The sequence below is a fragment of the Phycodurus eques genome, chromosome 2, assembly GCF_024500275.1.
Source record: "Phycodurus eques isolate BA_2022a chromosome 2, UOR_Pequ_1.1, whole genome shotgun sequence".
Taxonomy (NCBI): Eukaryota; Metazoa; Chordata; class Actinopteri; order Syngnathiformes; family Syngnathidae; genus Phycodurus; species Phycodurus eques.
In genome coordinates, this window is record NC_084526.1 from 8,470,466 (window position 1) to 8,522,522 (window position 52,057).

General features: G+C 40.8%; 4 protein-coding genes across 5 annotated transcripts; 2 read left to right on the forward strand and 2 right to left on the reverse strand.

The window, feature by feature from the left end:
• The first annotated feature begins 5,622 nt into the window (after nucleotides 1-5,622).
• On the forward strand, nucleotides 5,623-6,776 carry LOC133396320 (uncharacterized). The gene is made up of 2 exons (XM_061666049.1): nucleotides 5,623-5,889; nucleotides 5,978-6,776. Exons 1-2 carry the CDS (start codon nucleotides 5,680-5,682, stop codon nucleotides 6,422-6,424), a joined length of 657 nt encoding a protein of 218 aa, XP_061522033.1. The 5' UTR covers nucleotides 5,623-5,679; the 3' UTR covers nucleotides 6,425-6,776.
• On the reverse strand, nucleotides 6,579-22,001 carry atmin (ATM interactor). 2 transcript variants are annotated; one of them, XM_061666026.1, is made up of 4 exons: nucleotides 21,747-22,001; nucleotides 16,685-16,810; nucleotides 10,623-10,822; nucleotides 6,579-10,533 (listed from the first exon to the last, which is right to left on the reverse strand). In XM_061666026.1, exons 1-4 carry the CDS (start codon nucleotides 21,978-21,980, stop codon nucleotides 8,763-8,765), a joined length of 2,331 nt encoding a protein of 776 aa, XP_061522010.1. In that variant the 5' UTR covers nucleotides 21,981-22,001; the 3' UTR covers nucleotides 6,579-8,762. The 2 variants fall into 2 exon arrangements, with proteins under 2 accessions (XP_061522010.1, XP_061522021.1); XM_061666037.1 differs by lacking the exon at nucleotides 16,685-16,810.
• Nucleotides 22,002-22,746: 745 nt separating this feature from the next.
• On the reverse strand, nucleotides 22,747-28,591 carry cenpn (centromere protein N). The gene is given in 11 exon segments (XM_061701216.1): nucleotides 22,747-23,090; nucleotides 24,530-24,587; nucleotides 24,589-24,654; nucleotides 26,166-26,275; nucleotides 26,392-26,446; nucleotides 26,592-26,693; nucleotides 26,778-26,951; nucleotides 27,042-27,115; nucleotides 27,644-27,703; nucleotides 27,787-27,832; nucleotides 28,370-28,591. Coding segments are annotated over 11 exon segments (1,038 nt in total). The 5' UTR covers nucleotides 28,541-28,591; the 3' UTR covers nucleotides 22,747-22,968.
• A 387-nt stretch (nucleotides 28,592-28,978) lies between these two features.
• cmc2 (C-x(9)-C motif containing 2) lies at nucleotides 28,979-30,207 on the forward strand. Its single transcript, XM_061701229.1, has 4 exons — nucleotides 28,979-29,264; nucleotides 29,559-29,669; nucleotides 29,740-29,811; nucleotides 29,899-30,207. The coding sequence occupies exons 2-4, from the start codon at nucleotides 29,589-29,591 to the stop codon at nucleotides 29,992-29,994; spliced, it is 249 nt and encodes an 82-aa protein (XP_061557213.1). The 5' UTR covers nucleotides 28,979-29,264; nucleotides 29,559-29,588; the 3' UTR covers nucleotides 29,995-30,207.
• Nucleotides 30,208-52,057: the final 21,850 nt, after the last annotated feature.

Genomic DNA, 52,057 nt, shown 5'->3' on the forward strand with positions numbered 1-52,057 from the left:
AGGAGTTTGAAGCAGTGGCTCGTGAGTATTCGTCGTGAGAAGTTTACACTTCACCTCAGAGCAGATTATTCAGACAAAAACCAAGGAAAGATATTTTATTTACTTATTTTTTTTTTTTAACAGTGCCATATTTTACCCAAACAACTTATTTCTAATATTGGGGGATGTAATATTAGCTCTAAGGTGCCTCAGTAAACCTGTGAGATATAAATTAAAATTGTGCATGCACTCGGACTTCCAGACATTTTTTCCCACTGAGAGACCTGAAATCAGGTCATTCGAATTTCTCAAGCTTATCTACTTAACTAGCGAAGATCTCCGCCTTCCTTTTCCGCTCTCGAGTCAGTGATGTTAACAGAAACCTCTACACGGAGGCAACCAATAAGAGGAAAGGGGGCGGTCTTAGCCAAATAGGGACAAAGCGGATACAAAACTGGGTCAAACAGAAGTCACTGTAAGAGGGGCCTTTTCTAGACACTCGTATGACAAAACTAGTTTTTTTTTTTTTTTGTCCGAATGAAATTGACACTTTCATACTAAGTCCATGTTAGAAATAAATAGGTCTAAATAGCCAAAATATGTGATGTTAAAAAAACAGTTGAATACAAAATGTGTCAGATTTATTCATGACCTTTACACAATATGTATGGGTAGCTTTATAATGTCGGCATTGGATCTGGCGAATGTTTGTAAACCAAATTAAATGTAACGTTTAATTCATTGATCTCTTCCTTTAACGAGTAGTTCTACTTTTAATTGAATGTTTTCATGCACTGCAAGTGTTTAGGAAAGCAGATTCCGAGACAGCGCAATAACAATGAGTTCATCATTGCTGGGAAATCCATGGTATCTTAAAACACCATTGAATTTGGATGATTGTGTGAACATTAGAATGTAATGTTTAAGGTATTGTTTGCATTGCTTTTGAAAAAATAAATAAATACAAAGCTACCGCTAGTTTGGTTTAAAAAAACAAAACGGATACTTTTTTTGTAATATTACCGACACCAAGAGTCTGGGGTAAGCAGAAATTGGAGAAAGTCTCCGAACTTCGGACTGCTGTGGATTGGTCCTGTATCGTATTGCTAGCTCATGGCAGCATAGGGCAATTCAAGCTCCTATGTCACATTAAGAACTAACTCAAGTGTATGGATCTAGCTATAGGAGGGTATAATAGGAAGCGAAACAGGGGTGCAGAAGAAAGTTATTCAGACATTTTTTGTTAGGTGAATTACTGTTTAAGGGTCTGTGTATATGACAGAAAAAAAGTATTTATTCACCTAACATGTTTCTGCAACAGTGTCACATGATGTTACTGTGACGCGTCTTGTTCAGCTGTTTTAAGTTCTCTGATGAAGCTAACAATTGTTTCCGCAACATGCAAGATAAACCAAACCCCTTTTCTGTCATCTACAAAGAATGGGGAACCGTAAACAGTATTAATTCTAAGAAGACCGTATGAACCTTGTTACATTTGGTAGGTTAAATGTAAAGGCGATGAAGCATATCATGTAACTTTACAGATAGCAAAGTCAGGTAACTGTACCTATCATCATTAAATTTGACTTTGGTTGTCACTTATGAAAAGATGAGGAATGCGCATTCTTTATATACTTAAAAGCTGCCAAAAGCATCCAAAATCACATCTAGCCAGTGGGGTGCATCTGTAAAGCCAGTGTGATGAAGGGTTAAAAGAGACGTCTCTATGGTGTCAGTTAAGGCACTGGGGAAAAAAATCCACAACATGAAACATTCAACAGGCGGGCAAAGTGCTGACCCGGAAGAAAGATTAAAAGTCTCAGAAGGAAAATAGTCCATGAAACCATTTGCAAGAGGGTCAGCTAGCTTCCTTGAAAGTGGTCAGGCTTAACACTGTCCAGTTAGAATATTGCTTTAAACAGGAAACATGTGAAATCATTTTGTAGCGCCTGCCCTCCACTGTATTAATCTGTATTAATCAAAAAGATCTAATCCACCTCTCTCAAATGTTCAGATCACACCTAAACTCCTTGCTCGTTGTTCTCGCATACAATCATTCAGAATTCAATTCTTTGGTATTTAGCCCATCTTTGCCTGCTGTCTACATCTACCTACCTCCTCTTCTGCTGCTTCCAACTCTGCTTGAACTCCATCTTCCTCAACTTCCCCATCTGTCCAACAGCTTTCCAGTTATAGATTGATTGCGTTTCTGCTTGGTTTGAACATTTCTCATCAGCTGTGATCACACCTGTGTGTGAGAATTTGGGAGAAATTATTTTTATGACAGAATGAGTAGATGCACACTAACTGGCCACAATTGGCCACTTGAACAAAGTAAAACAAAATAAATGTGTGAGCTGCATTTCTTGTGGTGTTTTATTGTTTAAGGGAACTCTTACTACGATATGCTGTTATCAGACTTAGAAATGTTTGTCAAAATCCCTTTAGAGGTAATTTTACATGTGTACCTCAAAATGCAACATCACATCATAAAGTCGCACCACACCACGCTCCCATTCGTAGCACTTTTAAGTTACTTGTGGGATTTCTTTCCTCCAAAGTGGAACAAATAAAATGTTGAACAGCATCGTATAATGGACCGTGTTCGATGTTGTACGCTCCACTGTATGCTTGTGTTTTGCCGTGCTTCACAACTACCCTGCAATTAATGCCATTTGGAGCAATATATGAGACACAGCTCTGAGTATGAGTGCAGTCTGCACCAGGGTGCCGTGGCAAACTAGTGTACTGTGAGAGATCATCAGGAGTGCTGCGGGAAATTATTAAATTTTCACCCTTTTTTTTTTTTATGACAAATAGCTTTGCTTATCAAATACAGCATCATACAGTGAGAGGCAGAGCAATGTTGTTTCATTAGATGGCAGAAGGTACAATTAAACTGTGCACCCACCTGTTGTCATTCATGCTTCCTGTGAGTACATCAGCTTTGTGTTCAATTAATCAGACCCAGATTTCAAACTTGAGTGAGTAAGTCAATATGCGAGTAAAATGAGACGAGATAGTCATTATTTCAGTATTCATACTTATTGTCACAGTCTTTGAGGATGAGAAAATGTGCTGTTCATCCAAAATTCAGCAGAAGAGAAAGCAATTGTTTGGACTGACAAAAGTAAAGGCACACATTTTGTTCTTGAATTGAGTTGGAATCCATTGAAAATTCAAATGCTGTACTATGTAAACTGTCGATTTAAAAAAATAAATAAATAAATATCTTCATACACATTAAAAAAATGTGATACAGTACTCATTTAAGAAAGCACTAAAGACGAATTATTTGAAACTAATGACATTATTCCAAGAAAACTTTGGTACTTACCAGAATGTGGACGAGGAACACACTTCCAAACAACAAAACTAGAATGGTGTAAAACGTGATTTATGCGCTTTACTGCAGCTATCCACAAACATTTGGGCCTTATAGATATTATATCAGAAACACGAGCTAAATAAATCTACCTGACGGTGGTGAACCTTTCGAGGGGGGGGGGGGGGGGGGGGGGGGAAACAGTCCATTTGAAAGTGCTTCAACAAACAACAGCTTCCTCGTTCGAGTTTAAAGCTTTTGACAAAACTTTAGTCATGAGTCCTTGTCTTCCGGTCACGGCATATATGGCGAATCGAGCTCGACAAACACCCTGCGCATTTTGTGCGTGACGTCACACTCCCCCCGAAACGTTTTCAAACCAGATTACGTCATCACGGCTGTTGTCACCCAGGAACGTTTGCGTGTATGTATGCATCCGCTGTGCTTAACGGCTTCTTTGCAACATGAAGTGGAACTGCAATTGTTTATTGTGTAATGTTCATCAAGGTGTGTGTCTCTATGAATGGTAACTGCACAGACTCGGGCGTGCTTATCATCTGATAATGTTCACGTGAGCTGCAAATTAAAAGCATGTTGTGCATTCTAATTATTAGGTTCCCATCAGCGTAAAAGCATTGCTTTCAGTGAACATTTGTTTGAACCGCAGTATAGCTACGACTGGAAAAAAAATTACATCAACTGTAGTTTCCTCCAATGGTAATTCCAGAATTGGAGGACAAATTTGGGCACCAACATTGTTTGACAAAAAAAGAACCATTAAATATTTTATTGCTCCGTTTTCAAGAAAAAAAAACAGGGTAATAAACAGCATAGCATTTAATTCATTGAATTCAACCATCAACAGCACAGTTTGCAATTTGTCATATACATTTTGCTATTTGTAGCAACCCTGTTACAGACAGTACAGGACCTGAAAACATACAGGATTTCAAAGACATTACAGAATAAATCTTGTTACTAATTTAATTTTTGTATTTCTCTAATTTCAGTAATGGGGTTGCAAATCAATGCTAATTAAATTTTTTGTCCAAGTACTTGCTAGCTGCGTTAGCTGCTATGCTAACTGGTCAAGAAAAAAATAACTTAGCTACAGTATATAATAAAAAACAAACCTTTGTCTGATCATGAGTAACAGGGTCGCATTGGTCTGAGGAAACACTCCATTATTTTTTAATACATTGAAAAAAAAACATTAACAGGAGACAATTTACCAAGGTCTTCACATGGTCAGGGCAATTAGCTTGATAATGACGATAAGAGGTATAGAAAATGGTGAATGGATGTAATTTCTGCTGTCACTCACTTTTTTTTCTTTTCGTCAAGATGGCTCAAATGTTTTAGTGTATGTTGAGAGAAATTCAGAGCATAATTACTACTATTTAAGATGTCTGATAAAACAATGTTTTAACAATCACATGGAAGATAACAAAAATAAAATGTTATTTTAAATAGTATTTAGGAATCACTTTTACTACAGCTAGTTACATTTTGTCTCAGAACAACTATAATGTACACATGTGCATTTCTGTATTTGTGCATGGATTATTTAGGGTGTTGGGAGAGTTCCTCCAATTCTGGAATAACCCATACATGTTCCATAATGTCCGCTTTAATTGAAAAGACCATAAAGGTGCCATGGAGAGAGAGAGAGAGGGAGAGAGAAAGAGAGAGAGAGATAGAGAGAGAGAGAGAGAGAGAGAGAGAGAGAGAGACACACACACATACACACACACACACACAGCCTCACAGTTCTGAGGTGCAGGGTTCAATCCCCGTCCCCGCCTGTGTGGAGTTTGCATGTTCTCCCCGTGCCTGCGTGGGTTTTCTCCGGGCACTCCGGTTTCCTCCCACATCCCAAAAACATGCATTAATTGGAGACTCTAAATTGCCCGTAGGCATGACTGAGAGTGCGAATGGTTGTTTGTTTCTATGTGCCCTGCGATTGGCTGGCAACCAGTTCAGGGTGTACCCCGCCTCCTGCCCGATGATAGCTGGGATAGGCTCCAGCACACCCGCGACCCTAGTGAGGAGAAGCGGCTCAGAAAATGGATGGATGGACAATTGTTTTGATGACCACTAGATCTTAATGATGTCAAGTGAAATCACGTGTAAATATGCAATCAAATAAAATACTTTACCAGTTTCTCATTTCTTTAATATAACTTCTGGATATAATGGGAAAATGGCTCGAGAAATTGATCCGGAATGGGGGAATGGTATTCGATTGACAGGCAGCATCATCTCTATAGTTTCAATTTTGTTCTATCTATAATTCGTAATCACATATTTTTCATCTTGTTAAAAATTAGATGTGATTAGTGACCATTTAAATTATTTTTTAGAACATTTTTATCATGTATAACCTTTTATTATCCTGCAAAAAGGATCCCACAGGTATGAATGGATCAGACGAAGGAACTCCTGATCAGGAAGATGCAGCTGAGGAGCAGCTTTACAAAGCACAAAGGATTCATGTCGATGCCCTGCTTGACATGAGTGAGGAGGCCTTTTTAGAAGATCTGGAGCCACATGAGTATCATTGCTACTGTGGTTGGGAAGAGGCTGTTAGTGCATTTCTATGATTTGGTTATTGCTACAGAGTTGAATTTGGATGACAGTCAACAAAAAAAATTACATTTTGTGTTGCCGTAGGTGCGGGGCTGGGACAGAGTTGCTCCTGTCAGTGGCATTCTTCTTCCTCAAAAGAGAGACAAGAAACCAAAGCCGCATAAGGAGTCGACAGACAAGCCAGCCTCCTCACATGCAGATCCAATGTTTTATGGAGACACCTTTGCCATCAGTGGAGAGCACTGTAGCGAGTCACAATCAAGCCCCCATAACTTGAAGAAATCCACCCCATCAAGCCAGAAGGCCATACTAGAGTCAGAATTCCCGGAATGGCATCCACTGGATGGCGTGGAAGAAGACTTGTCACACCTGCTACATGAAGAGAGAGGGCATTCCAGTGGAATTCCTTTACACCTGCAACAATTACCCCCAAACATTTCAAAGGGCAGGCCATCCAAACCCACAAAACGCCAGACTAAAAGCAAAGTTGTTCCCATTACAAACTTCACTTTTTTACCTCCAATAAAATGATGTGACAGCCAAAGGTCAGCTCTATATGCCATGAATAACCCATGAACATCACAACTGTTGCAAGTTTTTATAAGAAATGTGGACTTCCAAAGCCAACCAAAGATGTCAGGAACATTGCTTTTTTTTTTTTTTTTTTAGCAGCTCATGTACCAATGTTCAGCTTCTTACTGTCCAATACGCATGCTACAATATATGTGAAGGCTGATTTGGAATGCTAATTAGCAGCGCCAGTTTCATGTTCTGTTGATAACTGCCCATGCATATTACAACTATTTGAAGACTGATTTGGGATTGTAGTTAACAGCTAGTTCCCCAGGGTCCTTTCTCAGTTTAGTTACTAAGCAACATCAAATTGGATGCAAGCTCTTGTCACAGAAATGTGTTGCAAAAAAAATCTCATTATAGACTACATCTCTTTAAAGGCATTCACTAAATCTACTGAAACATTTGCAAGCCTGCCTTTATTTTTTTACACAAACAATAGTTTAGGAGTACACAAGGCCCTCCCTTTCTGAGATCTGCTCTGCGAAAATAAGCACACAGTAATGTTCTTGCAGTTTATTAGGAACATTTGTAGTTAAGCTGCAACATGTAATCAAGGCAACATATAATTCTACAGTTTTACTAAACGGAAAGCATTTTGTGCCATGAAAACACATGCGATCGCCCACTAAGGGAAGTAATGCTTTGTTGTGATGTTTGGAAACAAAAAGGCATAAATATGTACTGTAGCTGACTTTTAAAATGTATTCTGATATATGTTCTTCACAGGAAATGAGCCAAGGCCAGCGAGTCCAAGTTTGAGAATGAAAATGGGTCACACAGATCCACACACCACACAGAGGTTAAAGCAAAATATTTGTAAAATTCATCTTTTGCTCCTGTAAGAAACAAACTATGAATAAATGTCATAACTGAATATGCAAAGTCATGAAAACAGCATATATTTGTCAACATCTTTAGATGTCGTGAAGAAAATTGACCATGTTGTACATTAGCTTCTACAACCATCTGCAGCCATGAAAATAGGGACGCATCAAATTGTTTCCAGTGACATGTTACATTGCATTTTGATGTGACACAGCACAAGCCTTCTGACAGAAACTTTTCATAACATGCAACCATAGAAAAATATATACCCATGCAAATATCATCATGATCTTTTTTAGTTTATCTTCCAAAACATCAGAATTATTTTAGGTGAAGTGTAACAGAACAAAAAACACTGGGTTAAGGCACCAAAAAGTTAAAATAGATAATTACATTTACCGTTAATCACCGTTTCCTGTGTAGAGCATTAGCTGCTTGGTATGCCTCAGCAATTAGCGCCAATTCAAATCGAGGTAACACGCTGCAACGCAGCAAAAAAAAAAAAAAAAAAAAAAATCTGGTTTTGATTCCTTAAAAACTAAACGTCAACCATGTTTTAGTGCAGGATTAAAGAAATTAAATTGATAATTTCTTAAAATAGAACACATGCATTAAGTTTGTGCCAAAATAGCAGCTAATGTTAATCAGCTGGGTTTATGTGCAGTAAGCAAATGCAGAAGATCCAAAGAGATGACTTGGGATCACTGCCAGCATATACATTTACACCAACCTAATAAATAAGACAAAGACAGCCTAGTCTGAAGAGTTTCCTATAAAAATGACACAATCAGAATTCACACTACCCTTTCAAATCAAAAGGTGTGCTACAACTGACATTTTTTTCTTGTGCAACTGCTGTATTTTTCTGTTTTCTAAACGACAAGTTCCTTGTTTATTTAGAACTCGTACGGCTGTGCAATTGTCTGCTAGCCTTTAGATAGGTTAAGCAGCAATTGGCTGCTTAAGATCAAAATTAATATTTGGCAATGACAAATTGAAGGCTCATGCACATTTTAAAGACACGTAAAGCAACTTGTGTTAACTGTACAGCTGAGGTTTTATTTTTCCCCATGCAGTCGATGCTTCTCTAAATTCAGTCATTTGTATTAACTGCAGATGTAACTGATGTGCTAGGTTTTAATCTGTGTGATACAAACACCAAATAACACTGAAATAAAAACTTACATTTCAGACAAGACACATTATGTCACATGTGCTAGTAAATATGTAAACTGTCAGGAGCTGAAACATCCTGCCCATTGAGCTAATAAAGTGCACAAAGCAGTCGGATATTGACCTGGAAACGCACTGGACAAGATAACCCGAGTGGAATGATTCAAACATCTTCACAGACTTCTTTCACCTTCACTGCTGCTCCACTGGGGGACATCCTTCACTCATTCTTATGATAGAAAGGCAGACACAGGAAACGTGTCACAAAGATCAGGCATCTTCATTATGAATAACTTCAACGGTTGGGTTTCTCGGGCTGCTGAAAGAGAGCACAAAGCTCCTGGCACGTCTGCGTTTCCACTGAGCTGAAATGGGACTCCATGTTCCACAGCAAGTCAGCTGACAAGAAGTCATCCATGACTGTTTGTGTTTCGTTGCTTGTCAAGAAGAGGTGTCCGAAGCCTTCAGCCTGGCTGGTCTGCGTCTCTGTGCTGCTTAAAAGCCTCGCCTGCTCCCCCTGACCAACGGGGGTTTGAACAGGGATGCACGGAGCAAATGAATGGAAGTCTGTCTGTGTTTCTGTGTCTGAGGACTCTGTGCTCATAGAAAAGCTTGAATGGCGCAGAATGCTGCTCAGTGGCATGTGGCTTCCAGCGTTCAGAAGGAAGTTAAGGTCAGTCTGAGTCTGAGTATCGAATAGCTCCAAGTCACTGGCTTGGGTTCGACTTGGTTCCTCGCTTTCGTCCAGTTCATCCATGAGGAAGAAATCGGTCTGGGTCTGAATGTCCAAAGACTCCAGGTGTGTGTCACTGTTCAGGCCATCCAGATCGTTTTCCTCTGTCTGCGTCTGAATGTGCACGGAGCTGAGAAACTCTTCGAAGTCGAAGTCAATGGTGCCGTGTTGCTCCTGAACAGGACCCAGGTTCGACCCGCAGCCTGCGGCGGCAGAAGTTAGCACTTGGTGGCCTGACATGCTGTCAGACAGAATGTTTTCCAGGTCATTTAACAAGGTCATGGTTTGGGTTTGGTTGTCTGCCACGTTGTTTGAGCTCAGCAAATCTGTCTGAACCCCAAAGCACATGCCTCCTGCTGCCTTTCCAGCATCGTACAAACTACTTCCTGTGGCTTCCAGAGGCTCATCCACACGCAGAGCAGTCTGGGTGGAAACACTGAGGGCATCGCTGCTGAAAAGGTCAGTGCACATGATGACCTGATCCTGAGCCTTGTCGTTTGATTGCGCGATTGTGAAATAGGTCTGCGTCTGCCTGGTTTTGCTTGATGGCGGAGATGAAGAGGAGAGGCAAATACTTTGGTTCAAGGATTGGTTGTCTGTCTGAGCCCCGATAGTGGAGGTGCTTCTGACACGGGTGTGGAATGTCTGGGTTTGAACACTAACTGGCAGGAGGACTTGGGCACTCACACTGATGTCTGTCTGGGAGCAGGATGACACAGAGGACTCTCCCACAGAACACAATCCGATCCCCTCCACAACCCCTGTAGGCATTTTTGACAGATAGGACTCGTCAGTCTGAATGTTGGTAGAGGTGCTCCTTCCTCGTTGTGCTCCCAAAATGCTGCCCGAGTCATGTGTAACCGAATTGTCAAATCCAACCTGCACCCCTGTGCTGATGGGCCCAAGGCCGGAGCGAGAAGTAGGCATGCTATCCTGGAAACCTAAGCACTTAGCATCCAGCTGTGGTACCACAGCTCCTGAGGCCTGTGGCAGAAGGTGAAGGGTGCTAACAGAGCCTTGGCTGTTGACCGCCAGGACCACAGACCTAAGATTGCCGCTTTCTGTGGATGGAAGGAGAACAGGTAGGTGGGCCAGCTGCATTACTGGCACACTGACTAATGCCATGTTGGGTTTTGGTAAAAGCTGCTTCTGGAGGCTCTTGTGGCCGCTGAAAATTTGACTGGCAGAGTCTGGGCTTTGAATGACGATGTCAGAAGATGACGAATCCTCTATTAGCTCACAAGTAGAAGGAATAATCACAGAGTCATTGATCTTAACCTTTTCAGAACTAGTGGAGAGTTTCTCTAGCTTTCGCTTTTTTACTGGCGGAATTCTGAAAAGAAGAAATGCATAGATCAGACATTACAGCCCTACTCATCTCTTTTAGATAGCAATAGTTACTTTGGTAGAGTGAATGCATGCCTGTGCTCAGTAGGAATCTCATGTCCCGTCCTCAAGATATGCGACAGTAGCGCAGCCCGGCTGGCATAGGGGCAACCACACGTACACTGGTAGGTCTTTCCACAGTCCTCTGTGTGCCTCTTGAGGTCCCACTCGGTGCTGTAGCCATTGTTGCACTTGGAGCACTTGTGTTTCTTCTCTGCATGCATCTTCATAAAGTGCTGTGGGAAAAAAAAAAAAAAAAACAACAACAATGTTTAAAGGTCCCGTATTTTGGCTATTAAGACCTACATTGAGTGACTCTCTAGCATGGACTTAGTATAGAAGTGTCAATTTCATTAAAAAAAACCACCTTGGTTTGTCATACAAGTGTCCAGAAAAGGCCCCTCTGACAGCTATTTCTGTTTGACCCAGTTTTGTATTCGCTTTGTTCATATTTGGCTAAGACCGTCCCCTTTCCTCTGATTGGTTGCCTCCGTGTAGAAGACCCACTTGTGAGAGCACGTGTTTGTTATGTTGACAGCGCTGACTCGAGAGCGGAGAGGTAGGCGGAGCGCTTCGCTAGTGACGTAGATAAGTTCGAGAAATTCTACGTAGATAAGCTGGAGATACTAGAATGGCTCTTGGCAGAAAAATGTCTGGAACTCAGGAATACGTGGACAATTTTAATTCATATTTGACATGCTTATGGAGGCACCATAGAGCCAATATAAATCCCAAATATCAGAAAAAGTTGGTTTGTTAAAATATGGGATCTTTAAGAGGAAATTGACATGGCAAACCAATATTGGAATTGGCAGGACAAGTGTTACACTGCTGCCGTAACGTTCTGAGTTCAAATATTGACGAGGGCCTTTCTGTGTTCTCTATGGGTAAGGTAGGGCATTGAGAATCGCGAACCGATTGGAACTTGGACTAACGTTCTGGTTATCCCGGAATCGTTCAAATTTAAAAATTACGGTTCCCAGTTTCGATGCAGAGTCCGATGACCCCGAAGAAGTGGCGAAAACCAACGAAGAACGCACATGAAGACGTGCTTGTGCCCAACGGTGGCGGCAAACCAAAGTGTCTTAACTTTGTGAAAATTATTGACCAGTCGCCACAGTGCAACACTTTATTAGATTATATTGTGCAAAGGAGGCTTTCACGATGTGTAACGTCTGACGCGCTCCCTCCCGAGTCCCGTTCCGAGCCTCAGCCTACACCGCGCGGAGCTTCAGTGAAGTCAACTCCCAGTCAATTGGGTGAGTGAAACAACATAATACATCTATGCCAACATTGAGACATCTCACAAGGTAAACGATTGCTTACACTGATGGTTTTTAGCGTTTATTTTAGTCTTCAACCAATGTAAGAGCCGATGACCCAAAAAAAAAAAAAAAAAAAAGCTACACATTGAGCTAAAACATTACTGTAGCAACTTTACATCACAATGCACTGGGACAAAGTTCAAATGAACATAGTCTCACAAAATCACAAACACTAACCTTGTGCCTCATCGGTGGGTAAGGAAAGGAATCAATGTTTTATAGCATTTGGTTCCATCCCAAAAGAAAAGAAAAAAAAAACAACACCAACAACAAAAAAACACCAGTGCCGTGTGAAGTGCCGAGTTCTGTTGCATATCCTTCAAAATAAAAGGCTAAAAGTTTAAAACGGGAAGTCAGGTTAAAACTTGCACATATAAACCATTTAACGTGATAAAACAGTCCTAAATAACGATTTTAACAATGCTATATTCAACTTTTAGCTGAAACATTAATTCATGAATATTGAGTCAATTGGGTTAGCTCCACAGACATTGCATTTTAGTTCATAGGTTTGATATTGATACTGGTTATAAAGGACCCCAAGTCAAATATTCATTTTAGTCTATGCTGCGGGCTGCTAAGAAAATGGATGTTCATAATTTGGGGAAGACCAATGAAAAGGCGACGAAAACCAACAAAGAAGGCGGCGCATGAAGCCGTGCTTGTGTCCAGTGGCAGCGGCGAACAGAAGTGTTAACTATGTTAAAATAAATGACCAGTCACCTCAGTGCAACACTTGGATTAAGATTATATTGTGCAAAGGAGGTTTTCACGATGTGTAGAACTCACCCAACACCGTGCCGAACTTCAGTCAAGTCAAGTGGGTGAGTGAAACAATAAAATACGTCCATGACAACATCGAGGTAGCTAACAAGTTAAACGCTGGGTTGCACTCTTGCAATGATGGTCTTTACACTGGCTTCCAGTCATCTTTAGAATAGATTTTAAAATTCTGCTACTGGTCTATAAATCACTAAACGGTTCAGGTCCTGAATACATGAATGAAATGCTAATGGAATATAAACCCAGTGGGGCTCTGAGATCGACAAACTCAGGTCAAGTGGAGGTCAAGGTCCAAAGCAAACATGGTGAAGCAGCATTTACCTATTATGCTGCACACAAATGGAATATGTTGCCAACAGAAGTGACGTCAGCCCCAAGTGTGCATGTTTTTAAGTCGAGGTTCTTTTTTTCCCCCATGCTTTTTAGAACATTTCCACTTTTGAATGATATTTCTTGCACTGTACTTTGTTTTAAATGTTTATAAGCTGTCTTTTCCCCTTTGTTTTTAAATGCTTTTAATCATCTAACGCACATTACCTTGTGTATGAAATGCGCTACAAAGATGAATTTGCTTTGTGCGTTTTTTTTGACAGAGACAAAAATAAAATATAAATGATTTTACCATACTGGAAACAAAGTAGAAACAGTTGCATTACAAGCTTAACATTGAGCTAAAACTTCACCAAAGGTCAAACTAGAAACTTTACATCACAATGAATTGGGACAAAAATCACAAAAACATTGTCTCACAGTATCACAAACACTAATCTTGTGTCTCATCGGTGGGTAGGTTAAGAAAGTTTTAGAGTGTTTGGTTCCACTACTTTCATTTTCAAAATTCAACGGTGTCGTTTTCAGTTACTTTTCGTGCCAAAAGCTCCGGTACGTACCCTTCAAATAAAAGGCTACATGCTTAAAACAGGAAGTCAAGTGAAAACTTGCACATACAAACCATTTGATGTGATAAAACAGTTGTAAATAACTGTATCCAACTTTTAGCTGAAACAATAATTAATGAATATTAAATAAATTTGTTTAGTTCCACACAAATTGCATTTTAGTTCATAGGTTTGATATTGATACTGGTTATAAAGAACGTCGAATCAAATGTTCATTTTAGTTTATGTAGTAGGCTGCTAAGAAAATTGATAATTTGGACACCCTTTATTTAAACCCTGCAAACTTTTTTGACCCAGCCCCCTAAAAGAATCGGAATCAAGAATCGTTTGGAACCGGAATCAGGAACGGAATCGCTCAAATTCATACGCTAATGCCATCCGGGCGTTGCGAGATAGAAGTGCTGGAGTGGAGCATGGAATAGACTGCTTGTAAAAGAGAATCTGAGATTTTAGATCCAGTCTGAGCCGATCCTTATTTGTTTGTTTTTTTGCTGACATGGGACCGATTTCCGATCTCAAAGATCAGATCGGGACACCCTTAATTCTTAGTATATAGTCAGTTGACATTCTGTGCTGCATTTATATATGGGTGACAAACTACTGCTGGTGACTCACTGGTCAAGCAGAGGCATCATTGCCATGTGACTTTAACACTGTAAGGATACATGACTAGAAATTAAATGCAGAATGTTACCTTACCAGGAAGCACGTACTGGTGACCTACACACTCCATTTTTATTGTTACTGATGAGTTGGGGCATGATTTTCTGAGTTTCCCTCAAGTGCAATTTTAAAGTGGAAAATTGAGCACGCCAAACTTAGGTGAGGTGAGCCAAGTGAGTACAGTGTAGTGTAAAAGTGGCATTTACTGGTATGAATGTGAACTATATGCATCAGCCCTAAACGCTTCTTTATACTCGCGCAGGCAGCGAACACGCTGACGTCACTGCGGTTATCGCTCGCGCAGTTTGCCTTTATACTCTAGCGCAACCCACGCTCGCTGTTTTGAAAATGCAGTTCTCCTCCAAGTCAGGGGGTGTCGCTACGGCTGGAATTGGCTAGGACACCACAGGGTGGAGATTCCTCTACATGTTATGTTATGGCCAATTCCGGTAGTATTTTGCACCTTCGCTGGCTCTGTAACACCTCTAAACCTACCGCTGCGGAAATTACACACCAGGAGTTTGCTGACATTAGTGCATCTTTGTAATTCTTAGTGCTAGCATCATAAAGATGCACATATTTGCGCACCTCCTCGCACAGCCTTTCTTTAATCTGTTCCATGTTTTGTATTTTACAGATGGCGGTATTGAGGAACCAAGGGAAAAGCAGAGTACGTCATCACAGCATGTGACTAAAACGGACCAATCATGAGAGATGATCTCCGCGGCATTCTGCGAGCGGCGACAATTTGTGCTGTGCGCGCGTCACATGTAGCAAAAGCAACAATTTGATTCGTTATTGTCAATATGAACAGCGATTGGGGTTCAGGGTGCAAGTCCGACCACTACTATTTATACTGCAGTTGAAGAAATGCAGGACTTTGGTGTCGCTACCAAATAAAAATATGCGTGGCCCAATGCGGTCACGCGATGCAATGAGGGCGCCGTCGCCCGCGTTAGCGCGGAGTATAAAGGGGCCTTAAGTCAGCAGTGCCACACAAAGATTATGTAGTATAGAAATTAGATGGCTAGATAAATATCACAAATAGTACAAATTCCAGAACCCTTCCAGACGTGTGTATATTTAAAAACAAACAAACAAACAAACTGGGGCAACTTTGGCCAAAGACAAAATGCTGGGCTAACTCAAGTAATGAAGGCTAAGAAAGAACACATAACCTGTAGAATGTTTAATATTGGGGCCCAGTGTATGCATGTGAATTTATTGATGCAATGATTTCAAGAGGATTTGACTCACACGGGAAATGTGTGGGAGGTTTCCTTTCTACTGGATCTGTTTTAAAAATAATGAGCCTCACTTTCAAACAAAGAGTAAGATACCTATTTTCTTGGCACAGCCAGGCAGAAAGTATTCACCATAAATACATGAAGGCAAAATAAAACAATACTTGTCTTGGTAATAATCCAAAAGCCCATCAATTTTCTAATACTGATCAGCCTTTTCAAAGAGCTGGAGCCTATCCTGGCGGACTGTGGGTGAACAGGTCACCAATTGCAGAAATTAACTATTTATTGTGCTACGAACGAATCAGTGGTCCTATGGCTTGTGAATCCATATGGAAAAAAATTATTCCCAAATCAGAATTTTTGCAATCGAATCAAAACGAGTCAAAGAATAAAATACACTCCACTTTATTCTGACAAGCACTGCAATGCTGCCCACGGCCGCTGCCATTTTGACTTAATTCGCATCGCTTCAGCCCATGTATGCATTGTAGCTTCACCAAGATCAACATAAAGTTTGTTTCAATAAAAAAAAAAAAATTAAAAAATAAAAAAAAAAAAAAAAAGAGCTTTCTGCTGAGGGATGCTTGCGTTTCCCCGAGCTCTCCAATGAGCTGCACGGATAGCATGGAAGCGCCTCAACGGAAGCCGGAAATGAGCCATCGCTGGAGAAGGCGATCACGGCACAGTGGGAGACTTAATGGAAGAAAGTTGATCCAACACAGCGTGAAGCTAGAGCAGCTAGGTAGCCAGCAGGCTAGTTGAAAGGCGACAGGTTGGTCCAGTCCGCAAGGGCACCGACAAGCGCAAAAGACACCCAATATACTACCTGTGGCTAAGGTATGGCGAGGGATGGTTAAGTAAGCCATTTTAAACTAAAAAGAAAAACATCTGTACGGACAAGCGACAACTAAAAGCCATCAGTCAAAACGTGCTACCCTACTCTCTTCCCGGTTCAATAGATAGTTTTCAAATAAATGGGATTTCTCATTTGTTGGACTATCATTTTGGAAAAGTACAAAAAGCAACAATTTGATTCGTTATTGTCAAAATGAACAGCGGGGTTCAGGGTGCAAGTCCGACCACTACTATTTATACTGCAGTTGAAGAAATGCAGGACTTTGGTGTCGCTACCAAATAAAAATATGCTTTCATTGGCAGACTTAGCGTTTGTGAAGGCTTACTTGTTTCACCAGGGAAAATTGGGAGAAGGGTCTGCCAGGTCCCCTAGGACAGCCTTCAATGGGACAGCAGTAAAGCTTTTTTGACGCCTTCATGTCCTTTCTGACTGTGGGGTTGACAATACCGTCCTGGGGAGACAGAGGATACACAAGTTAAGTTATTTTATTTCTCTTAAAAAGAGCCTCTGTAGCTCGCAGCAAGAGTGACAAGAAACTATTTACTGCTTTTAAGACATTGTATAACACTGACTAAATGTACAAAGCTAGTAAACAGATTATAGCAGTCTCTCCTTTACTGAATGACTAAGTGATAACGATCAACTTTGGGATATTCATTAAGAGAAGAAAAACCCTTGCACACTTGACAATTGTTGGGGCTCCACAACACGACTAATGCTACCGCCAGAATGTGGTCAAGGTCACCTCCATCTGCTCCAACACTAGAGGGAGCAGAGAAGCTAAAGCTGAGAAAGACACCCTCAGGTTTATCATAAGGAGTTAGCAATATCTGATGTTTCTAACGAATGCTCTAGCAGCCTTGAACCGAATCCTATGCTTGAAGGCAAAAGCCTGAGTCCTGTTAAAGGAGTGTTCCACTGCAGAGACGAGCAGATGCAACAATGTTATGCAATGCTGCAGCGGACCAAGGGCAGCATTGAAAAGGTTATGATAAAAACACTGCGTTCTCTCTGCTGGACCTCATGAAAAATTTACACAGCGCATAATGAGTGAGTAATTTGATTATCTAAAGCGCTCGGTCATATCTACCAGAGAACAATTACTGCATCTGACAAAACTGCCACATCATCCATCCATTTTCTGAGCCGCTTCTCCTCACTAGGGTCGCGGGCGTGCTGGAGCCTATCCCAGCTGTCATCGGGCAGGAGGCGGGGTACACCCTGAACTGGTTGCCACCCAATCGCAGGGCACATACAAACAAACAACCATTCGCACTCACAGTCACACCTACGGGCAATTTTAGAGTCTCCAATTAATGCATGTTTTTGGGATGTGGGAGGAAACCGGAGTGCCCGGAGAAAACCCACGCAGGCACGTTGTGAATTATAAATAACACAATCTGTGTCCCCATTCAGCATACTGATGGAGACATTTTGTCTTTATTATCTGGCATTCTTTGCAGGTACAAATTGGACCCTTGTGCCCATGGAACGGCAGTGGTGTGAAAAAGTGTTTGCCCCCTTCCTGATTATTTTTTGCATGTTTGTTACACTTATACGTTTCCCATAATCAAACAAATTTAAATATTAGTCAAACACAACACAGATAAAAACAAAATCCAGTTTAAGAATGATGTTTTTTTTATTATTAAGCTCGAAAAAAATCCAAACCTACATGGCTTCTATGTGAAAAGGTGATTGCACGCCACGTTAAAACATAACTGTGGTTTATCATAACTGAGTTCAATTTCTCTAGCCACACCCAGGCCTGCTACTGCCACACCTGTTCTCAATCACGAAATCACTTTAAATAGGACTTGCCTGACAAAGTGAAGTGGAATAAAAGATCCTAAAAAGCTAAATATCATGCCGGGATCTAAAGAAATTCAGGAACAACCAAGAAAGAAAGTAATTGAGGTTTAAAAAAAATGTAAAAAATTATAAAGCTTTGGGACTTCAGCGAACCACAGTGAGAGCCATTCTCCACAAATGGCGAAAACATAGAACAGTGGTGAACCTTCCCAGTGGTGAACCTTCAATAAAGATTGATTAATTTGATAATCGATTAGTTGTCGAGTAATTGTTGCACCTCTAGTTCAGTAGTCATACTTTTGTGACATTTTTGTTTGGTGGTGTGCCGTGAGATTTTACAAATTCAAAATGGGTGCCTTAGCCTCACTTCACTTAGATTCACTACAAAGACAAGATAATGTTCAAACTGATTAACTTTTTTTTTTTTTTTTTTGTGTGCAAATATTCACACATTTTGAATTCGATTGCATCCTCAGTTCCCTTACTGAGTGTTAAAAAAATTAAAGGTTAGGTAAGACAGTGGTAAACATGCCCTTGTCCCAAATTCAAAATGAGAGAATATTTGCAAAAAACGACCATCATCAGTTTGAACATTAAATATCTTGTCTTTGTAGTGAATTCAAGTGAATTTAGGTTGAACAGGATACTCAAGTCATTGTTTTCAGTTTTTTTTTTAAACAACCATCAGTTTGAACATTAAATGTCTGAAGTAAATTTAGGTTGACAAGGATTCTCAAGTCATTGTTTGCTGTTTTTATTTACATTTTAAAGAACATCCCATCTTCATTGGAATTGGGGTTTATAGATCACTAAGGATCATTTAGGACAGGAGTCACCACCATGGTGTCCCCAAGGACCATACGAGTACCCTGCTGGCCTGTTCTAAAAATAGCTAATTACTGATGGGACATTGTGATTTCTTTGCAATATTATAGCAGCGATTGTTTGAAAATGTAAAGATACTGTATATAGAAATGGTGTTGCATATTGATATTACCTACCTTGTTAAATCAGTGTCAATAGTTATTGTGAAAAATCATTAACATGATCGACGTCTTCACAGAGATGAATGTCATTAATTATTAACAACAATATGGGTGTCAGTGCAAACTGTAGGCCGGTCCCAAGCCCGGATAAATGCGGAGGGTTGCGTCTGGAAGGGCATCCGGCTTAAAACTTTGCCAAACAAATATGAGCGTTCATCCAAAGAATTCCATACCGGATCGGTCGTGGCCCGGGTTAACAACGTCCGCCACCGGCGCTGTCAACCTGCGGGGCGCCAATGGAAATTCAGCTACTGTGGGTCGAAGTCAAAGAAGAAGAAGAGGTGGAAAAGGGGATTCTTTGGTAAAAAGAGAAGAGGAAAGCACAGAGCCTAGAACTGAATGTGGGGAGTTTGAATGTTGGGACTATGACAGGAAAATCTCAGGAGCTGGTTGACATGAGTAGGAGAAAGGTTGATATATTGTGTGTCCAGGAGACCAGGTGAAAAGGCAGTAAGGCTAGAAGTTTAAGGGCAGGGTTTAAATTATTTTACCATGGTGTAGATGGGAAGAGAAATGGAGTCGGGGTTATTTTAAAAGAAGAGTTGGCTAAGAATGTCTTGGAGGTGAAAAGAGTATCAGATCGGGTGATGAGGCTGAAATTTGAAATTGAGGGTGTTATGTGTAATGTGATTAGTGGCTATGCCCCAGAGGTAGGATGTGACCTAACGGTGAAAGAGAAATTCTGGAAGGAGCTAGACGAAGTAGTTCTGAGCATCCCAGACAGAGAGAGTCATAATTGGTGCAGATTGTAATGGACATGTTGGTGAAGGTAATAGGGGTGATGAAGAAGTGATGGGTAGGTACGACATCCAGGAAAGGAACTTGGAGGGACAGATGGTGGTAGACTTTGCAACAAGGATGCAAATGGCGGTAGTGAACACTTTTTTTCCAGAAGAGGCACGAACATAGGGTGACCTACAAGAGCGGAGGTAGAAGAACGCAGGTGGATTATATCTTGTGCAGACGATGTAATCTGAAGGAGGTTACCAACTGTAAAGTAGTGGGAGGGGAGAGTGTGGCTAGACAGCATAGGATGGTGGTGTGTAAAATGACTCTGGTGGTGGGGAGGAAGATTAGAAAGACAAAGGCAGAGCAGAGAACCATGTGGTGGAAGATGAGACAGGATGAGTGTTGTGCAGCTTTTCGGGAAGAGGTGAGACAGGCTCTCGGTGGACAGGAGGAGCTTCCAGAAGACTGGACCACTACAGCCAAGGTGATCAGAGAGGCAGGCAGGAGAGTAGTTGGTGTATCTTCTGGCAGGAAAGGAGAGAAGTTTATAAAACAGTGGTGAGGCCAGCTATGATGTACGGATTAGAGACAGCGACACTGAAGAGGCGACAGGAAGCAGAGCTGGAGGTGGCGGAAATGAAGATGTTGAGGTTCGCTCTCGGAGTGACCAGGTTGGATAAAATTAGAAATGAGCTCATCAGAGGGACAGCCGAGGTTCGATGTTTTGGAGACAAAGTTAGAGAGAGCAGACTTCGATGGTTTGGACACATCCAGAGGAGAAATTGTGAGTATATTGGTAGAATGATGATGAGGATGGAGCTGCCAGGCAAGAGAGCTAGAGGAAGACCAAAGAGAAGGTTGATGGATGTCGTGAGGGAAGACATGATGGCAGTTGGTGTTCGAGAGGAGGATGCAGGAGATAGGCTTACATGGAAAAGGATGACGCGCTGTGGCGACCCCTAACAGGACAAGCCGAAAGGAAAAGAAGAATGGGTATTTTATTAAGCATGTTATTGTTTGTTTCAGTAGCCCTTTGAATTATGAAAAATCAGCACCCAAAAAGATCATTACAGTTTCAAAAAGGTTAGTGACACTGATTTAGGGTCAGTGTAGCAAAATCATTACACATCACAGTGCCAAAATTTTATATGGTCTAATTGTTACCTTAATGCTTCCCGGATCTTAAGGGTTTCGTTTACATCTGCAACTGTGCTTCACACTTCATAAGGAACATTTAAAAAACATTTTCTGAAGGGCCCGATTCCCATTCCCATTGAGTCAGTTTAAACAAAGAGCTTTGGCCTGTTGCAGAAAAACAGACATATTTGCATGCTAAAGACCTCATTCATGGTGGAGAGATTGAATTACTGCCTCCTACGAAGGAACCCATCTATGATCGTGGCACGCTAGTCTCACTGCTTTCACACTGGTTAACAATGACGATGACGAATGGACTAAGAAATCAATGAGGACAATACACGGACCAAACTCACGAGTGGAACAATTAGCAGCCAAGTGAACCAAATCAGCAGTGGATAAGAGAAACCGACATTACTATTCGACCAAACTGAAGTTTTGCCACTTCCCTCCCGTAAAGCATGCCAGGCAACTTCTTGCTAAGGTTAACCAAACGGTAGCACGTCATCTCTTAAGCGTCACTATATTTTAGCTACACGGTGAAGTTCGTATGGATGACTTGCATTTTTTGCAATGTTTTCGGGATACGGAGCTTAGTTAGCTGGGTTTATCGGTTCACGGCGAGACCCGGAGTACATTCTAGTGATGTCTATGCCATTTTACCTTCACTCTGTGCGACTTCACAAGATGCATGTTCAATGCAGGTGTGTTAGGGAGGATCTTGCCACATCCTTCAACGGTGCACAGAATGTTCGTCCTGACTTCTTTGGTCAGTTCCAGTATGGAGGGTTTAATTATCTCTCGGGTCTGCGACACGGGCTCTTCGTGACAGCCGGGGCTGTCTTTGGGTGCGTTGCCTCCGTTTGTTGCCTTACGGCTCGCCGAAGAGGCAGCCATGTTTCTGTGTTGACAGTCACTCCCGCGTCAACGACGCTACGATTGAATAGGCAGTGTCAGTGACAAGCATAGATATGAAGACAAAATACGCCAGCGCACGCTAGCAGCCCGGTTAACCAACGTGCCTACGTGGCAGCCATGTTGTGAAGGTAATCGTTCCCATTGAAGGCAATGCATGGACATAGAAATTAAGTCGTAACTTGCTCATTTCGCAACCGATTTTCATGAGGGTTACTGATTTTTCAACGCCAAAGCGCATGCTACGAATACGCACTTTGGCATAAGCGCAAACATTTTTTTTTTTAATCTAATGTGAAAAGAACTCCCAGTTCACTTGCCGTAATTGTACGGCGTTTTACACAACCGTACGCAGGACAGTGTCCTGGCATCCTTGGTCTTTTGGTTTTCTTGCCGTCCATTCACATGAAATGTAAAGTATTTGACCTCCCTAGCTTAGAGTCCCGTAGCCACGCAGCTCAAAAGGGGCGTGTCGAATCTAGCGATACCTGTGGGGGACAACCTTCCGGAAATTTGACGGACAGCCTGCTCGGCCAATGGAGGGACGAGAACATGACGCACGATGCTACAACTTGTGGCTACTTCCAGCTGAAGGGCCAGAATTCCTGTTCGTTACAGAGGTGGCAAAACGCTGTCGGGATATTGTACCTATTTCATGTATATTTTTATTTTTTTAAGTACAGTATCTCTTTTAGTCCCAAGTGTTATTTTTCACTAATGACCGTTAAAACACACACACACACCGAAATCAGTTATATTAAATTTACTATTACAATACACATAGATCAGTTTCGATGTGTAATGACTTTAATGTTGGCGACATAATGTAATTTGAAAAACATGCACATATAGAATCAAGTTAGTAGCTACAATCCATGATATAAAACCAAATAAAATTAAAAAAAAAAAAGTTTGTGAAACCCCACAAACTTGACTCCTTAAAACTTTGTAATCTACTTGAGTGGACATGTTAATTAGGTTGTTGGTTGATTTGTGAGGCAGATCTTTGGACGTTGTCTGTGATGAGAAAAAAATTTCTTCCTTTTCGGGGGATGGACGAAAGCAGAGGTGTTAAAGGAGTAGAAGCAATTCCTGTAAAGTATAAAAATATATTACTGGAAAACAAATTACACTGCAAAAACTAAAACCTTACAAAAATTCAACGTCTCAAATCAAGGCAAAATATGCTTTTTTTCCCCCCGTCAGTCAGGATATTTATTCTTACCCGGGAGTTTTTTTTTTTAAGAGCATTTCACTTGCTTCTATCTTATTTTCCTTAAAGAGTTTACGGTATCAATAGTCCTCATTCTAAGAGCTTCTTCTTGTTTTTTTTCTAAACCCAGTTTTTGCAGTGTAGGACCAGTAACACCAACGATGAGCTCCTGTCACTTTACCTCACCATAGAATACATTTTTGTGTATGCATGGATTAGTAGAAAGGTAAGATCAGGGACAAATATGCAAAATTTGAATGCTGTACTGTAATCTGTTACATAAATTTGGAAGAGAATTTCACCCCCCCCATACAGTAGTTTGTACATGCGCGCCCTCTTGTGGATCAACTGAAACATTGATTTTACCAAATATTTTTAAAAAATGTAAACGTCTGCATAAATGTGTTATTTATATTTATTAATAGACTTCAGTAAGAAAATAGTTGTCACATTCAAGGATTATCTTGCAGACAATGACTCGTAATATAGTGGATTTTATATCAGTCAATTGCCAGATTTTTGCAGCATGGGGGAAAAACTTTTTTCAAACTGAGATAATGTGGTTATACAATTATGCTAACTGGGATGTGGCTGTGTACAGAATTAACTAATCACATTCAAACTCATGTTAAATGGAAATCAAGGCACATCTACCACCGTTTAAAGTGCCTCGGATTAGTCCCCAAATACATCCGAGGCCATTTTGCAATACGTGTTTATTTGGGAGACTTTGTTGTGGGCCAGCGAAACAAAGGTTGAAAAATTTGGTCAAAATTCCAAATGGTATGTTTGGCACCAACACAACACAGCTCATCACCAAAATAGCACCATACCCAAAGTGAAGCATGGTGGTGGCGGAATCATACTTTGGACGCATTTTTCCTTTTGCTGGAATTGAGGCCATAGACAAGACGAAAGGAATTATGAACAGTTCAAAATAGCAGTCAGTGTTTGGAAGAAAATCTGCTTAAAAGTTTAAAAAAAAAAAAAAAAGTCAGGAAAAGTCTATTAGAGCACTTGCAATTTATTTGGGGATAGTCAGAGGCACGTTTAACGGTGGCAGGAGTGTGTAACCTGAGTTTGAATGTGACAGGTTAATTCAGAACACAGCCACATCCCTAGTTATAAGAGGGTGTGTATACTTTTGCAGTCACATCACATTATCTCAGCTATGTTTTGGGGCCATCTCAAAGATTTCCTCTCTTTCAATGGCTTTGTACAGATAATAGGCCCCATTAATGGTGGAAAAAGTTTTGATTCTTGGTCTCATTTTATTAAATCTTAAAAAAAAGAAAATAAATAAATAACCTGGCGTTACCTGAAGCAGCGCAGTGCCGTAGTGACTCTAATAGGTTGCTGCTTTTAAACGTGACGACTGCACTTGAACGGTTCCTCTCGTTCGGTCATCCTCTGGTTTATTGGGTCTTTGAAGTTTGTCTCCAGCTGACGACAAGTCAATATATAATCACAATTAATGATAGCAATGGGTTATTTCACCAACTCAAAACAGTGGAGGTGTGATGGTTCACCCTTAAAACTCACTTCTCACACCCTGTTATGATGAAAGCAATGACAATGTCTAACCACTGCCCCACTATGCTGCCAGCGCTGACGTCGCGTTTGTAATTTTCTGATTACAGGATGCCGTGACACACAGAAATATCAGTTATTTGAGTTGTGTTAAAAAAAATAAATACAAAAACAGCTAATGCTGAATCTTATCTTACAGTTGTGAGGAGTATATTTCAGTGAATCTCTGTGGATGAGGCTTGCTTGACCCTATGCAGCAGAATACAGGACAACCTCAGTTTCTGACCAACAATTCAGTTTCATGAAGAAAAATTGCAAAGAAAAATTACTTGGGCTTACGCATTATTTTCAGTTCAATCTTGGCATGGCTGTGGAAGGCTCAGTTGTAATTTTTCCTCACGCCATGTAAACATCATTGGCTCCATACATCACACATTGTAGGTACTGTATTTGTGTTTTGCTCTAAATTAGCCTATCAATATGACTCCAAAGCAAGTGTTATCAGGAAGACTAAACATTACAGAAGGGGGGAGAGAGAAGAAGAAGAAAAAAAAAAAAAAAGAAAAAAAAGGAACTCTCTAAACTCAAAAACGATGTTCATGTTTGTGATCTTGCTGCGTAGTTTGGTTTTGTGAAATCTATCGTCTGTACATTTGTGATGATGAATCAAGTTTTGTATCATGCACCCAAAGACATCTAACAACATACAGTAGGTGCACACAAACAGGACAGGTTTGAATTAAAAAAAAAAAAAAAAAAAGCAGTCTTCGCCCTAAGGAATAAGGAGATGCTAGCTAACAGACTCAAGAGGCACCAGTCCCAGCCAGTGAGTGTTAGCCGCACTAAGAGAGGTGAAAGTCCGGGTTCCACTGTCAGCCACGGTACATGCTCGCTGGGAGTAGTGTTACGGAGGCTCCATGATCTGCCATTTTCCTGTAAACCACGTGTAGCATTTCAACATGCCGTCTTTCACTTTGCATGACTGCCCGCACAGACTTGTTTACATACACTATGGATACCATTAGCCCAAAACGGTTTCCAAATCCCAACACTGTTCCAAACCTGGTAAGTGCAACAATATGCGAAAACTCCTTTATATCAAAAGGTGTTTACACTTCTTTCTATAGTGTCCCATATTTTGTATTTTCAACTACACGCTGATGAAATTAAAGTAAAACGGATTAACTGCATTTCTATTCATTTCGATAGGACACATCACTTTGGTTTGCGAATGTAGTCACGGAACAAGTTTGTGAATTGAGGTTCCACTATACTTCTATTTGCATTACAGTACTTCCTGTGAAAACAAGTGTTTCTTAATCTGGACTACATTAGAGGTTGACATGCAACCTGTAACATATTGTAGAATGTTTGAAATGAAGAGTCCATTGTAATTACAAACACAAGCAAAACTTGTAAACTACCTTGTAAACTACAGACTGTAGCTGCGGTAAATTGCCAGCACCAAATACTTCACAGGCCATCTGAAGTCTGTTTACTTCATTCTCATCTTGTTCTCGCTCTATGTGGGGGTCTGTGTAAAGAAAGCTTGTTGAGCGTGATTAAGAATTATACAACACACACACTAAACATTGTTATGTTTGAAAGCCTATAAAAATAGTCACAAATTGACAATCACATGATACATACGTGATGCTATTTGAGTCCTTTCTACAAGAGGCCTAGGATACTTGGCAGGGAAAACCTGGACAAAAAAAAATAAATAAATCACAGTACTAGAAATTACATTACTGTGAAGTATTTTGTTCCAAAAATGTATTTTCTTACTTGATGCCCAATAAAGTTCAATGTTCATGGAATATATTGCTTTCACTCAATAATGGCCTTACCTGTTCATACTGCTGCATCAGCAGGTCCCGAATTGCTGAGAGGTTTTGTCCACTGAGGTTTGCATCCTTAATTGCCTCATGTCGAGTGGCTATAATCAGAGCCTAAAAGACAAAGTTGTATTTTTAGATAAAAGCAAGACCATACAATGTCAGCGAGATTGGTCAATTTATGGTCATTTTCTCCACCTGGGACAACAGGCGCTTCTGCTTGGACGAGAGTCTGGTCACAAAGACATATGGAGTTTGAAGATAGTGAACAGCGTAAGTTGCTTTCATGTTGTTGGGTCGAGAGTAGCTGTCCCCCCACGCAATGCGTATCCAAACAGCTTCATCAGTGTTCTTCTTCATCTTGACAGACACCTTGGATGTCAAACGTCAAGCTTATGTGAAACACTGAGAATATTCGGTGAACATGGACTTCAGAAAATCAAAAGCAATCATATGACTTACATGTCTTGCGACCTCTTTGAGGTGTGATTTGAATTGCTCCTTGAACTGCATCAAATCAACAGCTTGCGCATCAGCTGGAAACAGCGAAGAGAAAAGTGACAAAATATGGATCCATACCAAATTGTACCCCTCATGTTGTGGTATGAGAACTATCCTATCTATTCTATTTACAGTAATGTCAAATGAGGGCCATTGTTTTTGAAAAAAACTTGACAAGGACCAAACTCATAACGTTAACAAACATCCGGAAATGCTTGCAGCACAATTGTTCACTATCTGCTAAACTGCAGCTAAAGTGAGTTGAGTTTACTGCAAACATTACTCAATTTTTTACTTTCAAGTCAAAGCAAAAAAATAAAAAAAATCAGAATGAGGGTTCGTATCTTGAAAAACTCAAGTGGGTTCACTTGTATCTCAAGGAACCGCTGCATTTCATTTTTACCTTTATAATAACCACGACAAGACACGATGCTGCCTTCTGTCCATTGGCGACCCACATGACTAGGTTAACTGAGGCTTCCAGGCACCGAAACAAACTAGAATTAAAGACCTCAAGAACCTCCACGCCCCCCAAAAAAATCTTCATTAGATCATGCGCTTACATTCAGGTTCCACGAGTCGTAACGCATGCCACATCCCCTGGTTTGGCTTGTCCATGACATCTGAAAGACAAATACAACAGAACATATTACTGGACAGGTGGCACTCACATTAAAGAATGTGAATACAACTATGAATTACTTACATATCATCTCTAACTCTGCTACATGTCGAACAGTCCATCCGTTTTCCTGCAAGGGAGGGAGCAAAATGTTAAGCGCAAAGTGACCCACAGTGCAACATAATTATCTATTACACAGTACATAAAATACTAGTTGGTCATACGCCACTAATAATGAGGGGCCGGTCTAAGCCAACAATGCTCGGTCCAGTTGTTTATTTATATTGTTTGAAATTTAAAATTCCATTTTTTTCATGATAAATTATTTGCAGCAATATTCATTTGATTTATTATTAATTGCTTTGAGTGATCTTAGTACACTCATAGCCATAAATGCAATTTTACTAACAATCGACATTGTAAATTCTTTGTGAGCTTCGGTTTCGGACAAGAATTTTAATTTCAGTGCATCAACCAAAAAAAAGAAAGCATCATGGTGAACCCGGGTGTGCAGTAAAGTTGTCTATTTATATTGACAAAATGCTATTGTGCTAACGATATGTATTCACATCCAAGTCAGCAAGCATTTTTCTAAGCGAACTTCTATGTGACTGGTTCTAATAAAGAATATAAACACAACACACAAGAATTTCACAGATGCGTATACCTCACTGAGAGCAAGAAGTTGGTCCGCCAACGCCCATTTCGTTGGAGTCAAATCGATGTTTTGTTGTTGAGCCGCCGTCAAACGGCCCCACTTCTTCAGCGTCACTTTTAGAACTGGAGTCGGTATCCGTCGAACAAGCCGACGTAACAAACATCTCACCTGGTCCTCCATTGGACCGCAAACAAAACGGTGCTCTCAGATTTCTAGCTCGTGCCTTTTGAAACAAGCCACATTCGCAAGGCGAACAAACCGACCAATCAGATTACGGCAAAATATTGGACGTACTTCGTATAGCGCCTCCTTTTGGATTGGAGTAGTTCCGGGGCGTAAAAAAAAATAAACATGCAGATGGATGTTTTACTTTAATCTAACCATTTTAGACGATAAAAAAGTTAATTAAACACGTTTAAGGTGAATATTAAATCAACTACTTTCGTTTATTATTTCACAGACGCGAAAAGTTAATCTAAAACCTATTGGGGATAATTCTGTACAATTTTGCCACGAAACGCTCCGCCTTCTGGGCCAAAGAACAAACTCAATTGGTGAATTAATGAGGAAGTGGTCACCGATTGGTTGTTAGGGATTGTCATTCAAACGCCTGTCCTTCAGTTATACAAACCATCCCACAGTGTCATGTCCCTCAGCACAGTTTGCCCATTTTCTTCCAAAGTAATACAGTACAGTATCGTTAACAATCCAACCTATGTAATGTATTGATTTGTGGTAGGCCGTATTGGCGGTCAAAAAGGACAAGACAAAAGGACGATACCATCGACACTTTTAGCAGATTTGGATTGGGTTTAAATGCTGCGTTAGCTAGCTTGTAGCGAACCTAACGTTTTGCCGACTTGTTCTGGAAAACCTCTTGGATGAATCACCGTGTCTACTGCTGGTGAGGGGTGATTGGTCGACTGAATTATTATTTCATATATATATATATATATATATATATATATATATATATATATAATGTGTATGTGTGTGTCTGTGTCTGTGTGTGCAGGTAAGTGTCAACAGAGACCAGCATCTCAATGACGACACAGGAGGGAGAGGGGTGGGGAGGCATTAGTATCCTTCATGTCAAATTATGCACAATATTGGGTTTTAATGGCCATATTTGTCAATGTAAGCTAAGAACCAAATAAGGCAACTGAGAGCTTCTGTTGTTTGTGGCTTTTCTGTACAGTATTTGCACAGTACAGGACCTTAACTCACCATGCACCCTGACCTGTCACCTCACCTACACACAGATGAGTGTAATGAGCTAATAAACCGCCTGAAACAGTGTCACTCTGAGGTATGGCAGTAACTCACCACCTTATTTTGCCTCTTAAACACTTCTAAAAACATATTCTCTTTGGCTGTAGCATAATTTCCTGAAGTTCTTTGGGACGTGTAACGACGTTGACCGCGCCATGCGTCACTGCCTGAAGAATGAGGTAAACGTTACACTTGTGTGCATGTAAATCCTGAACCGATTAGGCACAGTGTATTCACTGAGTCTTTGTATTGTTGTCATTTAACAGAGACTGGAAAAGCGGGAGCGTAGCAAACAGCATGCACAAGCCATGAAAAAGAGGCTCAAAGAAGGACCCAAGGAAAAAAAAAAGAAAGACATTTAAATTACAAGCTTGCATCCAAGTGTCCAGATGAGATGCCGAACTAAGCATGTCTCGCTGCTTTGGTGGTTAAAATCATATAAATGTCTGAATGTTGATGACTTTGTGGCAGAGGGCGGCACATGACAGTATCTTAACGTTTGGTGATGTACAATGACCTCCAAAAGTATTGGAACAGCAAAGTCAGTTCCTTTGTGTTTGTTGTATACTGAAAACATTTGGGTTTCAGATCAAAAGAATATGAGACAAAAGTTCAGAATTCTAGCTTTTATTTTATGGCGTTTACATCTAGATGTGTTAAACAACTCCGGACAGAGCACCTTTTGTTTGAACCTACCCACTTTTCAAGTGAGCTAAGGTATTGGAACATATGACTGATGGGTGTTTCTAGTTGCTCAGGTGTTGCCTTTTAGATTGATTGCTTAAATATTAGTGCTTGTTTTTGGCTTTCACCTGTGAAAACTTCATTTGCTGTGAAGCCAACATGAAGATCAGAGAGCTGCGTAAGGGAAAAAAGCAAACCATTTTGAAGCTGAGAGAAGAGGGAGAAATCGATCAGAGCTATTGCACAAACATTGGGCATAGCTAATACAACAATTTGGAAGGTCCTGAAAAAGAAACTACTGGTGTACTGAATATCAGACAAACAGGTCGGCCAAGGGTATCAACAGCAGTTGACAGAAAAATTGTGAGAGCTGGGAAGAAACACCCAAAGTCAACCGTCGGTGACATCACCGCCAACCTCCACAAGGCAGGGGTGAAGGTGTTGGAAGGCCAGATTGGGTTTTGCAAAGAAGTACAGAGATGAGCCACAAACGTTTTGGAACAAAGTTTTATGGACTGATGAGACCAACATTAACCACTACCAAAGTGATGGAAAGGCCAAAGTATGGCAAAAGAAAGGATCTGCTTATAATCCAACACACGCAAGCTCTTCTGTGAAGCATGGTGGATGTAATGTCATGGCTTGGGCTTGCATGGCTGCTTCTGGAACAGGCTCACTAGTCTTTATTGATGATGAATAATAATAATTAATGAATTCTGAACTCCATGCAACCATTTAGTCTGGCAATTTACAGAAAAATGCATCCAAACTAATCAGGAGAAGCTTCACCATACAAGACAATGACCCAAAAACACATTGCCAACACAACAAAGGACTTCATCAGGGGGAAAAAGTGGAAGGTCTTAGACTGGCCGAGTCAATCACTGACCATAACCCAATAGAGCATGCATTTTACCTCCTGAAGAGGAGACTGAAGGGAGAATTCCAGCTTTGATTTTATGGTATTTACATCTACATGTGTTAAGCACAGAGCACCTTTTGTTTGAAGCCGCCCCCTTTTCAAGTGAGCAAAAGTATTGGAACAGAGATTAATAAATTAATTTAAAAGTGAGTAATATTTCGTATTTGGTGGCATAACCCTTACTTGGAATAACTGCATCAAACCTGTGACCCATTGACTTCATCAGACTGTTGCATTCTTCATTTGAAATGATTTTCCAGGCCTTCACTGCAGCTTCTTTCAGTTGTTGTTAGTTTCTGGGGGTTTCTCCCTTCAGTCTCCGCTTCAGGAGGTAAAATGCATGCTCTATTGGGTTATGGTCCAGTGATTGACTCAGCTAGTCTAAGACCTTCCACTTTTTCACCCTGATGAAGTCCTTTGTTGTGTTGGCAATGTGTTTTTGGGTCATTGTCTTGTATGGTGAAGCTTCTCCTGATTAGTTTGGATGCATTTTTCTGTAAATTGCCAGACTAAATGGTTGCATGGAGTTCAGAATTCATTAATTATTATTATTCATCATCAATAAAGACTAGTGAGCCTGTTCCAAAAGCAGCCATGCAAGCCCAAGCCATGACATTACATCCACCATGCTTCACAGAAGAGCTTGCGTGTGTTGGATTATAAGCAGATCCTTTCTTTAGTCATACTTTGGCCTTTCCATCACTTTGGTAGTGGTTAATGTTGGTCTCATCAGTCCATAAAACGTTGTTCTAAAACATTTGTGGCTCATCTCTGTACTTCTTTGCAAAACCCAATCTGGCCTTCCAACACCTTCACCCCTGCCTTGTGGAGGTTGGCGGTGATGTCACCGACGGTTGACTTTGGGTGTTTCTTCCCAGCTCTCACAATTTTTCTGTCAACTGCTTTTGATACCCTTGGCCGACCTTTTTGTCTGATATTCAGTACACCAGTAGTTTCTTTTTCCGGACCTTCCAAATTGTTGTATTAGCTATGCCCAATGTTTGTGCAATAGCTCTGATCAATTTCTCCCTCTTCTCTCAGCTTCAAAATGGTTTTCTTTTTTCCCTTAGACAGCTCTCTGATCTTCATGTTGGCTTCACAGCAAATGAAGTTTTCACAGGTGAAAGCCAAAAACAAGCACTAATATTGAAGCAATCAATCAATCTAAAAGGCAACACTTGAGCAACTAGAAACACCCATCAGTCATATGTTCCAATACCTTTGCTCACTTGAAAAGTGGGTAGGTTCAAACAAAAGGTGGTCTGTCCGGAGTTGTTTAACACATCTAGATGTAAACGCCATAAAATAAAAGCTAGAATTCTGAACTTTTGTCTCATATTCATCCTTTGATCTGAAACCCAAATGTCTTCAGCATACAACAAAAACAAAGGAACTGACCTTGCTGTTCCAATACATTTGGAGGGGACTGTATACTGTCCAGCAGTGACAAATCCTGTGATGGAGGACACTGGACAGTTTACGCCAACATAAAAAGAACACCATAACATTATTTGTCATCTGTTGGCCTTCAAACATGCGTCAGCCTTGTTCAAGACAAGAAAATCTGTTGGTGGGAATTAGCAATTCTCAGGACACTTCAGGTACACCCACACAATAAAACAACAGCTAATATAAAAACTGTATTAAAATCAATTCTGCCTTCAAAGATGCTCATTTTTGATTGACACAACAAAATGTGCAATCTTGCTTTTGTATTTTCCAGTGTTATAGAACTGTACTACATCCTACTGAGAGCTGTTCCTACTAATATTTAAAATTTTTAACTATGGGAAGGGCAAAATATTAGAAACACCTCTCTGTATGATGAGATATTTTTGTTGCTGGATTATTTAGACAGTGAAATATTTTTTTAGCTGCTGGACTAATCTCCATCTGGGTTGGGAATAATATTGATTCGTGTCATTTCCTTCAAATAAAGTGTTCATATTAAAGGAACTTCACAGATATGTAGGTAAAGGGTTTTCATTACAGTAATTCAGTGCATACTGATTATTGCATTCACCATGTAGACATCACACAATGAAAGCAACCTTTCCAAGATGGCGCCTACCAGTGTGGTCGCCTCGGTAACGCGCTCTCTAGTATTGTCTTTGTTTTTGTGTTTTTCGTGTGTCTTTGGAGACCTTACACGACTCACTTACACAAGGGGAGACCTGCTAACCATCAAGGAGGCTACTCCGGACTTTCTGTCACCAACTTTCGAAAATCCACTCAGTTTTTTCCCCGAGTTACTCACCGGAGCGGCGTCCACGGTTTTCGGCGCATGGAGGCGGAAGCGGCGCCACAGCGGGAAACGAGCCGGCATTCAGGTGAAACTCCGCAAGAGAGGACACAGATTGGCGTTCCCGTCGATCCACCTCGCGAATGTACACTCCCTACCCAACAAAATGGACAAGCTTCATCTTCTGTTAAAGACCAGTAAAGACTTCGGATGTTCCGCGGCCATGTGCTTCACGGAGACCTGGCTTTGCGACGCTGTACCCGATGGCGCGGTCATGCTTACCGGCTTCAACATTCATCGAGCGGACCGCGACATGGAATCATCGGGGAAAACGAAGGGCGGCGGGATATGCCTCCATATCAACGAAAAATGGTGTACGGACGTCACGGTGCTCAGCACACACTGCAGCCCGCATTTGGAGTCGCTGTTTTTGAACTGTAAACCATTCTACTCTCCACGTGAGTTTGCATCGTTTATACTGGCTGGAGTCTATATTACACCTCAAGCTAACACGAACGCCGCATCGCTAACGCTCGCCGAACAAGTCAACAAAATTGAAAAAAAACACCCGGACTCACCCCTCATTATTCTCAGGTACTTTAACAAAGCTAAACTCAACCACGAACTCCCTAAATACAAGCAGCACATCGACTGTCCTACCAGGGAAAATAATACTTTAGACCACTGCTACACTACGCTAAAAAACGCATACCGTGCTATACCTCAGTGCAGCCCTGTGCTCGTCTGATCACTGCTTAATTCACTTAATACCGACGTACAGGCAAGAACTTAAATGTGCAAAGCCTACAGTGAAAACAGTCAAAAAGTGGACCAATGAAGCCAAGATGGAACTTCAAAGCTGTTTAGACTGCACAGACTGGAGTGTCTTTGAACATTCAGCTGGCAGCCTGGATGAATATACGGACACTGTCACATCCTATATCAGTTTCTGTGAAGAGGTTTGTGTACCAACAAAATCATTTTGGACATTCAACAACAACAAGCCGTGGTTCACTGCTAAACTTAAGCAGCTTCGCCAAGCTAAGGAAGACGCATATCAGAGCGGGGACAGGGCCCTGTATAATCGAGCTAGAAACCAGCTTACTAAAGAAATTAACATTGCAAAGAGGATCTATGCAGCAAGGTTGGAAAAACAGTTTAGCGCGAACGACCCTAAATAAGTCTGGCATGCATTCCAATCGCTGACTAATTACAAGCGACGATCCCCCCAAGCTGAGAACAATAGCACACTAGCCAACGATTTGAATACCTTCTACTGCATATTTGAAAAGGACAGTTTCACACCACACACCCACCCGGCTGCACCCGCGACCACAACCACACCTCTGACTTCTGCGTTAACCATACATGAACAGGATGTGAGACGCATCTTCAAACAACAGAAGATTAACAAGCGGCAGGACCGGACCATGTGTCCCCATCCTGCCTCAAAGTCTGCGCGGACCAGCTCGCTCCAGTCTTCACTCAGATCTTCAACAGATCTTTGGAAATGTGCGAAGTTCCATCCTGTTTCAAACGCTCCACCATCATTCCAGTCCCCAAGAAACCTGCAATCTCTGGTCTGAATGACTACAGGCCTGTCGCTTTGACATCTGTGGTCATGAAGTCCTTTGAACGTCTCGTGCTGGACCACCTCAAGAGTGTCACAGGTCCCCTGCTGGACCCCCTGCAGTTTGCCTACCAAGCGAACAGGTCTGCGGATGATGCAGTCAACATGGGACTGCACTTCATCCTAGAACACCTCGACAGTGCAGGGACCTACGCGAGGATCCTGTTCGTGGACTTCAGCTCAGCGTTCAACACCATCATCCCTGAACTCCTTTCAACCAAGCTTCTCCAGCTCAGCGTCTCACCTGCCATCTGCCAATGGATTTACAGCTTTCTGACGGGCAGGACACAGCAGGTCAGGCTGGGGGAGGCCACCTCATCCACACGCAGCATCAGCACTGGGGCGCCCCAAGGTTGTGTCCTCTCTCCGCTGCTCTTCTCTCTCTACACGAACGACTGCACCTCAGCGAACCCGACTGTCAAGCTCCTGAAGTTTGCAGATGACACCACTGTCATCGGCCTCATCAAGGACCGTGACGAGTCTGCATATCGACAGGAAGCGGAGCGGCTGGAGCTGTGGTGCAGCCGACACAACCTGGAGCTGAACACGCTCAAGACTGTAGAGATGATCGTGGACTTCAGGAGGTATCCTTCGCCACAGCTGCCCCTCACGTTGTCCAGCTGCCTTGTGTCAACCGTCGAGACCTTCAAGTTCCTGGGAATTACAATCTCTCAGGACCTGAAGTGGGCGACCAACATCAACTCCGTCCTCAAAAAGGCCCAGCAGAGGATGTACTTCCTGCGGCTTCTGAGAAAGCACGGCCTGCCACCGGAGCTGCTGAGACAGTTCTACACAGCGGTCATCGAATCAGTCCTGTGTTCTTCCATCACAGTCTGGTTTGGTGCTGCTACAAAAAAGGACAAACTCCGACTGCAACGGACAATCAAAACTGCTGAAAGGATTGTCGGTACCCCCCTACCCACCATTGAGGACTTGCACGCTGCCAGAACTAAGACAAGGGCGTGCAAAATCCTCTCGGACCGTCTGCACCCCGGTCACCAGCTCTTCCAGCTCCTTCCCTCAGGTAGGTGCTACCGATCAACGCAAACTAGAACTAGTAGACATTCCAACAGCTTCTTCCCTCTTGCGATCAACTTCCTGAACACCTAACCTATAATTCCATTACAACAAGCTGGAAATTTTTTGACTTGAGTTCGTTGTCACATTTCTGTGGGGCCAATTATGTATTACTCGTGCACCCACTGTAGTTGTCTCGCCATGCTGCACTCTTTGCATATACTGGCCACTCATGCCAGAGTAGCATCTGCTCCATTTGCACACTGATTGAGGAGTATCTGTAACATTTGCACAACCAACATTGTCCCAGATGATCGCACTACTCGTCACTTTAAACCGCATACAGTCCTTGAAGTCTCAGTGCCCTTTGCACAATGGTCATTGCACCGGACTATTGCAATATGAGTCATTCGAACTGCTCTAAGTGCTAGAGGACTCTGCATCTTTTTGCACAATTGTTTTTTGTCAATGTCTTTATGTCCCCAAAGTGTTCTGTAAATTGACTGTTGTACTAGAGCGGCTCCAACTACCGGAGACAAATGTTTTGGACATACTTGGCAAATAAAGATGATTCTGATTCTGATTATTGTACAGCACAATTCGGAAACCATTGTTAAAATTGATAAGCCTTGCCAAATACCTCAACTTTAGGTTTGAAAGTAAGGCTCACTCCACTGAGTGAGACATTTAGTAAAGTGTATCAGACCATATGCTGGGATAAGAGTATGGCCATTGATAAAACCATAAATTCTGCTCTTTAACAGAAAATCCTGAAGGAGAATGTTCAACCATCAGTTTGTGACCTCAAGCTAAAGCGCACTTGGGTTCTGCAGCAGGATAACGATCCAAACCACACCAGCAAGTCAACCTTGACTATAAATGGCTTAAAACAAAAAACAATGAAGGTTTTAGTTCACGCTCGAAAACCCTTAATTTTTGCTGAATTCAAACAATTCTACAACCCCAATTCCAATGAAGTTGGGATGTTGTGTTAAACATAAATAAAAACAGAATACATCCATCCATTTTCTGAGTCACTTATCCTCACAAGGATCACAGGAGTGCTGGAGCCTATCCCAGCTGTCATCGGGCAGGAGGCGGGCTACACCCTGAACTGGTTGCCAGCCAATCGCAGGGCACATACAAACAAACAACCATTCGCACTCACATTCACACCTACGGGCAATTTAGAGTCTTCAAGCAACCTACCATGCATGTTTTTGGGACGTGGGAGAAAACCCACATAGGCACGGGGAGAACATGCAAACTCCACACTGGCGGGGTCAGGGATTGAACCCCAGTCCTGTGAACTGTGAGGCAGACGCTCTAACCACTGTGCCGTAACAAAATACAATGATTTGCAAATCATGTTCAACCTATATTTAATTGAATACAAAGACAAGATATTTAATGTTCAAACTGATAAACTTTATTCTTTTTAGCAAATACGCATTAACTTAGAATTTTATGGCTGCAACACGTTCCACACAGATGTGTAAGTTACCCATGCCATTGGGACGAACACAGCCCCATACCATCACAGATGCTGGCTTTTGAACTTTGCGTCCATAACAGTCCGGATGGTTCTTTTCCTCTTTGGCCCAGAGGACACGACGTCCACAATTTCCAAAAACAATTTGAAATGTGGACTCGTCGGACCACAGAACACTTTTCCACTTCGCATCAGTCCATCTTAGATGAGCTCGGGCCCAGAGAAGCCGGCGGCGTTTCTGGGTGTTGTTGATAAAGGGCTTTTGCTTTGCATAGTAGAGTTTCATGTCTCACTTACGGTTGTAGCGCCGAACTGTATTTACTGACATTGGCTTTCTGAAGTGTTCCTGAGCCCATGCGGTGGATATCCTTTACACATTGATGTCAGTTTTTTTTTTTTGAGTTTTTTTTTTCAGTGCCGCCTGAGGGATCAAAAGGTCACGGGCATTCAATGTTGGTATTCGGCCTTGCATGCAGTCATTTCTCCCGATTCTCTGAACCTTTTAATGATATTATGGACCGTAGAGGATGAAATCCCCAAAATTCCTTGCAATTGTACGTTGAGGAACATTGTCGTTTGACTATTTTCTCACACACTTGTTCACAACGGGGTGAACCTCGCCCTATCTTTGCTTGTGAATGACTGAGCAATTCAGGGAAGCTCCTTTTATACCCAATCATGGCACCCACCTATTCCCAATTAGTCTGTTCACCTGTGGGATGTTCCAAACAGGTGTTGGATGAGCATTCCTCAACTTAAACAATATAGCTGAAGCTGTACATCATGCAAGAATGGGAAAGAATTCTACCGACAAAGCTTCAACAATTAGTGTTCTCAGTTTCGAAACGTTTATTGAATGTTGTTAAAAGAAAAGGTGATGTAACACAGTGGTAAACATGACCCTTTCCCAGCTGGGATGTTCGAAACAGGTGTTTGATTAGCATTCCTCAACTTTTTCAGTCTTTTTTGCCACCTGTCCCAGCTTTGGAACGTGTTGCAGCCATAAAATTCTAAGTTAATGATTATTTGCTAAAAACAATAAAGTTGATCAGTTTGAACATTAAATATCTAGTCTTTGTAGTGTAGTGTTCAATTAAATATAGGTTGAACATGATTTGCAAATCATTGTATTGTTTTTATTTATGTTTAACAGAACATCCCAACTTCATTTGAATTGGGGTTGTACAAGAGTGGGCCAAAATAGAGATGTGAAAGACTCATTGCCAGTTAAAGAAAACACTTTATTTCAGTTCTTGCTGCTGATGATGGCCCAACGTGTTATTCAGTTTAGGATGCCATTACTTTTTCACACAGGCCCAGGTAACTTTGAATCGTATTTGTTTCCTTAATGAATGAAAGCAGATTTTTGTCAAGAATGCCCCTGTACATTTGCCCATTCATTCTTTCTTTAATAATGTGAAGTTTACCAGTACCATTTGTTGAAAAGCAGTCCCACTCCATCATCTTCCCACCTCCAAACTTCACTGTTGGTAAAGTATTTTTAGGCTGATGTGCAATGCCATTTCTCCTCCAAACGTGGTGTGCATTATGGGATCCAGAGTTCAATTTTGCTCTCGTCCGACCAACTGTACTCTCCCAGTATTTAAGTGGCTTGTCCAAATGTTGTTCAGCAAACTTTAAACACGCTTTGACATGTTTTTTTTCTCAGCAATGGGGTCTTGCGTGGTGAGCGTGCATACAGCCCATGGCGGTGGAGTGCATTACTCACGGTTTTCCTTGTGACATTACCTGCTAATTCCAGGTGTTTTTTAAGATCTCCACAGGTGGTCCTTGGCTCTTGGACAACTCTTCTGATTATTCTTTGCACTCCTCTGTCAGAAATCTTGTGAGGAGCACCTGATCGAGGCAAATTTAAGGTGGTATGGTTGGCTTTCCACTTCCACATTATGGCCCCAACCATGCTCACCTGAACATTCAGAAGCTTAGATATGCGCCTGTAACCAATGCCATCATTATGTTTTTGTTGGATTTATCTCACCCAACACCAATAAAAATGCAAAAAAGGAATGAAGACGTTGGTCTCTCTTTCTCATGAGGGGGGTGTATGGGAGATTGTTCAGATTACAGCCTCTCAATACGCTCTAATCAATCTCTCCCGTCGCTCCTGCATTTATTTGAAAATAGGAGGGTTTTACAAGACATAACGTTCTAACCACAAGACACAATACAAAACATGTGACCAACACCTGTCACGTCCCCGACCACATCCGACCACGTCCTTGTTCAAGGTGCCCTTCCATCGGATGATGCTGAGTCATCTTCTTGAAGGCGAGACATCTTCCTTTCTCAAAATCGTCCATACTACTAATGCAAGCTAAGCAAATAAATGATAACTTCTAAAATATATTTAACATTTCCCTCCTGTTTATCATGTATTTGCACAAATTCTCATATCATCTAACAGTCACTTCATTTCGATTTTTAACTGTAGAATCATTTTTATGAAACAAATACATTTACATTCAGAGTAAACTTGTCATACATGAATGTTGTAGTTTAAACATCGTAATCATCTGGATCAGGAAACAAATCAGTTAAAGCAAAATCATCATCATCATTATCAACAAACAGCAATGGATACATCAGCTCCATACGGTTCTCCATGGGGGTAATTGCTGTGGTGATTAATTTACTGATTAATGCCCGAATGCATGGGATACAACAACATCCACAAAATGTCAGAATGGCTGCAAAAACAGCAATTGATATCAATATTGGTGAAATTAGGGTTTTGTATTTACCAAAAACGTCCATCCAGCTGTCCCACAAGGAGGTGTCTACCCCAGAGTGGTTCTTCATCTTGTGATTGAGGGTCCGTAGACCATTGATGGCTCTGGTCAAGCTGACATCCGAAGCAGTATTGTTTGGAATGTATGTACAACATTGTTCTCCAAACATACCGCAAACACCTCCCTCTCTTGCAAGGAGCATGGCGACAGCTATGCGGTTCTGCAACGTCATTAAAGAGGTAGCTTTGAGCTGCTCATGCACAGCTTCCAACCCACTCTGAGTCCAATTTCCTAATCTCTGTACATTGAAGTGGATATAGTTTATCCTATCAACATTTTTATTAATCGTACACCACCAGCATATGAAGGACTCAAATCAAAGGACTCAAAGGACTCAAATAATAGCGCACAATCTAGATATATCTTTAGGTAATCTATCAAACAGTCTACCATCTCCGCACCACCACCAGATGTCGCTCCGTGATACTGGCATAAAATTTGGTCCGACTTTTAAGGTTACTTTACACTGTGTGTCGTCAGTGGTCCTAATTTTTTGCCTTTACTAATCATGTTTATACAAGTGAAATTATTTGGTGCTACTAAAGTAGAAAACATTGGTTTGTGTTTATCTGCTTTTGTTACGGGATATATAGGATCCCATGATTTACACCTCTCAGTTGGTACAGTAGCGTTCATTAATGGAATAATACAATCTTGTGATAATTGTGCTGGAACTATGCGCAACAAAGGCCTGGGACCCATGCAAACCACACAATCTTTTCTCGCTACATTTGCTGCTTGTTCCACCAAGAGTAACCAATTGTTATTTTGTCCTGAAACTCCTGTGACAACAAGGAACCAATCATCAGTAGTTATGTTGTTAACCATTAAAATTTGTCCACCTTTCTTTGAAGTTTTCAATGGGATTTCTGGTTTAACACGGTTCCCATAACACAATTCTACTTGGAAGTGGGGATCTTTTCCGCCAGAATATGCCCACAAGCTCATCATCAAACACACTGGGTGACTTGATTTGTATTTCAATATTAAACTATGGGCCGTTTTGCTTATGTTAAACTTATATGTTCTTTTGCTGTTTTTTGTGACCAACTGGACCAATCATAACCTGCTTCACCAATTAGGTGTTCCCATCCAAAGCCTATAGTTGCATACCAGTCATATCCAAATCCCCAATTCTGCCCATTCTCTTGAGCATCATTGGTGAGAGCCGCATATGGAATTATGATTAAAGCAGCTTGATTTTGGGGGGCACAAAATAAACCATTTTGCCGTGTTTGGAGGCCATGCCCACAGTTCTGATCATCAGCTGTACTCCTTTTGATACGAGTTAATGATTCAAAATGTTTTATTATTGGGTTTGTCATATTGGTCCAGTTGGTAGGTGATTTTCTATCTAAAAAAATTGTTTTATCATTTAGGGTAGGACGTCCCATGTACCACAAAAACAAAACCAACACCATAGTAGCCAAAGTTGCTACGTAACAACTTATCGAATCTCGTAACTAACGTGGGTGTGCCATTCTGCTGAGTTCTCACTTAACGGGTTAGTGTCTTTTTTCTTCACTGACCAGCAAGCGTTTTCAGAATCTACACATCTGGTCCCGCTCAGTTATCAGACTTTTGCTCACCTTCCATATTTGAGTACTCAGCTGAAATGACTCTTTTACAGTGTGTTAAATGAACCCACGTATTTCTTTCTGCTATTTTTAGGGCTGTTGGAGTTGTCAATAACACTTGATATGGTCCTTCCCACTTTGGTGAATGCCAGTGCTTCTTTTTGATGCTTCAAATTAGGACCCAGTCTCCCGGTCCAACCAACTTGGTTTCCAGCTGGGAAACATGTTTACTTTCAGCAGATACTTTTAAATCATTTTGTTTCTCTTAACAACTCTCATGTAATCAGCTAAGTTTGTTTCGTCATCAAGTTCCCATTTTTGTTTAAACAACGGTCTTAAGGTCTTCCAAACAATGTTTCGTAAGGTGTTAAACCTGTGGTGCTTGTAATGTTGATGTACATTTTAACGAGGTCAAGACACTGTGTCCATGACCTTCCTGTCTCTTCCATACATTTTTTCAGTCTATTTTTTTATTGTCCCATTCATTCTTTCCACTAGACCTGCACTCTGAGGGTGGTAAGCACAATGGTTTTTCAAAATGATGTGGAACATGGTTCCTATTTTATTGATTATTTGATTTACAAAATGAGTCCCATTATCGCTGTAAATGGTTTCAGGTATGCCACATCTTGGAATGATGTCTTTACATAGTGCTTTTGCCACTGTCAGAGCGTCAGGTGATTTTGTTGGGAATAATTCGATCCATTTAGAAAATGCATCTATGATAACCAAACAGTACTTCTTTCCTTCACTTTGACTTAATTCTATGTAATCCATGTGAATGCGTTGGAAGGGGTATGTAGGCACTGGGAATTTACCTCTAGTAGGTCGCAATTGCCCTTGCGGATTATGTCGTGCACAGATCATGCATATTCTACAATAATTCTTTGAATATAAATTGAAACCATAGGTTGTAAAGTGTCGATGTATCTGTGACACCATCCCTCCAGTTGAGACATGTGACACACCATGGCTCAATATAGCAGCACATTTAAATAGGTTCTTTGGAAGTATTTGTTTCCCTTCTGTGCTAATGTAAATTTCATTTTGTAGTTTTGCACCTTGTTTTTCCCAATAATTGCATTCTTGTTGTGGACTTTGTTGCTGCATGTCTTTTAGTGTTTGGTCATCTAAGGTTTGTTGTTCAATTTGTTTTTTTAAACCTAAAAATGGTTTATAGGCTGCTTCTTTCGCAGCTTTGTCAGCAAATGCGTTTCCTTTAGAAACCTTGTCAGTGCCAGATGTATGTGCAACACATTTACAAATTGCCACTTTTCGTGGATGTTGCACTGCGTGTAATAATTGTTTAAGTAATTCAGCATGTGTTACTGGCTTCCCTGTTGACGTAATCATTCCTCTGTTATCCCAATATTCCGCAAACACATGAACTGTGGAATACGCATATTGGCTATCAGTATAGATTGTAACATCTTTATTTATCATTAGTTTGCATGCCTCGGTTAATGCTACTAATTCAGCAGCTTGGGCAGAGTAATGTGACGGTAGTGACTCAGCGTTTAGCACAATAGTATCAGTTACCACCGCGTATCCTGTTTTTATCTTCCCTAGTTCATCTTTTTTCGAAGAACTATCTACATATAGAACCTGTCCGTCACTTAACGGTTGATCTTTCAAATCACCTCTACATTTAGCAGTTTGTTCAGCCAATTCCTGACAATCATGCTGCGTGCCTTCATCAGGTAAGGGTATTAGTGTGGCTGGATTTAAGGTTGTGCATCGCTCAACAGTCAAATGTGGTTGTGACAGCAAGATGGCCATGCAAGATCAATGTCTTGCAGGTGATAAAAACGCCATATTGGTTTGCAATAGGAGAGCAGACACTGTATGTGGGACTTTAAGAGTTAATGGATGAAATAACACAATCGTGGAACTGCTCTCTACTGCCATCGAAGCTGCCACAACTGCTCTGACACAATGCGGTAATGCACACGTCACGTTGTCCAATTTAGTCGAAAAATAAGCTATTGGTCTTAGCTTATCACCGTATTGTTGTGTAAGTACGGAGGTCATGTAATAGTTTTTACAATCTACCATTTGAATGAATGGTTTATCATAATTTGGAAGGGCCAGCGCAGTACTGGACACCAAATGTTGTTTAATGTCACAGAAGGTCTTTTCTGCCTCTGTATTCCATTGAACAGGTGATGTCATTTTAAGGTTGGCTTCATACATTAATTTTGACAATGGTGCAACAATTTCTGCATAGTTTGGAATCCATGCTCTACAATAATTTGTCAGACCTAAAAATGACATGTTTCTTCGTCTGTGGTTTAGGGGCTTTTAAGACTATAGCTTTTCTGTCTTCTAATATAGTCCTTCCTCCTACACTTAAATTATGGCCTAGATATTTGACTTGCCTTTTACACCATTGCAATTTATTTTTGTTAACTTTATGTCCCTTTTCTGCTAGATGATGCAGTAAGGCCAATGAATCTTTGATGCATGTCTCTCCATCTGGAGATGCCAGGAGCACATTATCTACACACAGTAAAATTTGGCTCCCTCCCGGAGGAGTGAATTTAGACATGCTTGTTCTCTCTTGTGGTAATCTAGTAAATGTATATTTTTTTCCCTCAAATGTGAATGCGAACCAAAATTGACTGTTCTTTTCTACTGGTACAGAAAAGAAAGCATTACTTATGTCCACCACTGTAAACACAGTAGCGTCTGGTTTCAATGAATTTAACAATGTGTGTGGATCTGGTACGCATGCTGCTCTCTGTATTACTGCAGAATTTACTGCCTGTAAATCTTGCACCATTACAGTAATTTTATCAGGTGTCGCATGTCGTAACTTTTTCTTCATATTCTGGGTCTGGCCCTGGTGTGTTTTTGTACCACAGAGTTATATGCAGCTATATGCAGCTCATCACCTTTTTTATTATCTTCTACTTCCGTGATAAGCTGCAAGGCTGCAGACAACAGGGCTTATATATATATATATATATATATATATATATATGTATATATATATATATATATATATATATACGTATATGTATATATATATATATATATATATATATATACGTGTATATATACGTATATGTATATATATATATATATATATATATATATATATATATATATATATACGTATATATATATATATATATATATACGTATATGTATATATATATATATATATATATATATATACGTATATGTATATATATATATATATATATATATATATATATATATATATACGTATATGTATATATATATATATATATATATATATATATATATATATATATATATATATATATATATACATATATGTGTATATATATATATATATATATATACGTATATGTGTATATATATATATATATATATATATATATATAGAGAGAGAGAGAGAGAGCGTCAGCCTCACAGTTCTGAGGACCCGGGTTCAATCCCCGGCCCCGCCTGTGTGGAGTTTGCATGTTCTCCCTGTGCCTGCGTGGGTTTTCTCCGGGCACTCCGGTTTCCTCCCACATCCCAAAAACATGCATTAATTGGAGACTCTAAATTGCCCGTAGGCATGACTATGAGTGCGAATGGTTGTTTGTTACTATGTGCCCTGCGATTGGCTGGCAACCAGTTCAGGGTGTACCCCGCCTCCTGCCCGATGACAGCTGGGAGAGGCTCCAGCACGCCTGCGACCCTAGTGAGGAGAAGCGGCTCAGAAAATGGATGGATGCATATATCAGAATCAGAATCATCTTTATTTGCCAAGTATGTCCAAAACACACAAGGAATTTGTCTCCGGTAGTTGGAGCCGCTCTAGTACATCAATTTACAGAACTCTTTGGAGACATAAAGACATTGACAAAAAACAATTGTGCAAAAAGATGCAGAGTCCTCTAGCACTTAGAGCAGTTCGAATGACTAATATTGTAATAGTCCGGTGCAATGAACATTGTGCAAAGGGCGCTGAGACTTCAAGGAGTGTATGCGGTTTAAAGTGACGAGTAGTGCGATCATCTGGGACAATGTTGGTTGTGCAAATGTTACAGATACTCCTCAATCAGTGTGCAAATGGAGCAGATGCTACTCTGGCATGAGTGGCCAGTATATGCAAATAGTGCAGCATAGCAGTGAGTGCACGAGTAATACACAATTGGCCCCACAGAAATGTGACAACGAACTCAAGTCAAAAAATTGCCAGCTTGTTGTAATGGAATTATAGGTTAGGTGTTTAAGAAGTTGATCGCAAGAGGGAAGAAGCTGTTGGAATGTCTACTAGTTCTAGTTTGCGTTGATCGGTCGTGCCTACTTTGACGCAAGGCAGCTGGACAATGTGAGGGCAGCTGTGGCGAAGGGTGCCTCCTGAAGTCCACGATCATCTCTTCAGTCTTGAGCGTGTTCAGCTCCAGGTTGTGTCGGCCGCACCACAGCTCCAGCCGCTCCGCTTCCTGTCGATATGCAGACTCGTCACCGTCCTTGATGAGGCCGATGACAGTGGTGTCATCTGCAAACTTCAGGAGCTTGACAGTCGGGTTCGCTGAGGTGCAGTCGTTCGTGTAGAGAGAGAAGAGCAGCGGAGAGAGGACACAACCTTGGGGCGCCCCAGTGCTGATGCTGCGTGTGGATGAGGTGGCCTCCCCCAGCCTGACCTGCTGTGTCCTGCCCGTCAGAAAGCTGTAAATCCATTGGCAGATGGCAGGTGAGACGCTGAGCTGGAGAAGCTTGGTTGAAAGGAGTTCAGGGATGATGGTGTTGAACGCTGAGCTGAAGTCCACGAACAGGATCCTCGCGTAGGTCCCTGCACTGTCGAGGTGTTCTAGGATGAAGTGCAGTCCCATGTTGACTGCATCATCCGCAGACCTGTTCGCTTGGTAGGCAAACTGCAGGGGGTCCAGCAGGGGACCTGTGACACTCTTGAGGTGGTCCAGCACGAGACGTTCAAAGGACTTCATGACCACAGATGTCAAAGCGACAGGCCTGTAGTCATTCAGACCAGAGATTGCAGGTTTCTTGGGGACTGGAATGATGGTGGAGCGTTTGAAACAGGATGGAACTTCGCACATTTCCAAAGACCTGTTGAAGATCTGAGTGAAGACTGGAGCGAGCTGGTCCGCGCAGACTTTGAGGCAGGATGGGGACACATGGTCCGGGCCTGCCGCTTTGTTAATCTTCTGTTGTTTGAAGATGCGTCTCACATCCTGTTCATGGATGGTTAACGCAGAAGGTTGTGGTCGCGGGTGCGGCCGGGTGGGTGTGTGGTGTGAAACTGTCCTTTTCAAATCTGCAGTAGAAGGTATTCAAATCGTTGGCTAGTGTGCTATTGTTCTCAGCTTGGGGGGATCGTCACCTGTAATTGGTCAGTGATTGTAATTCATGCCAGACTAATTTAGAGTTGTTAGCAACTTTGCTGCATAGTTCCTCTTTGCAATGTTAATTTCTTTAGTAAGCTGGTTTCTCGCTCGATTATACAGGGCCCTGTCCCCGCTCTGATATGCATCTTCCTTAGCTTGGCGAAGCTGCTTAAGTTTAGCAGTGAACCACGGCTTGTTGTTGTTGAATGTCCGAAATGATTTTGTTGGTACACAAACCTCTTCACAGAAACTGATATAGGATGTGACAGTGTCCGTATATTCATCCAGGCTGCCAGCTGAATTTTCAAAGACACTCCAGTCTGTGCAGTCTAAACAGCTTTGAAGTTCCATCTTGGCTTCATTGGTCCACTTTTTGACTGTTTTCACTTTAGGCTTCGCACATTTAAGTTCTTGCTTGTACGTCGGTATTAAGTGAATTAAGCAGTGATCAGACGAGCCCAGGGCTGCACGAGGTATAGCACGGTATGCGTTTTTTACCGTAGTGTAGCAGTGGTCTAAAGTATTATTTTCCCTGGTAGGACAGTCGATGTGCTGCTTGTATTTAGGGAGTTCGTGGTTGAATTTAGCTTTGTTAAAGTCCCTGAGAATAATGAGGGATGAGTCCGGTTGTTTGTTTTTATGTATGTATGTATGTACGTACGTACTCGGTGGCCGACTGGTTAGAGCGTCAGCCTCACAGTTCTGAGGTGCGGGGTTCAATCCCCGTCCCCGCCTGTGTGGAGTTTGCATGTTCTCTCTGTGCCTGCGTGGGTTTTCTCCGGGAACTCCGGTTTCCTCCCACATCCCAAAAACATGCATTAATTGGAGACTCTAAATTGCCCGTAGGCATGACTGTGAGTGCGAATGGTTGTTTGTATGTATGTGCCCTGCGATTGGCTGGCAACCAGTTCAGGGTGTACCCCGCCTCCTGCCCGATGACAGCTAGGATAGGCTCCAGCATGCCCGCGACCCTAGTGAGGAGAAGCGGCTCAGAAAATTGATGTATGTATGTACATATATATATATATATATATATATATACGTACATATATATACGTACATATATATATACGTAAATATATATACATACATATATGTATGTATATAGGCGGCACGGTGGACGACTGGTTAGAGCGTCAGCCTCACAGTTCTGAGGACGCGGTTTCAATCCCCGGTCCCGCCTGTGTGGAGTTTGCATGTTCTCCCCGTGTCTGCGTGGGTTTTCTCCGGGCACTCCGGTTTCCTTCCACATCTCAAAAACATGCATTAATTGGAAACTCTAAATTGCCCGTAGGTGTGACTGTGAGTGCGACTGGTTGTTTGTTTGTATGTGCCCTGCGATTGGCTGGCAACCAGTTCAGGGTGTACCCCGCCTATATATATATATGTATATATATATATATATATACACACACATATATATATATACATATGTATATATATACATATATATATATATATATATACATACATATATATGTATATATATACATACATATACATATATATATATATATATATATATATATATATATATATATATATATATACACATATACATACATACATGTTTGTTTGTATGTGCCCTGCGATTGGCTGGCAACCAGTTCAGGGTGTACCCCGCCCATATATATATGTATATATATATATATATATATATATACACACACACACACACATATATATATATATATATATATATATACACACACACAATTCAGAAAAATACTTTTTACATGTAAAAGGAAAGAAACAGTGAAACAACATTTTTGTGTGTGTGAATATTAATTAGTGTGTATTGATCCCTTAACAATATCCCAACAAGCAGAATAAAGGTCAGGTGCATTCCAATATAAAGGAAAAATAAGGCACTAATCATGCATTTAACTTGTCTTTTATTTTGTGGAAGTTAAATTTTTTTGGGGGCGGGGGGTGTTCTTCAACAAGCCTTTCACAACTTCACAAATGACTGTACTATACCATCATATATTGCATTTTAGTCAAGATTTAAAATAAATATCCTTACTTCTGAATAATATAGCCACTTCTCCAACCCCTTTTGTTCAATACATCTAATCTTAAATGGTTAATAAAGGGTTACTTAGAATCAGGGTGTCTCAGAAGTAAAGCACACCTTTCCTTGCATAAATACAAAAATAAACATACATACGTACAGCCAACATCTTCAAATGCTACTTACAATGCAAATACAAAATATACTCAGAAATAACAGGCCACACATTCATATTATTTACAGTATCTTACATGCAACAAGCTCCAAGCATGGCAGTCTACACATTTTTTTTATTTTTTATTTTTTTTTTACAAAATAGTTCCCACATATTTCATATAGTATATATATTTGGTAAAACAAAAGAGATCCTAAACATAATACATCAAAATAGAACCTCTCATCAGTCATCACATGCTGATATATAAATTCCTGACAGCGACTCACAACACTGATCACTGACAATTACCTGAACCACAATCTGATTACTTGACAATTAGTACAAAACAAGACTGTCAATAAATATCATGATTGTACAGACGTCAAACATTTCACATCTCCATTTAAACCTGCAAGCCATATTTTGTGGATACTTTCTCCCAAAAATGGGATGGAATCCAGTGCAAATCTTTCCATTATTGAACTTACACTATAGGCTGTGTCTTCTAGTTAGTACTCTCATTTAACCTTAAGTCACTCTGCTCTAGGGCCAAAGTGACTGAAGATTTCAGTAGACTTCCAGTGTGTTTTACGTATGTCAATACCATGGACAGACAAATGGACAGAACAAGAACCAAAAACAAAAATCAAGGATAAATGAACGTGAAAATAACCTCAAATAGTAGAGCAGATGATTGCAAATGCATTCATAACAAGCATGAAATTTGTTATACATACTTTTCAAATCACTCTTTTTTTTAAAATACCGCTGGTCATGCAAATTCTTAAATCTAAGCTGTCCGCACAAATTATTATTATTTTTTTCCCCTTTATGACTCGAAATGCATTGATTTTAAGCCCCATAATTAACTAAAGTTGAATATAAAGTTGGGTATTGAGGATATTTTGGTACCAAGGCATGTTTGTATCTATTATGGTTCTAGAAGCATATGTAAGCATATGGGTACTTTTACAGTTCTCAATACGTCTCTTTTACAGAGAGAAAAAAAATGGGTTTATGAACCATAACTTTGAGAAACTATGTATTATTTAATATATACAAATGTATTCAAATCAAATATAAATATGGCTATAGTGGATATTTTGGTAGAAGATCCTATTTATTGATGGCTTGTATGAAACATTTATGGAACAGTTCAGTATATCTACAAATAAGACCACAAAAGTGCCATCACCAGTTTCAATGTACTTCTGAAGCAGAAAATCAATCGTTTCAAAATCATGACTGATAAACCCATTTTTTGTCAACTCACAGAGGTATGTACTTCATGCTGTAGCTCAAGAATTATAATGGCTACATGCATGCTTGTGATAGCAAAATGTCAACAAGAGCCATATATGTATTCAACTTTAATGCATCTGTGGATTTAAAAAAAAAAAAAAAAAAAAAAAAAGTTAAAGTTACAGCTAATAAACCCATTTTTTCGAAACATACCTATGCTGTAGCGCAAGAAATGTAAGAATACCCCCAATACCCAATTTGATTTTCAACTTTAGTGCATTTCTGGGGCCTATAATCAATTCATTTTGAGTTATAAAGGAATGAAAATTAAATTTTTGTCAGACATCTTGGATTTTGGGCCTGCCATCTTGGAATCTTGGAATGAAAAAAAGAGAGATGCAAAAAGGCATGGAAAGTCAAGACAACACCTAAAATATATCAATAATCAAACAGCAATCCAGCCCCTTGTCAGTGCAAATGAATATCAGGTGGCGCCTTGACCAAGGACGTGGTCGGATGTGGTCAGGGACGTGACAGGTGTTGGTCCCATGTTTGGTATTGTGTCTTGTTGCTTAGAACGTTATGTCTTGTAAAACCCTCCTATCAGACATCTTGGATTTCGGGGCTGCCATCTTGGAATTTTGCGTGAGCAGTGGACATTGTTTTTAAAGAGTGGGATTTGAAGAGTATATATACAAAATTTCAAGCTTGCAACAATAGTCGAACAATTCTTTCACTTATCTACTCCTCTAAAACTGTGTGTGATAGTAAGCAGAGGATGTTGAATATGACAGAAGCTAATGTGGATAGTAAAGTAATGGGACCCCAAATCAGAAAATTAAAATGGAAGAAAAACACAGATATTGTCCCCACTTTGCACCTCCAACGTTTTGGGATGGCTCTACAACAATTTGAAGTGGTCCACTGGGATTTTATGTTAGAACATTTGTGAGGTCAGAGGTCACTGTCCGTCTGTTCTAGTTATCCCAATTGTGTTTGATGAATCTCTTCTGCACCAAACTTCTCCAAGTATGCTTTTACTGCTCTTTGCACTGTGAATGAAACAATCTTTTTCACAGAACGTTGCGACGAAGTTGGAAGCATAGAATTGGCAAAAATGTCTAGATAAGATGAACAATTAATATTCATGAGGAACTCAGGGGCCTAGTCTCTAAAAAACGGGTGTAGTGGTTTAATAGGTGTTCCCCAAGACTTTTGCCCATACAGAACAGTTGTTGATCATGCAAAGTCAGATTATACTTGGGGTTAAGATATTTATGAGAAAAAAAGAGGTAGGTTTATTCTTCC

What these genes read in the sequence shown, in the direction of transcription:
- LOC133396320 (XM_061666049.1), top strand. Translation starts at nt 5,680, where the DNA reads ATGTATAACCTTTTATTATCCTGCAAAAAGGATCCCACAGGTATGAAT. An exon ending in ACTGTGGTTGGGAAGAGGCT is followed by an intron (nt 5,890 to 5,977) that starts GTTAGTGCATTT and finishes GTGTTGCCGTAG; the next exon opens with GTGCGGGGCTGGGACAGAGT.
- atmin (XM_061666026.1), bottom strand. Translation starts at nt 21,980, where the DNA reads ATGGCTGCCTCTTCGGCGAGCCGTAAGGCAACAAACGGAGGCAACGCA. An exon ending in TGAAGTCGCACAGAGTGAAG is followed by an intron (nt 16,811 to 21,746) that starts GTAAAATGGCAT and finishes CTGTCTCCCCAG; the next exon opens with GACGGTATTGTCAACCCCAC. An exon ending in GAGATTCCTACTGAGCACAG is followed by an intron (nt 10,534 to 10,622) that starts GCATGCATTCAC and finishes TCTTCTTTTCAG; the next exon opens with AATTCCGCCAGTAAAAAAGC.
- cmc2 (XM_061701229.1), top strand. Translation starts at nt 29,589, where the DNA reads ATGCACCCTGACCTGTCACCTCACCTACACACAGATGAGTGTAATGAG. An exon ending in TGAAACAGTGTCACTCTGAG is followed by an intron (nt 29,670 to 29,739) that starts GTATGGCAGTAA and finishes CTTTGGCTGTAG; the next exon opens with CATAATTTCCTGAAGTTCTT. An exon ending in GTCACTGCCTGAAGAATGAG is followed by an intron (nt 29,812 to 29,898) that starts GTAAACGTTACA and finishes GTCATTTAACAG; the next exon opens with AGACTGGAAAAGCGGGAGCG.